The 72,089-nt window shown below is 42.0% G+C and overlaps 3 protein-coding genes across 3 annotated transcripts; 2 read left to right on the forward strand and 1 right to left on the reverse strand.

The window, feature by feature from the left end:
• Positions 1–1,471: 1,471 nt before the first annotated feature.
• Positions 1,472–15,276, reverse strand: CHMP4C (charged multivesicular body protein 4C; the record flags this gene model as incomplete). Its single annotated transcript, XM_084260560.1, has 5 exons — positions 1,472–1,562; positions 3,729–3,837; positions 6,873–6,987; positions 7,933–8,110; positions 15,081–15,276. The coding sequence occupies 5 exons, from the start codon at positions 15,274–15,276 to the stop codon at positions 1,498–1,500; spliced, it is 663 nt and encodes a 220-aa protein (XP_084116686.1). The 3' UTR covers positions 1,472–1,497.
• A 995-nt stretch (positions 15,277–16,271) lies between these two features.
• On the forward strand, positions 16,272–26,695 carry ZFAND1 (zinc finger AN1-type containing 1). The gene is made up of 8 exons (XM_084279988.1): positions 16,272–16,366; positions 17,493–17,535; positions 18,289–18,328; positions 18,881–19,008; positions 19,094–19,185; positions 20,009–20,133; positions 25,899–26,054; positions 26,202–26,695. Exons 1-8 carry the CDS (start codon positions 16,312–16,314, stop codon positions 26,370–26,372), a joined length of 810 nt encoding a protein of 269 aa, XP_084136114.1. The 5' UTR covers positions 16,272–16,311; the 3' UTR covers positions 26,373–26,695.
• Positions 26,696–34,419: 7,724 nt separating this feature from the next.
• On the forward strand, positions 34,420–42,478 carry IMPA1 (inositol monophosphatase 1; the record flags this gene model as incomplete). The annotated part of the gene is made up of 8 exons (XM_084260320.1): positions 34,420–34,482; positions 35,637–35,770; positions 37,424–37,528; positions 38,748–38,793; positions 38,945–39,053; positions 39,758–39,866; positions 41,317–41,468; positions 42,319–42,478. The coding sequence occupies 8 exons, from the start codon at positions 34,420–34,422 to the stop codon at positions 42,435–42,437; spliced, it is 837 nt and encodes a 278-aa protein (XP_084116446.1). The 3' UTR covers positions 42,438–42,478.
• Between the last annotated feature and the right edge of the window lie 29,611 nt (positions 42,479–72,089).

The following is a 72,089-nucleotide window of genomic DNA, read 5'->3' on the forward strand; positions in this document are numbered from 1 at the left end:
CCTGAGCACGCTAGTATGCCATGTCCAGAAACACACATTAGCTTATGGTTAACCCAAAATCTAGTAAGCTGAAGCCCACTGAAGCTAAATACCCAGCAACCCCTCCTCTCCCCCAGGAGTTAGTTTTCTTTTGCAATAAATCTACAGAAACCAAATCTCCCATGATCCCTCAAGTGGTTCAATCATCAGTAATTTTAAATATTAACTTCAAAGCAAGAAACTTAGATCAACGTGACTCTGCTACACACATCCCTAGGATCTCCACAGTGTTTTACAATTTTCTTGTGATTGACAGCAGGCTATTAGCATACATCTTACGTCATATTAACAGAATTTCTGAGTAGAAAGCAGCCTTTTAAATTTCTGTTTTGCATTTGAACAGTGATTTCTCTATATATGCAGTAGTTTAGCACATAGAAAGGCATTTGCTCCTTAAGCTAAAAAGCTGTCAGTTGGACAGTAACATGTCAACTTTAGAAGTAATTCAGAACCAGCTTTCAACCAAGGTTATCAATGCATTTCAAACACAACACACTGGAATTACTTCCATTCAGAAACTGAGTAAGAGAAAAGAAACAAATGCTCAGAACTTAAATAATTATGAAATCGTATAACTAAAAACATGTGTTACTAATTCCTTTGAGGATGGGTATTACCACACAAGGTAAAGACTCATCCTAGAAAGAAAGAGTGGAAGAGAAGAACAAAGGAAGGTCCAATCTCCTCTGGATTTTTGACAGGGTTAGTGGAAATGAGGTTTGGCAGGGACCCATAAGAACTTGGCTATTTACTTTTCCCTCCTGTAAAACTGTTCTTTAACTGAGTTGGAAATAGTTCAAAATACAATTCCAGTTGACCTGTAGAAGTGCATGGAATATTCTGGACAAAACTGAAAACAAAACTGAAAACAAAAACCCCATCCTGCTTCAAAAAAAAAAAATCTACACTAAAGTCTCCTCTTAGTATCCAGGACACCAAAAGTTGCTCCAGACAGGCTGTTTAAATCTCCATGCCCAAATGAACGGCTATTAGCTCTTGGGCTCAACAGAACTTAAAAATCAGGGCATGCCTAAAGCTGTTCTGCCAACACTCAGATAGTCTGAACCAAATAACCCTCTAGGACAGGGCCTTGAAGGCTTACTGAACGTTCCCACTTCAACAGTGAGTCCAGCTCTGTGCACAAGCAGGGCACACAGGTTTCACCAACCAGCAAGATGCAGTAAGCCACTAGGCAATAAAAAGACAGTAACAAAACAATTCTCTAGCCAAGGCTGAAGAAACACTTTGATCCTTGGAGGTTTTGGCAACTATTGCTTTTTTTGGTTTGTTTTTAAACTAGTTTTGTAATCCAACACTAACACTATTCTTAACAAGATTGGCCATAAATAAAAACAGCCTGTATGAAATGCAACTACACTAAATCAGTAGGTTACAGAACAGTGTTACAGCTCTTCACATCCGTGCTATAGTGTTCAGTCTTAAAAAGAGCCCATGCTCTTATGAAGCCCAGGCAGCTAGCTGCTTCATCTCGTCTTCATCCTCCGCTCTCTTCCTGGTCGATGCTGCAGAGAAAGAGAGAGAGATTAACAATACCCATCAACCAACATAATGGTCAGAACCACTTTATTTGTTAGCATGAGGACTTGCATAGTGCTCTTCAGTTTGAAGACCTTAAGATCAATTTACTGAGCAGCTAGCCAAACAAAGGAAATGCGGCCCTAATGCCGCCGCTGAGACATTTAGCCTCAGCACGGCCTCACTGTAACACTGCGGGCAGCAGTCAAAGGCGGATGCAATTCCTACCACAGAAAAGAGATTTAACTTCTAACAGCTGACACAGAGCAAGTGTGCACAAGAGTGCTGCCAGTTCGTTCACCACCACAACTGACCTACCCCTGGCCGGCTGTGCATCCTGCTACCTTCTCAGATAGTGCTGACGGGTTTGGCACGTGCAGGCCCGGACTCCAGAGAGACTCGCCCCATTCTAATGAGAGGTGTCATTTATTAGAAGGGAGGAAGAAATTCCTGAACTTATTTTGTTCAGGTGACATCAACTAACTGCTGCGTTCACAGCCACAGCAATCCTCAGCTCTGTACCAAGCCCCACACACTTTCTTTTTTTTAACCCAAACAGAATCACAGAATCATAGGGGTTGGAAGGGACCTCCAGAGATCATCAAGTCCAACCCCTTCCTTTGGGCATATTGCACAGGTAGGCGTCCAAACGGGTCTTGAGTATCTCCAGAGAAGGAGACTCCACAACCCCCCTGGGCAGCCTGTCCCAGTGCTCTGTCACCCTCACTGTGTACAAGTTCTTCCGCTTATTAGTGTGGAACTTCCTGTGCTCCAGCTTGAAGCCATTGTCCCTTGTCCTGTCCCCACAGACCACTGAAAAGAGGCTGGTTATTTCCCCCTGTGTCCCACACTTGAGATATTTATAAACATTAATAATAAGATCCCCTCTTAACCTTCTTTTCTCAAGGCTGAACAGCCCCAGTTCATTCACCTTGCTTCGCTCCATCACAGTTTCCCCAGCTCTAACATCAGGAGGGCAAGATGCATGTCTGATCTGAAGCAGAATAGAACCAGTAACCTGTTCGTGTTTGAGCATCACTGCGTAACGGTAAGCATCCAGCTTTGTCAAAGAGAAGCCAGTTTTGCAAGGCCCTAAACTGTATAATTGTATCTGGCTATTTTTGCCTGAAGCAGTCCCACTAGCAGATGAAGTAGAAAATTTAGTGAGAAGCACAGAGATGGACTAAATTTAATAAAAACATCAACTGACACAGCTGGATCTGGAAGAGGAGGTATGAACTAAGCCATAAACGCCCAGGTTGAGTTTTCCTACATCCATTTCTTTACCAGCTGTTCAGCAATCAACTTAAGTAGATGAGGCAACAACCCCAGTTCACACATTTTAAACTCCTTCTCAGGGTTTTAAGTGCTGCCTGGCAAAGCACATATAGGAGCCTCTGACAAGCTGGCCTAGGTAACCTGTTCTGCAGCAGAATGCACCACAGACAACCCACGTCTACTGTGTCCTGCCCTTGCCACCGAATAGTCATACTCTTTTACCAGCATTAGTACCCAGCAAGTCTTTCAGCTGATAAGGGACAACAGGGACAGGGTAAAAGGTATAGTTTAAAGTTGACTGTCTCTGGCTTAATTTAAAACAAAGAAGGCAGAACTACAGAAAAATAAAACTGCACCTTAAAGCCAGGAATAAGTCTGCATTGTAAAAAAAAAGCAAAGGAGTTAGAGTATTTCTTAAAATGTGTACTTCCTACTGCCTCCTTCATTTCTTAATTAAAATACCAGTGGCAAATATCAACCACTAGCCTACAAAGCTGGTTCTTTGTGACACAAACATTCTGAATCTAGGTTGGGCTCTAATTAAAAAAGAGTAAGGCTTTAATTGCCAAAAAGAGAAAAAATGGTCTTCCCATTCCTCAGTGATCTCACTACATTTCAGTAGGAGATGCATTATTATATGTGCAAGGTCAAGTTTCCTGAGCTTGCCTGCCCAAACCTACTTTGCTCCTAAACACAGCAAACCACAATTCCACCCTGCTTTTTCTGATAAACAGATACAAAAATAGGAAAAGGAACCTGTAATACTTTACAAGGTACATTTTAACTGTGTTTTATTTGGAGCACTCTCTTGCCTTCCTCCTACTCACAGTGTGCCCTAATCACAAGAAACACAAAATGGCAAGCAAGCTGTTTACCAGGGCGAGAAGGCAGCGATGTGGACGGAACACTTGGGAGTCTGACATCTCTCATTCCTTTGTTCAATTCTTCTTGCTCCAGTTCTTCTAATTCTGCCATCAACTCATCCTAAATTAAAGGAAAAACATTATTTAGAAATTCATTGTCCTGACAGTGATCTCAGGCAAGGGTACATTTAGCAACCACAAAGCAAAGCACTACTGAAAAAAAAAAAAAAGCTTAAACTTGAAAACAGGTATTAAAAACCAACATATCACAAGTATAATTTTTACTGAGTGTGGGAAATAACAATAAACCTTAATTGGAAGTTGAAAGGAGGACACTGGAAGTTAGAAACAGGACAAGACATTAAATTAGAAAGAACACCGATGGCAGTGTAGTACTCATCAAAAAGGCAAAGGGTGGTGCTAGGGAAAAAGGTCCCTCTGCCTTTCTCATGTTTGTTCCAAAGCTAGAGCTTGTACTCTTCAAAAAATTCTAATTTTGAAGGGAAATTTATCCCTTTTTAAAAAGGAGACAGCTTCTACTGGTTACAAGGCACTGTCATTCAACATTAGGCTTCTGCCCAATGACACGAGTCCAGGATAATATATGGTGTTAAAGCAGCACTGGAATCAGATCTGTCTTCCTGGGTCCTGCTACTCGCTCTCAAAGCACAAAACACTCTTGGGCTTTTAGCTGCAGAAGCTGATTTGGACAGATGATCTAACCCACTTGTGTAGCTTCTTTTATTTTTAGTATTACACACCTTTTCAGAAAGCCAAAGACTTATGCTTTGGCTGGAGTTTCCCAAAGAAAAGCAGCTAACATTTACAGAGCGGTAGAGAAAAAGACCTTTGCCATGTTGATAAAAATTATTTCAAAAGAAACAATGGGCAAAGTGGGCTGTAGCAAAATGAGATCTACTAGGTAGTAGAATGGGCTTTGCCTACCCACTCGCACCTTGCTTATCACAAATGTGGACATTAGAATTGTAATTACATAACCACCACAGGCCTTCCTACATTAATTTCCTCATGTTTTCATATATTTAAATCTCAAAAAAGAAGCTACAGCTTGCCTATCTGAATTAGTTCACACTGCAAATACTAGGGTATTATCTATAAATTTCAGTATCGGGTCTACACTTGGTCATGTTCAATTGACAGCTGATCTCTCAAAGAAACGTGTAAGTTGGGCCCCATGTCTAACTCTCCCATACCAAACTAGTCCTTACTAACCTCTGCTGAATAAGTAAACAATTAAGTGATGTGTCAACCATGATAGACTCTTAAAAAAAAAAAACCCCAACAAACACAAAACCCTAAACCAAAACAAAAACACCCAGAGGTAAAGGAACGAGTGTTCATAACCCATATGCTTTTAACATGGCAGTGTAATGGTTACAACATTTGCTGTTCAAGCAGGGGACGCCAGTTTTAAGTGCTTCTAATCCTCAAGCATGGATTTAACTTGCTTCCCACAATGCAGGCTTTGGTCTACAATTAGGGTGTGGTGTATTGCAACAGCAACAAATCCCCTTTCTCTTCTTGAACCAAGGCCAAAAAGATTTCAGAGAGAAGTTATCACGAGAACTCTCAGGTTCCAGGCCTCGTCCACTGGAACAGGCATATCTGACATTTGATTATGAGAAACAGGCCTCCAGGCAAGGGCTTCCCCTCCCAAGCAGGGCCCTGGCTCAGGTAGGACAGTGTTTTCTGCATTCTTCACTGCATACACTGTGTCAACCCAGGAGTAAAGAGCTTTTATGTTTCTGCATCAATCTGGAGAAGAAATTACATGCTTCCATGATCTCTTTACACAATGGCACACATGTGAAGAGGAAATCCAAATGTGATCAAAATATCCTCCAAAAAATGTTAAAGATCATCCTTCAACACAGATCACCTCATAACCCAGCAATTAAGCCATTGATTCTAGCACTCTAGAGCCCAAGTGGCCTGCAAACCAGATTTCCTAGTTACTGTACAAGTGCTATCAGTATTACACGCCTGTGTAAAATGTGCTGCTGGTACAATGATGCCCCATGTGACAGAGGCTTATTTTCCCAGAACAGAAAACAACACCATCAACTGGGACTGGCATTTCTTAGGAATTTCCTGGTCAATTTACATCATGGTTATTAAATCTAGACCCCTAAAAGTTAGAAATCATTATTACTTTCAACAAATTGTAACTCTTGAATGAATGCTCCCTTCCAATCAAGCAAACATGATACAGTATATGAATTTTTCTTTGGTGTCCATCTGGGTACGTAAATTACTTGGGGAGAGAGTGAATTGATTCTTTAGGACATTCTTCAGACAATCCCTAGTGCTTGGCCATTTTAAAACATGGTTAAAAAACAAACTGGTTATGATACTGAGCCTGGATTCCACAGATTGCAGGAATTTTTGAGTATACTTGGCCCTTGAGTCCTCAGCCATGGATGTATCAGGAGTAACTAGTCCTGCTTAGATATACAAAATCAAGTCCAGGGACACTGGATGAAAGCTACTACAACAAATCTTCAAAAGGCCCAAAGTGCCTTGTCAGGGTTTCAGAAGAAGAGAGCTCAAGGAAGAAACTTTATTGCCTCCAACAGGAATTACTTCTACCTAATGGATCTAGTTCTGTAGAAAATGTGGAAAACAGGGAAAGGAACTGTACCTCTAAGCACCAGAAAAATCCTTTAAATACTGGTCCAAATGTTCAGAACTGTGAACAGCAGCCTGTTCACTGCACAGAACATGTATTTAGTCAAACCAATGTCTATTTGGAGCACAAAAGTGATGTATTTTGGTGTCCACTTGGCACATACAAATTGCTCATTTTAGTGACCTTCTCTTTCCATAGTATGAAAGAGTAACAACCACAGGACTGCAATTAAAAATTGATACTTTAAAATTTGCATATAAATTTCAAATATATATATTTACATATATAGAAAATTTCTTTATTTTATATCTGTGTGTGTGTGTATACATACGCACACACACACACATATATATATAAAAATAAAATCCTAGATAGGGTAAGCTAGAACCAAGGAATTTCACATTCACACCTTCTGAGAATAAACCACTGGAACAAGCCACCACTGAACAAAATTACTATGGACTTATTTACCAGTTAAAACACCCAGGCTTTACTGAAGTACTAACCTCATCAAATTCATCACCAAAGGCAGCACGACTTGAGATAGCATCTGAAATTTCCTGTGCAACATCCTGCTGTTCAGTGATATCTTGCATCAAATCGTCAATTTTGTTCAAGTCCCTAGCAAGAAAAGATGGAGATGTTTTTAAAGTTAAATCATTCAAATCCTACAGAAGAGACTCAAGAAAATTTGAATAGATCCTACATTCTTTTTATACCCATGGCTATATAAACAGCAGAACACACAAGGAATAATTTCCCTCACCTACACCTCCACGTTTCTTGGCAATCTTCTGTGTGTTTTAGCCAGTCCAATTTCTTCCTCTTTGGAATTGTAAGAAAAGTCAAAGTGCAGCAGTCTCTGTTCTCCCCTCTCTGTGCCTCTCGTACCTCTGCCAGCCAACAGTCACACTCCCTGGGCAGGTCCCATCTCCTTCCCAAGGTCAGCATCTTTATACATGTAACCTTTTTGTTGTTAAGCTTTCACCAGAACTGGGCAAACTTAACAGGACTACATCCCATTTAAAAGCTTCCCCTTATTATTAACTTAGTAATTGTTTCAGTTCCTGTTTACTTCTCTCAGAATAAACCTTTCTGATTTAACTGTGTTTCTTCAGGCAGGGAAACGCCTCATGAAACAATACAGGAGATATAAAAATACTGCATGCACCAAAAAAGTCACCTTCTCTTTTAGTCAGGTCTAATTAGTACTTTGAACCACACAGTCCAGCTTACAGACTTTGAGGGAAAGAGTCCATTTAGTGTCTTCAATTAAGTTTTCTTCTGCAAAAACCAAGGGAAGAGGCTGCTCTCCACTGCCAAAGCAGAGTCAAAGCAATAGGTACCACACAGATCCCTCTAGTTAGTTAGCTGGACTTCCTTCTGCACTCGCTGTTAAAAAAGGTATTATTCTGCCAGAGAACATTACAGCACCAGTAGCACTGCCAATGTTAAATGCCTGAACCCAAAGCAAATTCAAAACTGCCTGACTTGATACAGTATAGTGATTAAATGGTTTGAAAGTGGTTAGTGAGCTCAACTTGAAAGCTATTAGAAAGCACTTACATATTTTCATGCACTTTTTTCATAGCTTGTGCAGCATAACCCATGTTCTTGAGCACTTCTGTGTTGGTGTGGGAGTTTTCCAATGCCTCTCTCTGGAACTCAATGGTCGAAAGCGTCCCATCAATTTGACTCAACTGTTTCTCATATCTCTTTTTTCTCTTCAGTGCTTGTAAGGCAGCTGGAAAGCAAAAGGCAAAGTGCTCTGTGTATTGATATAGCAAAATGAAAGGACAAGTAGTTCAGCACCAAGCCGACCTGAAGAATGTGTAATTCTCACCCTCCTACCTTACTAGTAGGGAGACAAACTTTGACCACACCAGATCAGCAGCCTGTTTATCACCAACATGCTGTTGCATGAACATGCTGGGAAGCCTCTTTTACATTAACTCCTTCTAGCACCACAGGGAAGAGCAGCTTCTTCCTCCACTGCAGGAGATCTTGAACTCCATCCTGTACACACAAGCAAAGCAGGGAAGACAGGGAGGAAAAAGAAACATGTGAGAGAGAAGTCAGGAAGGAGGGAACAAAGGAAGCAAGAAGAGAAGAGGTTGCAGTTTGTAAGTAAAAACTAAAGAAGACAGAGTAAGAAGATCTGTCACAATAACCCCACCTCCACCAATGCTGCTTTCTGAACTTTGTCTCAGCAGCAGAAAAGGAAAGTGCCACAGAAAGCCCAGGTGGCCTAACCAAGGAGGCAGGAGAGTTCAGACTTGCACGTCTCTAGCTTTCAGTTGTACCTATTCCTTCCAATCTCTTCAGAGCATGATCTTTAAACCATAAAACTTGAAAACATACAGAACTTTGCAGACCTGGCCACAGTCAAATCCAGCTAATCCCCATTATCTTTGCAAATGGTTGAGATTAGTCTTTTATATTTGCTAAATTATAAGCAGCATACTTTGCCCAGAGTAAATCATTACCAGACGAAATGCACGTGACAACCAGAAGGAGAAAAGGGCTTTCTCCTGGCCTCGGGGTGTGGAACACACACAACCTTGCCACAAGCATTTCCTGACCAGTGTCCTTTCCAAACTGCCAAACACAAGAAAACCCCATCCAAACAATCCAAGAGAGACTGTTCGCCCACTGCTTTCTCAACGCTATTAATACCGTGTCCTTTCCTTCTCTCTTACATTTAAAAGTCAGGTTTGAAGCCAGCAAATAACCTCAGCACTGCAGCCCCCCAGACTCAACCAATTCCCACTGCTGTCCTATTCAAATGAATTGCCCACGTGCAGTAACAGTGAATGAAGTTAGGAGCCCTCCAAGGAGGGGGCACTGATTTATGGTGTGTGAGAGCATGCTAAAAAATCCAGTGCTGTGCTGCCAAAGGCTGGAATCAGCAGGGTCAGAATTGCTCAGCATTAGCTGCGCAAGGACCGGCATTCACACAGACTATGACAAACAGTGCCTTCTAGCACCCACAGTTAAATGTGTTGGGGCAGCAAACCACCATCACCACAGATTAATCACCATATTCAAACTCAAGGCTTTTGCAGGTTTGGGGGGATGCTCCGGAGGACATGCACATTCTGAAAAAGATGCAGGAACACCAGATGACGTCATGCAAATGTGAGAATTGTAAAATTCTCACTGGCAATTCCATAACACATCAATTTGACATAATCCCAAATCATCTTTTCATCTACTTAATATTTCCCTACTTAATTACGTTTATTATTGGCAGTGTTAGGACACCAGCCACCTCCTTCACTTCAGTTGAAGCAAAATTCACTCATGGATTCTTAGGTTAGGCAGCCAGAGATTCCAGGCAAATTCAATGGTCTGAAACCATGCATAACACAGGCTGTGCCAGGGAGGACGCTCCAGGAGCACTACCTTAGCTGATGCAGAAAGGCTTCTGCTAGAGTAAGTAGCTACCATAGGGAAATACTTCCAGTCAGTGTTTTCCAGAAATGGGACTGCTTAATGGTGTTACTGGCTGCTCCCAGAGAAAATTGATTTCCTCAGTTACACACAAACCAGTTGTTTTCAAAATACTGCAGGTTCCTGCATTAACATTTAATTAAACCACACCCAAATTAAGAAACCACAAAAGAAACTAAACTCTGTGTGACTTCACCTATTCATAAAGAGCATGTCCTAATTATTGTACTGCAACATACCATCTTTATTAATTCTCTTCAGTTCTACCAGTGACTTACAGACCAAGTAATTTCATAGGAAATCAATTCATACTCCTTCCTTATCAACCAAGGCATAATTCCCATACCACACTATATGATTTTTCTCATTTATATTAAATGAATGCCCTTCATTGCAGTGTTTTGTAATAGTAGCTCCTATTGCTAAAATACAGGAATTTGTCATTTGAAATCTATATTAAGTTCTTCAATATGAGGGTGGTGAGACACTGGAACAGGTTGCCCAGAGAGGTAGGTGGTGGAGGCCCCATCCCTGGAGATATTCCATGTCAGGCTCGATGGGGTGCTGAGCAACCTGATCTAGTTAAAGGTGTCCTTGCTTACTGCAGGGGGATTGGACTAGATGACCTTTAAAGGTCCCTTCCAACCTAACGCATCCTATGATTCTGTGTTTCAGATTATCACGAACTTTAAAGCACTTTTCTACTGCACATACAAGCATTTTAAGAGTTGTGTGCTACTATTACAAGACTGAAAAGCTTTGCAGAAACACTACTCCATTACAATAGCCAAGCTGAAGAAGAATAGATCTAGCAAAAATAAAAGAAACTGAGCAGACAACATAAGCTTATTCACTGAATGTCTAGGAATGGCACTGAAAAAGTGTGGTACCCATTCCAAAGATTTCAGAAAAAGATGACAGCCCAGGGAGGAAGAGTCTGAGGAAGCAAATATAATTAATATCAATTCAGCCAGGAAGAGGTGGATGTCTTCTCCAGGAAGAAGCACTCTAGTACACTGATGGGCTCTACATAAGCTGATCCACCCCCTGCATTTCGTAACGAAGCGGTTAGCCGCTGGCTTTAGCACGTTTCCTGTGCTCTGAGCCCAGCAAGCAGAGTACAGCTCACAGACTAGGAACCACTGCTTTTAATCTCAGTTCTTATTTTATTTTTGAGATAAGTGGCTGGAACGACAGCAGGCTATTAGGTCAGTTTAAGTATGGATATTAAAGAACCACTGTTACTAACACACAGAAGGATGCTTTTTCAATATCACTACTACGCCGATACTTTGATAAGGAAGTAAAAATGGCTAGGTGGGCAACAGTAATCCTGGCCACACCAGATATCCAGTTTTCTAAAGGAAAGAGCAAAAGTAGTGACACAGAAAGACTTGCAGCACTTTCCTCATGGTTTCATGACAGATCGGAATAAAAAGTGACAGTACAGTGCTAACACCACCTGCCCCTGTCAGGCCCACCACCAACACCCATCGGAACAAGAATTAGTGATAATCTCATCTTCTGAAGTAGAAAGAAAACCACTGCCTAGTAATCCTTAAAATTCCCAGTGGAAACTGATAAAGAGTGTTTCCTCAGATGATATACCACCACCATGAAAATTCTGGATCCCATTTTTGGGTACAGTTCACAAATGTCCACTTCAGTCCTGCAAGGAACCAGCAGATTATAGCTTCTGATCTCCCTTACACCAGGGACAACGAAAAGAAATGCCATAAAAATCAAACCACTCTAAATTAGTTCATTATCATCCATAATCCTTAAAACCTTGTGGGGGAACCACATACAGTTACAACTGAGGGGCTGTTTCACAGACAATAATTCACGTGGTTCACTATAACCATTCCACTTTGTGGCACAACACTTGAAACGTGATTGTGAAGATGAGAGAACAATAGCAGCTGTACCAGACAGAACAAAGACATGCTACAGGTTTCCTTGTATCTCAGTCCCAACCCGTCACACCCCCTGCCACAGGCATGACAGCCCCATCAACATGCCACTACTATGCTGCTGTTTGGTTTCAACAGCCATCTGGCTGCAACTAACTCACTGAAAAGGAATGCTACGTGGCTACAGGAGCCCTGGTCACATGTACCACACAACATCATCTTTAACAGCATCTGCTTGTAAAAGCCCACCTTCTATTATTCCAACTTTCTATACAGGTCTTGTCTTCAGTGGTACCACATGGTGCAATATGGTTAAGATTTAATCTCATTCTAAATGGCCTCTTTCAAGTTAATTCTTTTCATTTAGCCATTTCTTAGTATCTGCAAAAGACTCCAACTTGAAGCAACACTCGTCCAAGTGTATGTTACTTTCATAAGCACACTTCAGAAAACAGAGCTCCTGTTAAACAGAATTCTCAAACGTTCTGTATCACTTTCTGACCTTTAAATTCTTTCAAAATACTGAGGATGAAAGGCCAATTTGCAGATGCAAGTCATCAGCTGTGCACTGTCTGAAACTAGGGTACCCAGAAAAGCACAGCAAGTCATACAAAAAAAAAGAGAAAAATAATAATGAGTCTGTATCTGGAACAGGGAGAGATGAAAAGGCAGCATTAGCTGTGAAAAGAAATACTGCTTACCATGACAAAACCTCTGCAAGTGGTCTAGCTACAGTAAAGTATTAATGGGGGATGCTGGAAACATATCACCCCAAAAACATAGCTAATTTCAGATTTGGTACAGGAACCACAGAGATAGTCACTTCATAAAGGAGAATCCAAAAGCATTTAAGTGATGCTTCACATCTATTTGCATAGCTAACATGCTACGTCTTTTAAATCATTTCAAGCCTACTGATGTCACATGAACCCATTCAAGAATCATCCCAACTCATGAAAAATTGCTGGTGCTTGAATCTGCCCTCTCATGTCAGTGTAACTGACTCAGACTCACACGCCTAAAAGTCAAATGAGATCACACTAATTTGGTGCACTGTCTGTACCTAGACACATCTTGCTCCAGTCTCAGACACTGACATTTTAGGTTCCACAAGATTCTCCACCGATGTAGTTAAGAAAAAAACATTAAAAATTACCTACAAAGTCCCTCTGAAGCATTCACTTAAACAAGGCAATGTAGATTAAAACTTCCATTCTCTCATTTGTGTGTCTGTTTACATAACATCTAAGCAAATAAACTGTAAAGCAACTGGAAAATCAAATAAAGGGGTATCCTTGGGATGTAACTTCACCCCCTAACCTGCTGAAGTCAAGCACTTCAGCACAGCAAGGTTAGTCTCTCTTGCTTCTCCACTGACTGTAGTTGCACTACCCCACTTTGGCTTTAGAACCATTTTTGGCATGAAAAAATTCTAACTCCACACTTCTTTCCCTGTCTTTAACTATGTGTCCCTGAACAAATGACAAGATAAAAGGGAGCTATTTTTAACTATGATCAGCTCAACAATCCAGTTTGCAGTATGACTCCACACATAACTGCACAGATGAAAAAAACAACTGGAATTGCACACTGAGCCCAGAAGTGGAAAAAAACATCTGGGAGGAAAGCTTCATATGTCAAATGCTGCATGCCTGAAGCACAAAGCCAACAAACACCAGAAACCAGCATTAACCAGACAAGTTAAAGAAGAAACAGATCCACCTTCTCCCAGCAAGTACTCATTCCTGCCTGTGCACCATCCTTTCCCTCACAGGTTCCCAAGTACTTGTGTAACTGTGGAGTCAAATGGATAAATGGAACTTAACCTACCCTGGGTAAAAAAAAAATAACTTGGCCAAAAAAAACCACCTTGTGACATTTTACAGCCGGATCTAGCTTTCTGAAATACACCCTTCAGGGAGCTCTGCCAAAGAAAAGCAGGGAGCAGCACAGCTGGCAGAAGCAAGGCAGGAAGCATTTCTTCTTCCTGCAACAATGACAGTTTAAAGTCCAGGCTTGGGATGAAATTCCACAGCAGCACGCCTGGATGTAAAGAGGAACTGATACAGCCAGAACAGCCAGGCTGTTTTCTCTCATCAGCCCTGCCGCTTGGCTCATATACATCAAGAGCCTGTTCCCAGAGCTATCTGGTCACTTCGTCCCAGAGCAAACTAGTTTTCAGCTGCAATTAGCTTTCCTGAACGAGCTCACCTGCACAAGGGGACAGGAACTACACCAGCTGAAGCCCTGGGAGTAGAAAGCATGAGATGGTGCCAACCCTGACTGGCTCAGTTGTGCTACTGAACTGTCTTTACTCCCTCTGCCTTCAAATCTTGACCCATGTTTTTAAATAAAAGTCATTTTACTTAATCTGCCTTTCACTAGTAATTATTAAATGCAAAAGTATTACAAATATGTTAAAGGACTAACCAAAACACCTCTAACACAGAGCTCCTCACAAGTTCTAAGTTACATAGTGTTATTTAATTATTGAGCAACAGATGGAGCAGATGAGTTAATTTCAAACTAAAGATTTGTGACATAATAAGAAAGTTTTCCCTTCTGTCTTGAAGTATTTAAAGAAAAACAAAGCTCAGAGTAGACAAGCAGGTCTCTGGGTGACTTTAGCAAGTAATTACCATGTTTCTCAAAGGCCTGTATATCCCCAAGACACTGGCTACTGTAATTTGCTTCCTAGAGATGACTACATCAGTAGAACCAGGATCCAAACCCCATTATCCCTCAGTATCACCTCCTTTGCAGCACACAGCATCCCAGAACAGTAGTCAGTAGCGCTCTGAACTATGATGAATTTTTTAGGGATAACACATACTTCTTACACGACCTGAGCCAAATCATTAAATCACTTCGTTCCTCAGTTGTCAGGGGCATCATCTCCAACCCTCAGAATGGGGATAATGTGAATTCATCCGTGAACATCCAGGACATCCTTACATGCTTCAGCTCCTTCACTACCTGTACAGCCAACACTCAAGGCCCCAGCTGCGATCCCCCTCCCACACCACCAGCAGTACTCGGCGCAACACCTACCCAGCCCGTACCTGCATCGATACCGGTGCAAGGCACGAACAAAAGCATCGCACAGTGAAACACTGATTGGTGAGGAAGAAAGTATCCTGCTATCATGCACCACGCCGATTCCACAGTCATTAAATACATGCCAAGGACCCAAAGCCACCCAAAGGCGTTGGAGCCCTGGGAATTAAACCCTCACCAACTCCCGAGCTGCCGGCGCCGCCCGGGCTGGGCGCGCCCAGGCTTCCCCGGCACCGGGCGAGGGCAGCGGGGCCCAGCCCGGCTCCGGCCGCCGGGAAACCAAGGACTCACCTCGCTTGTTCTTGGTGCCGTGCTGTCGGGCTACCGCCAGCTCCCGCTCGATTCTCGTCTCCAGATACTCCTGCTTCTTGCTGAGCATCTCCTCTGTCTCCCGCAGCCGGGCCAGCGCCTCCTGCGGCGAGGGGCCCCCGCGGCTCTTGGAGGCGGACGAGCCGCCCCCCTTGAAGAACTTGGAAATCTTGCTCATGGCGGCAGCAGCCCCGGCTCAGAAGGGTCCGAGCTGCCCAACCCGGCTCGCAGAATCCTCCCTGCCCGGCACACGCGGTGAAGGTACTTCCTGGGGCCGCGGGCGCCGGCACCGCACCTGGCGACGGGGCGGGCCCGGGGGCGGCTCCGAGGAGGCCGAGCCCCAGCCTCCCGCCAGCGCCGGGCAGAGTGGCGGGAGGTGCGAGCGAGTCCCGGGGGCAGCTCGCAGAGGTGCCGGGGCGCAGAGGGCAGACCCCCGGGCGGCCCGCAGGCGTGCCCGCCTTGCCGGCGCTGTGGAGGTGGATGCTTAGCTTGTGCTTTCCCTCCCCCCCCCCCGTTTAGTTTCGGTCTCTTGCCGCGCGGAGGTGTATTTCGAGGGCTGCGGGCGGTAACAGCGCTGGCCGGGCCTGGGCGCCCCGCGCCCGGTGCGACACCGGCGGGTGACACGGGCGGAACGGCGGCCCGAGAGTGCGAGGTGGCCGTGACACACACCGGGATGTGCCACACACACACAGCGGGGTGGCCGTGACACACACCGGGACGTGCCACACACACACACACCGGGGTGGCCGCGACACACACCGGGACGTGCCACACACACACACCGGGCCGCGACCACGCGTGCCAGGACTGAGCAAACAAACACTAGAAGCTGTAAGTTCTAGCGCAGAAACACTGCGCTTAGAAGCAGAGGTGCTGCTCTAGGGACTCCACAGCGGCGCTCACGAATTACACGGGCGCAGGAAAGCCGTGATCCCCTTCCCCCCGCCCTTGGGAAGAGGCCCCGCCCGGCGGAACGACGCGACTGACGGCAAAACCAAAACACGATACTTTCCCCCCCGGACTGCCGCGCCCCCACCGAGCCCGCCCGCTTTCCGGCGGGGGGCGGTGACAGCCCTGCTAGCCGCGCCCCGGGGCGGGGATCTGTGCCGCAGTCCCGCCTCTCCCCGCGGCCTGTCGTGGTCCCGGCAGCCCTCCCGTGTCCTGTTTCGGCGCCGTCTCCGCTTGGCCCCTGGTCCTTAGCGGCGCGCTGCGAATGGCGGAGCTGGAGTTGGGGCAGCACTGCGGGGTGCTGGACTGCCGCCAGCTCGGTAAGGGACGGCGTGGCGGGTCGCCGGCAGGGCCGTGGAGGTGGGCTCCGGGTTCCCGCGGGCCTCCGCTGGTGGAGGCGGGGACGCTGGGCCGGGGGAGGTGCCCGGGCCGGGGCGGGGTGAGGCGGCCGGGCCGGTAGCGCCTGGGAGGGGACTGCGAGGCAGTGCGTCCCCTTCGGGCTGTCGCTGCGCGGTGCCGCGGCTCTGCGCGGCCCTTTGGCGGGGCCTGTCGCTACAGCCGTGTCACTGGGTGGTCAATCCCCTGCTTCGTCCGCTGTTAACCGCCCAGTCTTTCCATTCTTCGCCCTCGCCTGCCTTCGCTGGTCTCGTGATGGCGGCAGCGAACGTGCTGCCTTTCGGAAAGCGGCAGCAGAGCTGCTCGAACCGAAGTCTTAGAGATGAAGCGAGTGAAATCTTTGTGACCTGAGCTGTGTGGTCCGGCTGCGTGTCGGTCTGTTGAGACCACCGCGTGAGGATGGAGAAGCGGGGCAGGGGCCGGGCGCTTGTCGCGGGTGCCGCGGACAGTGAAGTCACTTCTCCCGCAAGAACCGATGTAGGAGGCGGGCGGGGGCCTGGGAAATGTGTGCGATGTAGGTTACATGAGGACGGTATGTATGGTAGGAAGGATGGAGGGGAAGGAGCGGGACCACCGGGGCTGTCAGGTGGAGAAGCAGCTGGCTTTTTGGAAGGGATACGGCCGTCTGTATCGTAAAATCCAAGCCATCCAGCGCTCCAGCAGGCAATACATAGTAACCTTTTTCTAAACTCCACATATTTTCCCAGTAAGTTCCGGTTTTAGCATAACTGGTAAGTTTGATGGCTAGCTAAATGTTCTGGTTTCTAAGTGTGATACTGAATAAAAGAGGGATTTAAAGCATAATTCTAACTTCTAAAATGTTTATAACTCACCTACTTAGATGGGTTTTAGTAATACTAACTAGAGCAGTTAACAGTGTCATAAAAGCCACTTCTGGGTACTGTGTAGATGCAATTGCTCAGTGTCCTTTTAAAGATACCTACGCTGTGATACAGGTGAGCAAAAGTTAATCATGTAAAAATTAGGCTGCAGACTATTAGCAAACCAGTGACCATGTTGTCTAACTAAAGACAAACCTCTTTGTTTCAGATTTTCTCCCCTTTGTTTGTGATGGCTGTTCAGGTGTCTTTTGGTGAGTTTTCCTGTAAGATCTCAGTGTGGCAGATGTATAGACCTGAATGTTGTATAAAATGTTCTGGAACTCGATTCATATACACTTAACTAAAAAAATAATTGTTTTGCTGAACTTGCCACTTTTTCCCAAGTAGCTCTTGTGAAGTTTTGAAATCAGTGGGAATGTCTCTAGAATGCAGGTGGATTATTTTGAAAGGTGTCTAGTTCAGACTCTGTTTTGTACTGAGGTTTGTGGGGGGGTACTTTTTCTCACAGGAAAAAAGACTAAAGATCTAAAATCAGGGCCTGTGCTTTAGTTTGCACTTCAGATTAGCAGAAAACAGCTGAGAGAAACTCCGATAAACTGAGGGCAGACTGCACTTTAAAATGTTAGAAGCTCTCAAGGGATTTTTGCTGTTGTGGAAAGTGATTAAAAATCCATTAAAACAGACAAACTCCAGTTCCTTTGAGCTGCATGCATGTCCTTAGTTTCCATTAAGCGTGCACATGTCCTTAGTCTCCTTAAAGGTCTTGTGGTCTTGGGGTATAAGTTCCAAGAGCTAATGTTTTATGTACTCAGAACATGATCAGTCCATCTGAGATGTGAGATACATTGGTTAGTACAAATATTTGGAGAAGATCCATTATTTAATTGAAGTGTTTCCGTTATAAAACTTGCCACATCACTTTTACAACACTTAAATGTTTTCACGTGCAGTTTTCTTTTCCTGAGATGTTGATAACCATGATGTTTTCTTCTTCTGCCACAAAGCCTTCAGCACAGGAGCCGGGATGCTCATGGGTGTTCTGAGGTAATCTAGTAATATATGACTGCCTTAAAATTAAAATTCCATGCTACTTTAACTATTTTCAGATTAGATATACATACATATGTGGTGGTTTCACCCTGGCTGGAGGCCAGATGCCCACCCAAAGTTGCTCTATCACTCCCCTTTTCAGATGGACAGGGGAGAAAACATATATTGAGAGGATTAGGAGTTGATAAAGACAGGGAGAGATCATTCAGGAATTAGCATCACAAGCAAAACAGACTCAACATGGAATAAACAACCCCAAACATCTACTTTATTACACATATAAGTATGATTTAACTGAGAATGTGACAAGCTTAAAAAAAGTCTTCTTTGTTTTCTGCCTGTTAAAAATAAATTGACTTTGCATAGAATGATGCCTTTTTTCCTAACTCTGAGTTAAACTTAACCAGAACAAAACTAGGAGAGAATCCCTGGGCTGGTTTTGCCCACAGAATAGAGAGCTAGCACAGTTCTTTTGGAAAGTTGGGGTAGTGGCTTGTATCTGTAATATCTCTTTATTTACACAAAATATTTTGCTCTAATGCCTAGGTGAATATAAGAAACAATTCTGTGAAACCAGATCAGCACAAATCTTACCCATGCTCATACAAAGACTGCAATGGAAAGGAGCTTTTGCCAGTTTTATGTCCCTACTGTGAAAAACATTTTTGTCTAAGGTGAGTGGAACAGAGTGTTGAAACATAAATATGTGTTCATTGGTGTATGGAAAAGGTAATAAAAGTCTTACACTGTTGTTTACAGACACCGGCACCAATCAGACCATGAATGTGAGAAACTGGACACACCAAAACCTCGAATGGCTGCTACCCAGCAGCTAGTTAAACATATTATAGGCAAGTACAGCAGGGTATATATATATTCTGCAATTTTCTTCTGAAGGCTATTTGAGCCTATGACCTCCTGTGAGGGTTCGGGTTTGACAAGTAAGAAGAAAGGATGGGAGTTTCTTGTTTAAATAGCCCTAAACTCACATCAGCTTGTAATACTGGGCTTGAACAAGACAGAAGTGACATGCCTCTATACAGAGAATCTCTAAAGATTAAATAGGGCTAAGGTTGTTTTTGAAATCACTGTCTTGTTCTCATTCTACAACTACTATAATTATACCTAGCCATTATTAGTTGCATATTAATTCACACACAAATAATGCAATTGTATTGCATGAGGTGTTTGTGCTAATCTGCTGAGATTATACCTACCCACAACCCAGATGGTAAAACAATGTGAATCTACAGTGTAAAGTTTTGCAGCTTTTAGACAAGCTCTAGGACAGGGAAGAGAAGAATCAGCACTGGCCAACTGGACAGTGGGGTGTTATGTAGAAAGGAGGACCTGAAACTGTTGCTATATGAATGCAGTGATGGCCACAGGCATAGAAACTTAGAAATTTGTGTGCATTTGTCTTTTTTTAGCCAAATGTGTTTACCTTGTGATAATGTTCACCTGCTTCTTAGTGTAAAGTTGTTCTGTGAGAACTGCAGCAATTCCAGATTTTCTTGAATAGATGTACCTGAGATCTTGGCCTTGGGAGAACGTGAAAGCGACACAAAAGGGATGCAAACCATGGAGATATAATGAGGCCCAATAGGCTAAGTCCAAGATAAGTTCAGGAGACAGTCTGAATCATCACATTAATGGGAATAATCCTGTTCTCAGATTCTAAAAAAACTGAGGAAGCGAAGATCAAGAAACGTAAAGGGGCGAAAAACAGCGAGACAGCAGCGAAAGTGGCATTAATGAAGCTGAAGATGCACGCATGTGGGGACAAGTCCTTGCCTCAGGTCAGTCATGCTTGTTTTCAGTAATTCAGCTTTCAGAGGAAATAGAAAGTTTTCTATATTTCTTGTTCTTCATCTGGTTCCCAGTTGGGTTTTAGATTTAATTCTTCACACCCATAACCGTTTATACATCTATTTCAGCCTGGTGCCCAAAACCAGTCTCACTAGTCTTACGTCTGTTGTAAGGTGTCTCTGTAGAGTTTGGAGCAGTCAGGTCAAGTTCCCTTATATTTTAGCAGAAATGTATTTGCCCACTACTTGGCTGCTACCAGACACTAGAGGACAGACAGGTTCTTGTGACTTTAGAAGATTACCTAAGCCCCAGTGCTTTTGAATTTCTAATTGTGAAAGTGAACTAATTTCTGATTGCAAACATTTTTTAAAAGCATCTGCACTAGCATTTTGATAATTTCAAGCATAGCAGAAATATTTATAATAGCTCTTTCCAGCTCATCAGTACTTAAACTGGGAAACAAAGCACACACAGACTGATGGAATTCCCTTGTTCTTTGTACCAAGTCATGGGTCACGCACATTATTATTATAGGGTAATGGTTGTGTAAAAAGGTAGAGGCTTTGGGCTTTTTTTTTTATTTCAAATGCATAGGGAACAAGACAGGTAGAAGTACTTATCCACTATAGTTGCAGACTTACAGGCATTTGTGCCACAAAGCCAGACCCTTCCAGATGTTGGAATAGTGGGCCACTGATTTGGCACTGTAACATTTCTAGGGAAGCATTCCTTACACTATTGATGAGCTTCTCTTTCATTGTCAGGGTAATCAGATGAAAGCAAGCAAGTGTGGCTCATTCAAATGGTGTGAAAAGGGTTGGTGTATAAACAGCCAGATGTGTTAATTCACTTGCAGATGGCCCAATTGTTGTTAATTCTTAACCAACCATTACTCTGTAGAAGGTCGTATTAGGACCAGTGACATCACAGTAAATTTGTCAAGATGTGCCATTAACAGTCTGTGAGATTCCAGTGTGGTGAAACAGTTAAACCAGTATTATTTGTAATCAGGGATTTGGTTTTACAGATCCATTGTGGTTCTTAAATTGGATTCATTACAAACCTTTGTTCGATTATAGTGTATCAGCTGAAACTGAGCTTGTGTCAGAGCAGGGTATAATCACAATTGCTTGGTTTTCCCACCCAGGCTAAATTTATAAGTTGAGGCATTGCAGTGCACCATGGGGTCTTCCCAAAAGAATGTGCCTCAAAAGATTGAGTTTGATAATTTTGGAGGATTAGGGAGTGAATGTGCCACCTTAGGTTGGTACCAGGATGTTCCAGGAACAGTCAGCTGCTCACTCAGAATTACCATGTGAAGATTGAGTGTGGTGTAAACAATACCAACAGTTTGATTCATTACTCACTTGAGATACGGTGTCATGAACTGAACAACACAATTATTCTTGAAACAGAGGGTACAAATAAGGGTAAGTACAGTACAGTGGGTGTTCTGATAAATCTTTTTACAGCTGAGTTTTCCACAAAGATAACGTGAGGATTCTTTGATCACACTCCAGGCCAGAGAATCCATCCAAGTATAGTTAATTACCTGAAGCAATAAGAAATTACTCAACCTTGGGAGTTATCTGAGCCTCTGTGAAAGTTAAAGGGAGTCCCCATTTAAAAAGTTTTCCATATGCCCTTTACTCTGGGAGTTAGGAAGCTCACAGATAGGGTTTAACCCAGCAGGCAGCTAACACAATCACAGAGCCATTTGCTCACATTCCCCCTACCCTGCCTTTAGTGGGATGGGGAATAGAATTGAAAATGGAAAAGAAAAAATCCTCAAAACTTCTGGGTTGAGATAAAGACCAAAAAGGAAATTAATAATGATAGAATATGCAAAACAAATGATGAACAGTACAATTTCTCACCAACCAAAGTTTATGCTTCTCAAGACCCCACCCCCCAGTTATATACAGAACATGACTTTGTTTGGTATAGAATATCCCTTTGGTCGGTCTGGGTCACCTGTCCTGGCTGTGTCCCCTCCCAGCTTCTTGGCACCACTTGCCTTCTCCTTGGCAGGGCAGTATGAGAAGCTGAAAAATCCTTGACTGTTTGGCCACAACTAAAACATCAGTGTGTTATCACCAGGATTCTCATCCTAAATCCCAAACACAGCACTATACCAGAAGCTGAGAAGAGAACTAGCCCCATCCCTGCTGACACTGTCAAAGGGTAGAGAATATAAGAGTGTCACCCTGAGAAAAATGACAGGCTGACAATGAGGGGTTTAGATGTTTTATGAGTAAGGGCAGGAAAATGAGCTTTTTCTACTGGGCTTCTGATGGGCGTTTGTCAGTTGTGTAAGCATCAAACAGGTAGGGCTTTACCCCATTCTCCTGTGTATAAACTTCACCCTAGAGCTTGTTTTAGTAGACCATTCCACGTCTCAGTTGTGTTGTTTGGGGTCTGTAGGACAGGTGGAACACTGACACAACTCCATGAGGTTCACATCATTCCTGGAAAACTGGGTTTTAAATGACTGCCATTGTCAGAGTCCACAGCAGAGGGCATGGGAGTGTCAGCAAACTGCTGATTAAATCCTGCCACAGTGGTAAGACCCATCAGCGTTATGGCAAGCAAAAGCTTTCCATAAGCCTGATATCATTTCAGCTCCAGTAAGGGTATGAAGCCACCCCTTGGGTGTTTGAGGGAGAGATCCAATATGATCAATTTGCCAAGTGGACCAGAGGAATTTATTCTGTCACCTGACACTATGGGGACAGACAGGTTCTCGTGGGGATCCTTGGCAGAATGATGGCACTACATTGTAGCTGCATTTAAGTCGTTATTATGTAGAACAGATTTTGATGTTCAGCTTAGCACAGAATTTGATGATCAGAGTAGCACAAGATTTTTATAATCAGAATCACTGTGGCACAATTTTATAAGTAGCATAGCACAGGTTAGCTTATGGTTCCAAGTCACCTGAACCCTCTGCAGATCAAGTAAAATCTTAATACTTGGCTTGTACTACCCATATCCCAGTCATCATCTATACTTGGAACACGTAGAAGAGTACAAGTCACTCAGTCCTGGGAGGAAGCAGACCACAGCGGAGGCCCTCCCCAGCCACTGGAGCTCACAGGTTTTTTAGTCCAGCAGCAGTTCTGGTCCAAATCCCACTCAGGACTTGTACCTACTTGATTTTATGGACAGTGCTGTGTGTGCGTGTAGACTTATGTTTTCTGTGATGGGATCATTACCCATGGGTTGACCGGGTGCCTGGGACCTTCAGGACCAGTAAGGAGGGGGCACTTGAACAGGCTCCCAGGGAAGTGGTCACAGCACTGAGCTAGTCTGAGCTCAAGGAGCGCCTGGACGATGCACTCAGTCCCAAGCTCTGACTTGGCTGGGCCTGTGTGCAGCCAGGAGTTGGACTCGATGATCTTATGGGTCCCTTCCAGCTCAGGAGATTCTATGATTCTGTGAAGTGCCTGAGGTCAGTTGTTGCTGCTTTTGGGTTGGAAAAGTTGCTTTATGTTGCTTGTTGACAGTTACTTTATGTTTCAGCCTTTAATTTGTTTTATTTTTCAAGTATTTTACATATTCCTTATTCTTTTTCATTACTGCAGCCAGTCAAACCTGGTGTTTTTTCAACATATCAGGATTATGTTGGATTTGGAAACACCTTGATTGTTTCTTCTAGGGTTTCACATCTGTACTTGTGCATCCTCTTAAAAGAACTGTATTACTTTTCACCACATTGTTATGTTTGAGTACACCAAGTTTAGGCCTGTTACATTGATTTTATAACTGAAAACACTCTATGTCATAGTATTGTTGTTAGGTTTTATCTCAGTAGAATACATTTAATTATTGTTTTCAGAATAGCTACAGCTATTCCATTACTGAGTCCTCGTAAGAATTTATTTTTTTATGCTTTGTCACATTTAGAAACTAGATAATGCTGCTGAGGCAGTAGACATAATACAAAGACCTGCTTCTAGCAGATAGTACCAGTTTAATAAATATTTGCTGGAGGGAGAGTGATTAATTTCAGATATTGTGGAACATAATTAACAATTCCACCTTCAATATATATAAGAAAATTTTAAAAGTTGTTTCCTAATTCCAAAACCAGTAAGCTTCAAAAAGCGTAGCACAAATTACTGTATGCTAATTTCTCTTACTATTTGTTTTCTCATTTGTATATTGTTTAATCATCTAGAACAGCAATAATTCTAACACTGATAAATTAGGCCTGTTAGCCTTTGGCACCTCTCCCTTTAAGTTGCTTCCTAGTCTCCCAGCCACCATCTGCCCAGCTTGTTCTAGTTTGATGACAGATTTTTTGAATAAGGAGTTTCTGGAATGCCTCTTAGGCACATCAGTTCTCTCATCACTACATAGAGAAGATTGACACATTTTTCTTGGAGGTACACAGGGAAAGGACAGGGGGAAATGGGCACAAGTTGCAAGATGTGGAATTTCAATTGGATAATAGGAAGAAAAAAATGATTGCTTCTTTTGGTGTCAGACCTGCAGAGTTACCCCTCTAGAGACTGACCAGCTCAAAACAGGAGGGTGGGCCATGCTGCAAAGTAGTGTTAGTTACTGTGTCCCTGAGTTACTGGTATTTTCTTGGACAGAAATTCCAGGAGGCATTGCCCATAGTTAGGGATGCAACAACAGAATAAGCTAGTTTGGGAATTAAGTGCCAGGGAACTGTGGGAGACTCTTATCCTTAGAACTGGAGGAGCAACTGTAGGAAGGTGCCAGGGCTCTGACAGCAGTTCAATGATGTTAGTGTGTGTCCATAGTAGGATGGCTGTTGTGTTTGTAAAGTTGTGGTTGTGTACATTTTAGCAAGATTCAGGTCCCACTTCCCTTGTCCCTTTGTAAGATTCCTGGATGTTAAACATTTTGTGTGCATGGAGAACATTCAGGTTTTGAGGAAAATGTACTGGTTGAAATTCAGACTCAGTTTTATGAGCATCGCTTGGGGAAGGGTAGTTCTATGCTTTTACAGGGAAGGCATAAATATATCCTTTAAAAAGAAGACTTCTGTCTTGCTTGATAGTGTCTGACTTGGATTCAGCACGAGTAGTCTGAACTGATGAATACACTAGTCATGTTTACTCTGTGTCTCCTGTTGAAGGTCAAGAAGAAATAAACCTGAAGAAGGGATTGTCCCAATCCCATTCAAAATCTCTTCCCCCATTGGTTACTCTTGACATTTCTTAAACAAAAATTTCAGTCTAGTAGATATTGAGAGAGCACTTAGTACATAAAAGAAGGAAAAATGGGATAAGGGATTGGCCAGCCATGACCGACATGTTTGTGAAGCAGGAATTTCTATTACAGTGAATTGTTCTGGTTTAACCACTATTGCATTCCCATTTCAGGCATGATACTGCCCCCAAAAGCCAGCACTGCTTATTTAAACCCACCTTTTTCTCCCCAAAAGCAGTTGTTACTGTTTAGTAAACCCAGGCCAGATACCTTTTCGTGTCTATGTTTAGCAGTCTAGCTGCAGGGCTCTTGCCAAAGATGTTCTTTCTCTCCACCTTCCTGACCCTGCTGTCCATCATGTATGTGCTTGCAGCTGGAGGGGACTGGACTTGATGGTCTCTGACATTTATATTCTGATGTAAAATGGGGCCTGGTGGAATAGAGGAGGTTTCAGTTGGTAATGTTTGGGTTGAAGTTCAAGTTTTTTATTGCAAAGCTATCAGATGTGTATGACTGCAGTTGAGTGTCTCTTCTGTGAATGTTTTTTTGTTTATTTTTCTTGTTTTTCTAGACAGAAAGAATTTACTTTCAAGTATTTTTGCCAAAGGGGAACAAGGAGAAAAGCAAGCCCATGTTCTTTTGCAGTAAGTGGAGTATTGGCAAAGTAGTAGATTTTGCAGCTTCCTTAGCAAGCCTTAAAAATGACAACAACAAATCAACATCCCAGGTAAATCAGTAATAATAAGAAACATTTTCTGGTGGTTGGGTTTGGATTTGGGTTTGGGGTTTTTTTAACCCCTTTGTCCCTCCCCTACCCCACTTCTTGCATCCCAGGCAAATGTTGATGTTAATTTCTGTGCTGTTTGTCTTACAGAAATTGAGGTTATGCCATACTGCCTCTGGAGAAGCCTTGCCATTTGAGCATACCTTGGAAAGATGGCTTTCTGATGAAGACTGCCCATTGTACAATGGTGGAAATGTAATTCTGGAGTATCTCGATAATGATGTTCTCTCTATAGAAGATACAGAGTCATACTTCAGTTAATCTGTAAACTATCACCAAAAACAAAATCAAGTATTTATTTGGAAGTATGATATTCAAAGGGGACTTCCCTTTTAAAATCACTGTCGTGCCAGAATCCGTCCTCACCTGTAGGAGACACAGCTCCCATCAATTTCTCAGTCATTTCACTGAAAGGAGAGCCATGTCCTGAAAGGAAAATTACTTATTAAAGTAACTAATATTGCAGATACCTTCTAGAATAAGTTTTTACTTTATTGAGCTGTATAATGTCAATAATGTTTTCTTAAATTTTATATTTATTTTTGAGTAAATGATGGGAAATGTATGTATTAAAGCCAATAAATACTGAAGATGTAAACTTGCAGTTCTCTGAAGTAAGAAAACACATTACATTATTACAGCATCTTTTTTACATCTCCAGTAAGAAATTTCCCTGAGTTTAGAATCCAGCACTGTCCACAGTCCCAGGTCCCCCTTTTTATAGTGTAACACCATTTAGAAGGAAAGCTTTCTGAAGTAAAGGTAGATTCACACATATGTCTGTCTGGTGTTTCTAAGTCTCAGCATCGCTATGTGATTAGGTGGGGGATAAAAAGAACTTGAAATTATCCATTTCTAAAATCTGGTATGAATGAGGAAGAAATATGGTAAGAGAGGAAAAGGTAGAGTTAACCAGAAGCATGGCATTCAACACCTCGCAGTTTCATCCTGGCATTTCTAGCCTTAGGTAAATCTCATTTCTTCAGCAGTCAGCAAGATGGACTTACCTAAGCCTAAGGGCTGAAGCACCTCTCCCATGAAGACAGGCTGAGAGAGTTGGGCTTCTACTGCCTGGAGAATAGAAGGCTTCAGGGAGACCTAATTACAGCCTACCAATACTTAAAGGGGTCCTACAGCAAAGTAGGAGAGGGGCTGTTCACCAGGGAGTATGGTGATAGGACAATGGGCGATGGCTTCAAGCTGAAAGAGGGTAAGTTTAGGTTAGATTTTAGGAAGTAATTGTTTACTACGAGGGTGATGATGCCCTGGCACAGGTTGCCCAGAGAAGCTGTGGCTGCCCCTTCCCTGGAGGCAGGTTAGATGGGGTTTGGAACTTAATGATCTTTGAAGTCCCTTCCAACCCAAAGCATTCTATGAAAGCAGTAGTTTATGATGACGGTACGTAAAGAAGTTACAGCTCTGGGTGTATGACCTGTGGAAGTAATGGCTTTCTCAACTGTCCGTGTACTTAACTTTTCCAGTCCATGTTAAGAGGATTGTTCAGAGAATCAGTAGTTGATGTACTTCAGTTTTTTGATCTCTTGGTGGGTTTCAAAGCTGGATTGTCAATTCAAAGCAGGTAAAGAAGAACCACCAAGTTATTTTTATCACAGAGCTGTTCTGATTTACTGAAACATAAAAACATGTAACATAAAAACAAAAAAACCCCAAATATTAAGGCCGGCACCTTCCTAACCCTAAATTGTGATGCACAACCGAGGAGCCTTGCTTCATCTTTGTTAAACAAGCATGTTAACTTCAACTCAGTCTGCAGTAGCCTTGAGCCTGTCTCTAGTTTAGCTAGAGGAGCAGACCTGCTTCCATCTGTTTCCAATTACTCAGCCAATAATCTCCAGCTGGGAGGAGGTGGGAAGGCAATCCTGCAGTGACAGAAAGGACAATGTGTGAGTGGGTGTAAACTGCAGCTGGAAGAACAAGCCTAAGCTCCATTTGCAAAGCAGTAACGTGTTTCTGTGGCTCTGTGCTGCTGTGGAGTGAAAATCAACGACTGAGGCAAACTTACTCATCAGATACTTACATAAGTTAGTTAGCAGGATTTTTGGCATGTAAGGTGTGACCCATGGCTACTGAAACAACCTAATGGCTTGTGATCAGGGCACAGTAGTCAGAGGGGAGAAATCTGTTTCCCTCAGCCTGACTGGCTCCTCTAATGTGACTTGCCTTTCAACAAGTCTGAAAAGAGCTCTGTTTCAGACACAGGCACTTTCTTGTAGGCATCTTCATGTGCGGTTCTCATGTTCACAAGGATGTTCCAGACCATGTGTGCACCATGACTGAACATACTCAGTAATGCCTGGAGGTGGAACACAGGGAGGCTTGAGTCTACATCATTCAAAAATGCCTGTATTTCATTTCAGGGACACAAATCTGGATTCGGTGTTTAGGCTCATGCAGTTACGGTGCTCACTGAGAAAAACTGTCCAGGTTTTTCTCTAGTACATGCTTGCTTAAAGGGAACCATTGTCCGGTGGCTATAAAGCTACATTCTGGTTCTGCTGTCCTGGTTCAAAACCTAAGAGCCATGTATGACATGCCCCTTCCAGGCCCAGCTGCAACAGAACAAAACAAATCCCAATGTGAGAGGAGCCTGTCTGCCTGGCATCCTTTTCAAGAGGTACTCTTTGTTGCCAGAACAATAACGCAGGCTTGTTCCAGTGGAAAAGACCGGTTTCAGTACTACCAAGAAGTACACCTCTATAACAATTTGGGTATATCTGTAGGATTATTCTATATTTATTGGACTTGCATAAATCCCAATAATATCTCAGAAACTGGGTCACAGTTCTTATTTTGCTTTGCAGTACTCTCTACTGTAGCTTTAACATGACTTGGGTTTGATAAACTATTTTGCTGATGTGATGTGGATGTTACAAAAAGGAGGGTGCTTCTGGTTTCCATGAAGGAAAGGATCTTCAGCAGCTGAACATTTTAGAAACCTTTGTTTCCTGGAAGCAGGAAGTATATGCACACTCCTCCACTTTTCTCCCCACGTATCTCTCCAGCTGTTTGTCACCTCCCTTTCCAGTGGAAGAGGAACAATCCCCTCTCCCCTTGCTATTTCTTTTCCTTCCTTTCCTCTGTAATTACCTATTCACTTTTCTTTGCACCTTAGGCCGCTGTGGTACAGAATATGCAGTAAGCGGCCAACCATCGCTGTGCAACAAGTGAGTCAGGGAGGAGCCCCAAGCTGAACTCACTCCCCTTGCTGTTGTTACTGAAGCAAGTGGAAAGTGCTGCTACAGAACACAGTCTTCTTTGTTTCTGCAGAAAAATCTCTCTACCTACCCCCTTCCACTGCCCCCAATTTTCCTGCCCTAGCAGGCAAAATAAAATAATGTTTGTTGTGGATAGGGAGAAGACAGGCTTGGGATGCAGGAAGTATATCTTTGGGGAGATCTCAAAGGTTTTTCCAGGAAGGTTGCTTTCATCAATCGCCAGTTATTGCTGAGGGCTAGAAGCCTGTAAATGTCAGTACAAATACAGCAAGTCACATTGAAAAGACTCCAAAATGTTGTCACATTCACTTTCATCTTATTCCAGGAATGTGTCTGGGATTGTATGTAGCTTGTTCCAGATAATTTTCAGAAAGTTAGAAGCAAAAACAAATTAAGCTTGTCTGACAGATAAATAATTGAAGAGGTGAAAACTCTTAACCACGGAGTCCAGGAACTAAAGCAGAAACTTTCCCAGAGCTTCAGTATCTTGCCTAGGCTAGAATTGTTCACATTTTAGCTGTGTAGACTCTATCTGATCTTTACTTAGCAAATACAATATTTTGTTTTTCTAAAGCTTATTATCTTAGCAGATTTTCATGGGGATTTGAAAAAAAAAACAACCACCCCACACTTCAGAGGAGACATTTGACATTTGCAACCATTGTTATTTTTACAGGCTTTTGTTCAGAGGTTGCTGAACTGTTTCACTTTAAAGTCAACAAATAAAATGTTAAACTCACTTCTAGTAGATGCAGAGATAGTGTATGCAAAGTTACTTAACTGAGAAGAGGAATTAATAATAATAAATAATGATTTTATAATAAACAGTACTTTCAAGTGAACTATTAAAATAGATAACTATCAAGCTTTTTGGTTTCTATGACTGTACAGTAATTTCAGGGAATGCACAAGGTCAAGGCCCTGCAAACAGCTCTTGGTCTTGTTCCAGTTCTAATACTGCTATGAAATTGCCTGGCACAGATTTCTGATATATGTAAGATATACGCCTGGAAAGGGCTATATTAACATCAAGAGCTCAATTTTGCCTGGATATGTGACCTGTTAGATCAGCTGGGCAATGCTGTAGCAAACAAGAAATTGATATGTCACACTAAGGAAGCAGGCAGTAGCCTCTCCTACTTTTATTTTCATCAGTTTCCTTTTGTGTGTTGGTTTTAGAAAAATATTTGCCCTGGTGTGGGATCATTCTGGCTGGAAGACTTGTATCAATAGATCACCTCTGTTCATCTCACTTATCAGGTCGCAGCTCAGTTCTCCACACAGTAGTGTCTTACATGAAATACAAAGTTTCCCTTCAGCTAACTGGAAGTTGTGGTTTGGATTGTAGAAATTCTTGTATTTATTAAGAAAGAATTTAAGAAGTTTCTGTTTATTTCACTTCTGATAATTTTAGGATCAATGCTGATCCTAATGCTTGTAAAACCGTTGCTATGATGTTATGTCTACTAGTGATGATGTTAACGAAGCCATTTTCTGTAATACTGGTGGAGTCTGATGCGGCATGTTTGGCAGCTTGCCTCACTGAATCAGAACCAAAGTGTCTTTCAATTGGCTGTATGCTTTTAGCACAACCTTGTTAAGGATGACTTGCAAAATAATTAATAAAAACCACACCATTTCTACAGTTCTTTCATGACTGTCAATATTTTAAGAACAGGCATATATGACTATTCCTGTTTACAGAATGGGAAGGAGGAACCATGAAAAGGCACTAGCAGAAGTGGAATCCATGTCTTCATGGAGGTGGAAAGGATGCAGCTACCCTTGCTTAGCCTTGAACAAGCGCCTACTTGTGGGTTGGACCGGCACTGAGGAAACAGAGTAAGGCTGCTTCTTTTGGTGATGTAGACATTCCCTGATCATGTTCAACCACAGAGCAACCCTACAACCCTTGTCCTGCTCACAGCAGTTCACCATATGTATGACAGTAAATGACATCAGTTGTAATCTGTGACACCACCTCAGTGTTTTACCTTTACTTGATGAAAGACAATAGGGTCAACAGACCACAGGAGAATAACAACACTGGTTTCAGTCAGTCTTGAGAGGAAAGGTTTTTCCTCCATAACTTTAATTGCAGTAATCCTGAAAACGCATCATTTGATCAACAAATCGCTTTCAAAAAAATCTTGGTCTGAAAGCTACAGAGTTTCCTGGAAAATACTTTTTGATTACGTATTTTAAAAATATCTGTTGTCTCTGGTTACTGATGCGGTGTTACTGTAACTAGCAGTGCTGTCAGCAGGAGGAGATAATGAAGGGCCAAAGGAAGCTGTTCCACCAGTGTCGAGTTCTTCAGAAGAAAATCAAGATGTCTTCGAGAAGAACCAGATCTGTTAGGAAACCTGCTCGGTTTAATGCTGCTAAGCAGCGTAACCTGAGCGGCTAAATGCCACCTTATTCCACGGGGCCGTCACACCTGCACGCGAGCTGTTCCTCACAGGTCTGCATGCCTTTTGCCATAGGCTGAGTAACACGGCCTCCTTTCCAGCACTGGCACCTTTAGCAGCTGAAAGCCGGGGTAAACACCATCTGCTCGCTCCATGGGACAGCATTCACTGTATTTTCATGCTGCCAAGCTGTTGTAGTTTTTTGTGGCTGGGTTCTGCTGGAGAAGGGGTTCTGCAGGGGCGGCTTCTGCAAGAAGCAGATAGAAGCTCTCTGCAGGCCCCAGAGAGCAAACACCAGCTGGCGGAATCATGACTGAAGTGCAGTCTGCTAAGACGGGAGGGGTGGTTTTACTTCTCATTATCCAACTCTGGTGTCACTGGCTGTGCAGTGCAGTGTAGTAAATTAGGGAGTTTTCTTTCCTTTATTCTGTGTTGAGTCTGTTTTGCTAACACGGAACGCTGTGGAATGATCTCTCCCTGTCCGTATCTTGACTCCTAAGCCTCTCAACATGAATGTTCTCCCCTGTCCAGCTGAAAAGGGGAGTGAAGAGCGGCTTTGGTGGGCGTCTGGCCTCCAGCCAGGGTCTCACTATCACACACGTCAGTTATTACCCGGGGTTTGACACTGAAGGCGACCTCCACCCTCGGAGCCGGCTCTCTGACAGAGCGTCCACCGCCACCCGGCCCGCCGCGGCGAACGGCCACACCCCTCCTCTCCCCGCCCCGCCACCGCGCAGGCGCAGCCACGGAGCGCGGTGAGGAGGAGGCGGGGTTAGGCGGCTTCGCTCCTGGCGTCGGCGCAGTGGTGCGGCTGCGCGCCGCGGAGAGAGCGGGAGTGGCGGTCGAGGTGACAGCGGCGGAGCGCGGCAGGGTGAGTCTCCTCTTCCTCCTCCTTCAGCCGCCATTTCGGGTTGCCGTGAGGGGGATGCGCTGCTGCCTTGGGGACTCTGTGGTCTTAACACCGCTCGGGTACCGAGCGGCGGCAGGGTCACCGAGCGGCCCGGTGGGGCGAGAGGTGCTCTCACCCCGGCCGGGCAGTGCGGGCCGCCCTTCGGCCCGGGCTCCAAGCCTTGGCTCTGGATGCACGCCCCGAGTTCCTGGGACAGACTCCGCACCGGGCATGCCGAGGGGACGGAACTAAGCCGGGGAGAAGAAAATACCCTTCTTCCAGTCAGTGAAGGCGCTGGTGTTTAAGTAGAATGCGTGTCCTGGAGTTACTGTTTCGGTGAGGTTTGAAGTCTAAATCAGTTTGGGTTTTTTCCCCCTCTGCTGCCTGAATCTCTACCCTGTACTGGCTGTCAGTGTTCTTCAGGTTCCACTAGTACTGCCAGTCCTTCATGGATAACGGGGTAACTTTAGTGCTGTTGTACCCAGCTCTGTGTCCTGATAAATTATTTTTGTGTTTCTACAAGAGAGCCTGTGCTGTAAAGACTATGACAAGTAAACATTGTCAACAGAAGTGAAACATCACCCCCTTTGCGCTTCACCTGGCTTTTCCAGCCATCTCTCCTTGTTTAGGACCAAGGCTGAAAGAGGCAGGGACCTTTCAGGATGATCGGGATGATTGGACTGGAGATTCTTGGATTGTGTTAATTGCACAGGTGGTTTTTTATGCTGATCAGTGCTGGTTTTGTGAGGTTTTTCTGTTGTTTGGTTTAGTTTGGGTTTGTTTCCCTGTGATCATTTATCTAATCTTTGTGAGTCTGCAAGCCTTACGGAACTGCTACCCAGATCATCACTTAAGTAGGCAATACCTAGAAGGCTTCTGAAAGGGCTAGGGATCAAAACCGAATCAGGCTTCTAAAATTCAGAATGCCATTGTGTTATTGAATATGCGATCTGTTGTGGGCGTATCAGAAATAAGGTATCATCTGCTGATTTGTATTTCACATTGCTCATGAAATTAGAGATGCACAGAAGATAACATCTCCTTTATTCCTTCGTAACACTTAAGAATATAGAGGATGCTTTTAAATTGCTTTGGAATCTTGTAACTTTCTCATGTAGAATCAAAAAAGTTTCATATTTTGTTTGGAATAAACCCCTAGAAAAAAGCGTGGAGGCCTAAAATACAGAAAGGATAGATTTGGGGTTTTAAATTCTAATGTAATTGAAGATACTCAAAGCCATTTAAACCAGACATAAAAATAGACTAAGCTGTATGTCAGCACTGTTCTGCAATAAGTGACAGTGAAGATTCTAGTGTTTTTAAGTGAAAAGGCCCCAAGCTGTACACTGATTGAAGAGTGTGCTTGTGTGTAACCACACTGTTTCTTTTCAGAGCCTTTATGTACATTGAGGTCAGTGTCTAAATGTGGAATCTTGTATATAAGAGTAACTTTCAGGACTGTGACTCTGTACTTGTTAAATGTCTTTATAATATGCCTTTTTGGTAATCACCCAATATGGGGTAAAAGATTGTTAACTTAGACCACGATTTTAATACCTTTTAAGGTTGGTTGGTTTCATTTTTGTTTGTTTGTTTGTTTTTTGCTTTTTTCCCTGAGTAAAGGATACAAGCTATTTCAGCAAGGAGAAAATGGTGCAGTCCAGAACAGGAGTAGTATAAAATTAGAATTTGTAAAAGAAGAGAAATAAAATAGTCATAATAATTTTGGTGTTAATCTGTCCTTTTGGTAGATTCTGTATATCTAAGAAAAGATGGCAGATCCTTGGCAAGAATGTATGGACTATGCAGTTACTTTAGCAAGAAGAGCTGGGGAGGTAAGTATAAACTACAAATAATAACATGATTGAGCCTATACGTATATAGCTTTTGAAGGAGTTTGATGTTGGATTTTCTTCTGAGGAGTATTTTGTCAAAACCATAAGTTGGCAGAATCATTCAGCAGTCTCCAAGATTGGAGTGTATTTTGTGTGCACATCTTGGTTAATTTAACAAAAATCACCTTTTCACACTTCTTTGACCAGAGTCCAATGAAAGATTGAGTATCTTTTGTACATTAAATTTGAATTAAAAACATTTAAGACATTCTGAATTGTGGTAAACAAAGAGCCTCTCTTGTTTTCTCCTTAAACTGCATCTGTCTACTGTAGTATTTTACCACCTAAAAGCTGTTGACAGTCTTTCTTGAGAACACCTCAGTCAGTGTTAAACTGTGGCTTGTTGAAACAAGAGACCATGTTGGGTTCTCTTCATGAAGACTCTTTTGCTTCTATAAATAGGAGGCATCCCTTGCAGTGGCAGTACTTTACCCATTTGTGATCTAAGATGCCTTAGAACAAGGAAGAGTTTGCACATCTTGGCAAAGCCATGGCATGAGAGAGGTTACTAAACGTTCCGTTCTTGGTAGCTTTGCTCGGTACGTCGGGATGCTATCGCAGCCAGGCAAGATGGCACACGTACTTGTCTGTCCCCTGGAGCTGCAGAGTCTGCACAACGCTGTTCCTGCATTGACCTCATTAGAAAATCATTCTGAGTTACAGTATTCTGTGGGCTGTGAGGCATGGATTCCTGCTGAAGCTGATCCTGATAATTTTAAGATCATAAATGCATGCTCTGGCTAAAAATAGCCGACTTGAGCTAAGTCTTAAGTTTTTAATTCAACTCCAGTATTTTAAATATACAAATCTAAAACTTGTCCTAAAAATAGAGCTCAGTTCCATGTACCAGTGGATCTTCTTGTAGTACTTAGTTTTAAGGTCATGTAAAAATTTGTGCTGAGTAGGACTGGAAATAGTTGTGAAGGTAAGCCCCAGCTTCTGCAGTTAAATTCAGGTTTTGTCACTGCTCATGTTTGTGTTTTTTATGTGCAGTATAGTAAATTACAGTAAAAACAGTGCTCAGATTTTTTTGAAAACTAGTATTTTCCATACTGATAATGGAGATTTAATTTTTTTAAAACTTTTCTCAACAGATAATCCGTGGAGCACTCAAAGAAGAAATATCCATTATGACTAAAAGTTCACCAGTTGATCTAGTGACAGAAACTGATCAAAAAGTAGAAAGCTTCATTATTTCCTTGATAAAAGAAAAGTATCCTTCTCACAGGTATTCTTTCTTACCAGTACACTTTTGGTAGAAGAAGGGGAGAGGTGACTGGAAGAAGAAAATGGGATGTTTATGACTTTGCTTAGTAAAATTTCATTAGGATTGGTATGCTGGAAACTTACAGAATTTTCCCTTACCCTCAATGTAGTAAGTATTTTAGAGCAGTAGTGGGTTTAAAATTTGCCTGGGGCTGTAGTAACAAAACAAAGTGTCCTCAGGGTCTACTGGCATGGCTGTATTATTGTTCTTCCCTTTTTTTACTCCCCTCTCCCTGCTCCTCCTTCCCCTCACCCCCAGTAAATTTAGTTTTCAAGGATGAGTTTGCATGTATTTTACTTACACAGGACTTTCCCATTGTGACATAATGGTTCAAATTTAATACAGTTTCCTTAAAGTGGGCTTGAGATTTTTTTTTCATCTCCTAGAAGATTTTCTTATTGTAGCCATATATGTGAAATGTGAGAAATATGCATAGAATTGGAACAATTGAGGTGATGTGAAAATGTTAGTAACCAAACCAAATTCATGTAAGCATGCTGATTTGTGGAATGACCTTGAAATAAGAGTTTCTGTGACACTGATAAACTTTTTATAAAAAGAAGCTAAAATATTCTATTAGATAATTGATATCACATTAGGCATACTGGTGTTGAGCTTATCTTTGTGACCAATTACTCATCCGCCTAAATAACCTTTCAGTCTCTCTTTGTGAAGATCTGCTGCTTTTTGGATACGTGCTGTTTCTGAGCAATCATCTTCTCTTCCATAGTTAATTGTAAAATTCCTAAAGTATTATTAAAGGGACCTTATTATTTTACTGTCAGCAGTTCTTGTTTTACATGTTTGTGGAGGGTAGCACGTTTGCATGCTTTCTGTAGGTTGAGTATTATGTGGTGCATTTAACAACATGCAAAAGGCGTCTAAGAGAATTCAATTAGACTCATTCCAGTCATTTTCCAGTTCAAAACAAATACTTTCATGAGCAGCAAAAATTGTGAAATGTGGGTTCCTGTGGCACTGTGTGTTCTGTATCACTTGGGTTTAGTGCTGTGCAAACATGCACTCTCCTGGCTGCTTCAGGAGGAGCTCTGGTTTGGATTTCATCCCTTTACTGTGGTAACATTTCATGATTCTTCTGAACTAAATAGTCTTGAGGCTAACAACTTTCTCTCCTATTTGGCTTGAAATCAGACTATGAATTTAACAGTTACTGCAGTGGTCTAACCAGATGCATATGACCACAGAGGCTTTCTTCAGTTAAAGCACATGCTAAAAAAAAGAAGTGGTTTATAGCACAAATAAACTGAAAGGGGTGAATAGCTACACGTATTCTGGCCAAAACCTGATTGTGCTATTTCTGGATAAAATGTTGAAAACTTTCATGTTCTGAATGCTAAATTCCAGTAATGAATATTAAACCAAAGTTCTTTTCCCCATGTATTGTTATCTCTGACATCGTTAGTATTGATATATGCTTGGTAAGATGTGTTTGGTGTTTTCCAGATAAGTTAATGAGTTTCTCAGCTTTTACATGTGATCACTGGTGGTACAGAAACCTGCATCTCTCTCTAAGAATGTTAATTTTAAGGAGAGTGTTGTAATTCAGACATTTTAAACAATTTATTTGTGTCTTTTACATGTTTGCTGCTCTAGCTTCATCGGAGAAGAATCTGTTGCAGCTGGAGAGGGCAGCATTTTGACAGATAACCCCACATGGATTATAGACCCTATTGATGGAACTACCAACTTCGTGCACAGGTCCACCTTTAATTTTTTATGTTAGCAACTTCAACTGGTGACCCCTTTTCTTTCTCCAGTTCTGTAAGAGTAAGGTTTTTTCACTTTTAAACTGCTTTAAAGGAGATACTATGAACTTGGTAATAGTTACAAATTGTCGTTTGCATTTATTAACAGCCATTGGGCAGTTTTTGTAATAATTGTAGTATTTCTGTAAGTATTGAAATAGTCTCACTCTGTCACCCTCAGCAGTTGTTCATGAGAGGCCTGTACTGTATAGCAGGGGTCAGCAGCCTCTGGCACGGTTGCCAAAGATAAAGATAGGTGAGCAACAGGACTCAGAATTAGGAGTTGCAGCATCTTTGGAGAGAAGCGGTAACAGCTCCAGGTGCTGATTTCTAAGATATTTCAAATTCATTGAGATCTAGGAGCCACTACCATGAAAGAAAGAAGAATATCACAGTAATTGTTAGTGGTATTTTGCACCAGGAAGAGGAGGGGGCTTTCAGTGTACTGCTGACTGCCTATTCCTTCTGTCTTTGAAACATGATCATTTTCAGCCCTGATGAGCTTTTTTGACTGTACTTGTTTCCAGTTTTGAAGTGACTGCCAGTATGTATGCCACAGCTTCAAACAGCTTGTGGATCCTGCTAAATAACATGTTCAAAAAGCTGTAAGAAAAGAACCCATTCTGCTGGATCTACGGACTTAACAGGCTGTACTTTTTGCACATATTAATTAAAGTTTTGGAACTACAAATTTTGAAGAGTAAAAAATAGTAATAGTAAAAAAAAAATAACTCATTGGTTGATTACTAAAAACTTACCCCCACAGCTTTCACTCTTCCCCTGCATTCTTGCCTCACATTTTACTATCTGTCTGTCTTGTTGCTTTGGTGGAGAAAGTGGAGGTGGGGGGAGCAGTGACTTGCTTCTTTTGATGACACCATTTTGGCCAGCTTGTTCCTTCTGAGGAAGGTTAGTGGCATAGAGGCATGTTTGTATTCTTTGGCTAGAGAATGGCAGTCCCTAAGCTATAACAGGCTTACTTTCTGTTGGTGGAAAAATTTGTATTTTAAATGGAAATTGATCTTGTCAGGTCTATTTTTGTAGTAAACTGTTTTCTGTATAGTCCAAGTTTATATTATATTTAACTGAAAATTGTTTTTATTAAGAGTAAGTGTGCTAATGAAAGAAGCATAGTATCTCACTATAAATTAGTGAAATGTTTTGTTTTGTAGGTTTCCATTTGTGGCAGTTTCAATTGGCTTTGTTGTAAACAAAAAGGTATACTTTTTATTACTTAATATCTAATCAGTCAAAACCAAATCAGTTCCTTGTTGCTAATTAAAATTAAGATATGTACTTTCACAGTAAATAGGAAGAAAGGGGGGGGGGGAACTGAAAACCCTCAACATATATTTACTTTTTCTTGCAGATAGAGTTTGGAATTGTGTATAGTTGTGTCGAAGACAAGATGTATACTGCCAGAAAAGGGAAAGGTGCATTTTGCAATGGTCAGAAACTTCAAGTATCAGGCCAAGAAGGTAAGCTGAACCAAGAAGCTTATTTCTGGTAATAACATTTATCTTGCAAATGAGATATCAAAAGTTTTAGACCCAGGTATATTCCTCCTGTTTCTTAGCTCAACTTTGTTTTGCAAAGACAAGCTTTTGCTGGCTATCAGTTGTTTAGTTTTGAGAATCAGCATATAACATGCTTGTGATTTTTGCAAAATCAGGACTTGGCAGTTGAAGACTGTGTTCCCTGAGTGTTTGTCTGTTGTGGGGTTTTTTGTTTGTTTTTAATTCCTTGTATGGCTTGTCATCTGTCTGTGATTGCTCTTCACAGTCTGTTACAAATCTACCAAACTGTTCAACTTCATCCAGGTGTGAGCTAGTGGTTTAAACCAGTATCACTCTTACTGACTTACTACCCCATGTGAAGTAAAATTCACACTTAAAGTGGGGCCTTTAAAGATCTGAGGACTCATCTAGCAATAAAATTTTATCAATTAATTACATCAGTTGCTATATATGCACAATTTAACCAGGTCACACTTTGTTTCCTGTATTTATTTTTCCTGCCGTTTTCCATGTAAGAACAGATTTTTATATGTTTAATATACATAATATGTATGTTAAAATAGGTTTTATTCAGTCTTGTAAGAAAGCAGCAAAGTAAATGCCACTAATTACTGTTAGTGGATAAGTTGGACTGTTGGAAAAATTAGGTTTTGTTTCTTTTCCAGACATTACAAAATCCCTTTTAGTAACCGAACTGGGATCAAATCGTGATCCAGAGACTATAAAAATAGTTCTTTCTAACATGGAAAGACTTCTCAGTATTCCTATTCATGGGTAAGATACTTCCTATTTTTTTTATATTTAATTGATAGAGCTAATATTGTAAGTATGTAAATATAATCATCTTTAGGAAGGATTGGTTGCATTACTTTTGACACCTTAAATGTATGATTTAAATATGCTTCAAATGTTTTTGTCTGGTAACTTCTGCAGAGAAACTCTAAGTGTGTTTAGCTTTTTCAAGCAGGGACACATAAAAGGGAAGCCTAACAATCAGTATTGAGAAGCAAAGCATATTTGGTTGTGTGGGACTAGAAGGTACTGTATTTAGTAGTTAAATTGAATACAACTTTGTGCTTCCACCCCCCTGGAAACATGAGTAAAACTGGATAAACAGAAGCTGTATTACGTTTCTTAGTTTCCTTTCCCTGTAATAGTGACAATCATTGTTTATGTATATCAGAAGACAAAAATAGATCTCCCTTTCCTCTTTCAGCATCATGCAATTTTAAAAAATTTGTCCAAATGGTAAAATTGTCCATAAACTGATCTTATTTCAGTTACATTCCCAGCTTCCTTTCTTGCAGATAAACCAAAGCCAACATTTCCACAAGCAATTTTACATCTAAAAGTCGTTTCAGTAGATAGGGGTGTTTTAGGTTATTCAACCTTGTTTGTGTTTATGATTGATACTTATACTGAGATTCTTAGGATTCTTGTTTTGACACTTAATATAAGTTTTTTTCCTCTACTTTCAAAGTCTTCTGATGTCATTAGAGAATACATGCTAAATTGTAGGTGGGGAGAACATTTTAAATGTGTTGTCAATTCAACTTTGATATATTCTTTGTAAATGATACATTGAGATTGGACTTGATTGAAGTTGCTTCTTGCAGTAACATAGCTGCTATCAGTTACAATTTAATATAAGTTTTACTGATGATTGAAATAACTGCAGTTATTTGTATAAATCACACTTACAAAATGCATCGATATTTCCAAAGGAAACTGGAATTTGTAAAACAAGGGCGTTGAAGTTATCCAGACCAGATTTATAGTGGGTAATTTATATTTTGTGATTACTGCTGTTAAGGCAAGCCAGAGATGCTCACTGAGCATCACCAGGGAAACTGAAGTAACATTTTTCAGCACTGAGAACAGCGTACCCTCTACTTGAATTCTTGTATTCAAAAAGCAAAGTGGAATATCTGTTCCTGTTTCATGTTTTAGGTTAAGAAGTTAATATGTGTTTTCAGTCTAAAGATTGAAAGAATTAATAAATGCAGTTTCTGGAAATTTTCTCTATTTGGAGAGCTCTTCAAAAAACTTCAGCAAAGCTCCATTCCTGATCACTTTTGTTTGTTTCATCACAGCATTCCATCATGTTTTTCTAGCTCGGTTGGCTTTGCGTATGCTGCTTCTGTGATCTCTCTGTAGTGTACACAGACATTGTGACTTCCTTACAAACTGTTCCCAATTAAAAAAACAACTCTGTCTCCTTTAGGATCAGGGCTGTTGGTACTGCAGCTGTGAACATGTGCCTTGTGGCAACGGGCGGAGCTGATGCCTATTATGAGATGGGAATTCACTGCTGGGACATGGCAGGGGCTGGAATCATTATTACCGAAGCAGGCGGAGTACTGCTAGATGTATCCGGTAAATATGTGGCCTGCACAATGCTCTTGCCCTTTTAAATAGCTAATTGGGGGTAAAACATAGCTGAAATGAGAAGGCAAAGAGGTTTTTTGTTCCTCTTTTCAAATTACCACTATTGAACAGAGTTCCCATCAAGTTAATGGACAAATTCAATTGTGTGTTCTTAAGCTATGAGATAACCTTAGCTCCCTTGTCTGAGTGCCTGGGAGAGTAGAAAAAAGGCAGTAAACATACACTGAAGAGAATTTTAAATGTAGCTTATATGGGGTACCTGTTGTGTTAATTGCATTTTTATTCAAAAGCAAAACTTTGTCTTAAATAGTAATGTATCATAGGATCACCGTGGTTGGAAGAGACCCTTAAGATCATTGAGACCAACCGCAGCCTAACCCTGCCTAGTCCACCTCTAGGTCATGTCCTTAAGAACTTCATGTACATGCCTTTTAAATACTTCTGGGGATGGTGACTCCACCACCTCCCTGGGCAGCCTATTGCAATGCTTGACAACCTTTTCAGTAAAGAAATTCATCCTGATACCTAACCTAACACTCCCCTGGTGCAATTTTAAGCCATTTCCTCTTGTCTTATCACATGTCACCCAAGAACATCCTTATGCCTGCAGCACAGGTGCTTTCAAAAACTGAGCTTCACATCCTTGAAGAACTGCACCTTTGAAGTCTGGCCATTAATACATCATTACAGTGATAACAGTGAAGAGACCCTTTGTAGTCAGATTTCCTCTTTACTTGCTTATTTGTCATGTACACTTGATTTTTTCAGTGCTGTTTTCTTGCCAGCTTTTCATTTTCTCCAGATGCAAGCTAGTTACTTTGTTTGCTTTGATTTCTAGGTGGACCATTTGACTTGATGTCTCGAAGAATAATTGCAGCAAGTAGTCGAGCTATAGGAGAGCGAATAGCCAAAGCACTTCAAATAATTCCCCTGAAAAGGGATGATGCAACTAACTGAATACCAAAACTACACCTTTACTGTAGTGTATAACAGTGTCTCAGTCCCACATGGTGGTTGTTCAACACCTTGAACCTGATTAAAAAAAAAATAGATAAATAGATGTTAGTCTTTCAATACTGGTGTGACTGCTAAGTAGTGTTTTGAGATTGGGCCAACATTTTAAGTAAGCTTTTACTGTTAAATATTTTATTTAACATTGCTTGCATAAAGATCTATAAAAAGAAGTTGATATATACAGCTAATACTTTTCAAGTTTTATCCTACCCTGGAAAGCATAGCAAGAGACACCTGGATGTAGAGATAAATAAAACCCAGTAGTTTCATAAGTCACAAGCAATATTTGCTGTGTTAACACTGCACCTTCACATCTGATCATGAACCTGAAAAGAACAGGCATTACTGTTTATCCAGTTTTTTCTCTCAGTTGTTTGTTTTTCTGCATTGTCATCAACATACCCATTTCCTTACCTTGTTACAGTTTTTATAGAGGTAGTTCACACACTTCCAAACTTTTTTTTAGTTGCTTATAGCTTGGGCTCAGATTTCAAGTCTTCATTACTTAACTGTCATTGGGTTTGTAGTCATGGTTCTCTCTTACAGTAGATAAACACAGTTTCTTCTTTAGCCTCTTTCATGGCCAGTACACTGTTCATTACAGTTGCAAAAATAGTAAGTTATTGTGGCAGAAAATAACGTGCATCTCCCAGGAGTAAGTTCTGAGCCTACCTGCCACCAAATGGACTTACTCAAAATTAAGGTGAAGCTTAATTTGTGTTTGACCGTTGGAATCAGCTGATGCTGGGTTCTCTATGTTATTCTTAGAAGTTATAGTTCCTGTTAATCGTGATTGGGTTTCTTCATGGATGAGTGTGTTTCAAAGTCTGAGGAATCATTAAAATCCAAGATAATTTTCAGTTACTCAACTGGCAGAAAATATGCCCACAGTCCAGATTTTTTTTTTACATTGTTTTCTATAAATTATGAAAGCAAGTGACCAACCAGGATCAGGCTTCCATTGTATTATTGAGGCACAAGAGAAGACATGTATCTAAACCTAAAGGGTTTACGAATCTAAGAAATATTAGTGTTTTCATTCTTGGTATCACTTGTTCTAAACTTCAAAAAATACACTGGTTCTTTGACATTTTGTATTTAATTGTTAAAAGTATCACTGTACTGTTCAAATAATTAATGCACTTTATAAAGAAAAAAAACACAGTTTTAAATTTATTTTTCCATGTCTGACGCTTCCTAAAGAAAGTTATCTCATTGGTGGCCCAGTCAGGAGACAGCAGTGCTTTGGAAAACCTGACCCTTTGTCAGGGTTTTTTGTTTTTTATTATTTTAGAAAACGGTATTCTCTGTCTCTAAGCTTCAACAGATCTCTTATAAATTTCAGTCTTTTATCTCAGTTGGGTTTTGGAAGATTTTGTAGAACTATTTAATTTGAAGTTGTATCTAATGCCAAATGAACAAGGTTAGTTCTATTTTTTAGATTCCCATTGATGAGTATAGAATGTTTCTGAGCATTTCACTGTAACTTTGTTGCTGTAAATAATGTGGGATCATCATTTCTTGACAAGAGTCTACCACTTCTGTGGATTTTGTACAACAAATTTCTGCATAGCTTTTTTTAAAACTGATTTGTTTGTGAAATGGAGACATGTCTAAGAAAATACTTGAGATGGGAGAACACATTCAAAATAAATGTGCTTTGGCAGCAGCGGTTTTAAATGTGCTTCCTTTCTTAACGTTGTTCTGACTCCAGTGCTGGAGTAGCAGTGCCAGACCCAACAAGCTGGATCTGTGGCCTTCAAACATTCTTCAAGTTGGACGCTTTCTCTTCTTGGCCTCTGATGTGCATAGATCCTGAACTGTTGTGCCTTCAGATACCTGGGATTGTGTATACACCTACAGTAGGTTTTTTAGAGTGAGCATTCTAAAACCTTGAACTGAGAACATGGTGCATTATCATCTCCAACCTCAGAGCTTAAACTTTATGGCTTTTCTTGCCTGGGGTTTGTTTTGGAGGGACATCACCTGGTTGCAGCACGCAGCTTTCTGTTTGCCTTTCTAATAAAGTTCTTGAGGACAAAATTATATGGATTTCCACTCTTGGCCATCTCACTGCTTTTGTTGGACACCAGCTTGATTTTATTTATTTACTCTATAAATGACATTTTTTATTAGTTGTTTGCTTTCTTTTTAACTTCAGTCTCCCTTTCAAGGGGATGAGAAATCCCTGTTGTTCATTACTTTGCTGAGCATTATCTTCTTGGATAATTCTTTGTGTAATATATGGACATAATTTTTGTCATGTGAAAGGACATGAAAACCAAAATGTTATTACCAAGTTCAAAGGCATTTTCCTTTTGGTTGGGTGTTAGTCTGGAATTTCGGCAAAAAGAGTTTAAGTAGCTTTTGTAGTAAAACAGAGAAGCTGTGGTTGCTATGTAATCACTTTTGAGAGATTATATATGAGAGGTAGCTCCTGAATGTTCAATAAAACACCTGGATTTGTTGTTTTGAAAGATATTTTTGTTTAAATATATATGTAATTTAAGATTATTATCTCTGTCACTCCATCGAAGATGGGTATTTCCTGGATAGCCTTTTGCAGGGCAGTGAGACAATAAAAAGGAGAACCAGTTACCACATACTGAACAGCTACTGTCAAGTTAAGATCACAAACATTCCTCGTGAGTTAATGATAGTCTGGTACCCAGGACACGTTCTTAGATAGCTTTTCAGTGCACAACTCCTGACTGCAGCTGGTAAGTTCTGCTGTGGTTTGAATCTCAATTCTGAGTGAAGAACACTCCACAAGTGCAAGATGGAGAAGATCAGTTGGACAGATTCAGGAACTGGAGCAAGTGAAAAATTCCAAGCAATAGTAACGGAAGCTGAAGGAGCATATCGGCAAATTTAACCAGCCCCTTCACCTCTGCTTTGAGAATCTGACTAAACAGTCAGCATCATCACTGTAGCTGCTGCAGAGGCAGCTGCTGTTCTTAACAATGGTGTTTGCAGTAGGGTTACTGATTTTTAGCCTGAGACTAAACCAATCAGTACTACAAAATGGGTGACCATGTTTTTTAGCACTGTTAAGTATGAAGAAGGGGTGGTAGCTCAGGGCAGTGGGCTAAGGCTATCAGCCTATTGCCTAGCCCTCTCTGTTTACTGATGTCCTGGTCATTTGTGGTTGTTTTGTGTGACAACCTGCAAAGCTTTTATCCTTCTTCAAAGCTGGATGTTCCAGTAGAGCTTTCCCCAGCATGATATCTTGCCAAAGTCATAAAAGTCTTCAGGCAGTTGTCCAGCCCTGTTAAACATCTCTGCAGAAGATGCCTCTCACATGCCACCCCTGCCCAATGGAACACAGACTGTTCCTCATAGTATCTGTGACCCAAAGCTACAGTTTTATTTCTGCACAGTCTTAATGCCTAGGTGTGAACTAGACATCCTGGCTAGATGCAAAACTTCAACCTGTGAACTCAGGATGAAGCAATTTAAACAAGGGGGATCTCTTCCTGAGCTTCTTCCCATCCTCTCACTGCCAGCTGCTAATTCATCTCTGTTCATTACCTGTGCATGGGGTAACTGCTTCACAAGTTGGATCCTGTTGCTAACATGCTGACAGGCAACTTTCCAACAGCACATTGTTTTTGGATCTACAGCAGTTGGCATAGCTTCCTTTGTTTGCACAACCTCCGGGCATCAGGAGGGTATTGGCAGTGGTGTGACATCTCAGGAGCCTCTGCCAGAGCTGGTCAGCCAGATCTCCTGGGCAACATAATCCGTTCCATCTCTGGATTACTGCTGGTCCTGCACCAAAAAGTGACAGGGAATGTAGCCTGTCCCATCACTCTTCAATTTCTGCAATTTTCACACGCAGATCTGCAGCTTCCCAAAGATCAGCAGGAGCTTCTGAAGTGTCCTCTGTGCCCACTGTCTGTCTGCTGCAACAACAGGGCAAACAAAAGCTGCTGCAACACTTCAAAGCCATGTGCAACATCCGGAAGGAGCAAGCCACAGGACTGCCAGCACATCAAAGAGCTGTAATCTCTTCAAAGGTGCCCAAAATACAACAGCAACTGCTGTACCACAGCAGGGGGAAAGAACAGAAGCCTACCCCCTTTTTACACATCGGAAGATCAAGGTTTGTGTTTTATGCCTGTCTGTAGCTCAGTAGAGATTGTGTGTGCAGCTACATAAAGCAATTAATTCCGAGGAAGCGATGCTAGATCAAATAATTGAGAGCTAATTTCATAGCAGCTCTTCAACTCGCCGTGTTAACCCTCCCTCCTTTGCTGCCCCTTGGAGCGGTGGATCTGTACCGTCCGTCCTGCCTGCATACAGAGGCAAGGTTCAGCCTGGGAGAAGGTTCTCAGACCAGATGAGGTGTGTACCTCACCGGGCCTGACACAACACTAGGTGGCAGCCGGAGACAGCAAAACACCAGAAGGCCCAGGATTAATTATTTTTTTTATAGCCTGATCTCGCTTTTCCACTCCCCTTCCAGCCTTTCTCTGCTCTCTGTAACTATTGTTGGACACAGCTAAGAGCGCAAATAAGAATTATTCAAAAGAATTATACTGCAAATTTGTGAGGACTTGGCCTCTGTGTTTCTGTTACTTGACAAGAAATTTGAAACAGGACTCATGTCAGCAGCATTAACGTTTCTTCCTTTAAAATGTAGGTATATTGAAGGTTCTAAAATAAGAATAAAGCCACACAAACGATCAGATTATACTGCATTTAAAGCTGCAGTCATTTCCCCTAGATTTTTCCTGTCATAAATTATGATGTTCCTTTTAGAAGCCTTTTTTAAAAACCTACCAGATAACATTCTGGTTGAGTGTGCATTGTTCTGTAAGCAGATCTAACAGCCCTGGGAACACAAGCCCAGACAAAAATGAGCAGGTCTTTATAGTCTCTGAAATGCAACTCTTATTTTCCTCCAAATGTGTTGTGATGATGTTTGACCAGCTGTGTCTGCACTGTCCCCATGCCCTATAGCATAGTCTGCTTTCAAAAAAGCAAGTAGCAGAAGGACATCTATGTTCTCAAGTTCCTGCAATGGGCTTTCAGTACAGTTAATATGAGCAAGTCACTCTAGTGTGGATCAGCATGACACAACTCTTCTACTACAGTGTCTCTGTGGCATTGCAAGGCAGCTATACTCTCCTTCCTCCATTTCTCCTCAGTTGCAAATTCCCCTTTTGACAAGAGAGAAGCTCCAAAGGCTGTTTGTGGCAGTGGGGACCTTTGCCGAGGACAGATAGCTGCAGAGAGTCCCAGATGAGGAGATGTGCTGACCTGGGGAATATGGTAGGGATGTGATCTGTGGGAAGGTAGGAGAGGAGCTGGCTAGAGAAGGCCAAGAGCAGCAGGCAGCTGCAAAAGGGACAAGAGGTCCTACTTTGAGACCAGCTTATATTACCACCTACAGGGAATTTTCCTAGGTTTAGAAAGGTCATTCTTTTCCAGCTCTCACGATGAACAGACAAGGTGCCATCTATATAGGTTTTCTATATAGCTGTATAGAAAGCCCCTGTAGAGATTTTTAATTTTCTGTAGCTTTTCCAGGTCTATGAGTTCATCAGTCTGACATTATTTATTATTAATGTCAGAAACCTCCACATTACTGGATGTTTACATTGGTCTCTTGTAGTCAAACAGCTGAAAAAATACTTATTATTTTCACTTCACTACTGAAAGCTGAAAATGATTAAAACTCCCTTTATTTCTGCTTCATTATACTTGAAATTGTGGTTACAGTTCTGAACAGTCCTCCAGCAAAACACATTTAAAAGAGAGTAATGGTTAATGTTATTAGAAATTCCTGTTTCAATATTTATTCAGGTGTAATTAGCAAGGTATTAGCCGTGTAAAAGTAAAGTGTGTCCCACTTCATCTGTGCACCTTGTTTGGCTCGTTATGTTGAAATGGAATTCATAATGACAAACTGCCATAGCAGGGGGAGGTTAAAAGCTTTACTTCTGTAGGCACTTAGACCTTAATAGCAGCTTCCACTGAAAGGAAGTGCAAACCCAGCCATAATGATTCCCATCAACAGTCATTTGTGTGATCCGACACTGAAAAACGCTGCTATCCAGTCAGCTGAATCAATCAAGAGAGAAAATATGTTTTCCACTACTGAGCACTCCTGCTCGGTTAATTTCTCCTAGCTTTTCTTTAAATATCACGGAAAATGAATCACTAGTAGACTCTGCCAGAACTATTCCTTTCTGCCCTTTGTGTACCTGCCAGCTACTAAGCCTGGTATGACGTTTTAGGAAGTGCCAGCCCACCTCTATATCCAGGTTAGTTCCTTCAGTTCAGCAGGCTCTGGTACTAGGATTTATTTCTTCTTCCCCAGGTTTTCATTCCACTCTTCAATGCACCTCAACTGAAGTCACATTGCTCTTGTCTCCTCGGGAATCCCAAATACAGAGTTGATTGGCCCTGTTGTTTGTGAACAGAGAAGGCCTTGTGGGAGATGTGATGGCTGGAGGACGCCTGGGTATAGCGATCACGAGATTTAGCTTGTGATCTGCGGTAACAGGCCTGACTGAATGCCTGGAAACCAAACACCGAAACCAGTTACTTCCAACTGAAGTGGCTCTGCTCCAGAAGGGTCTGTGCCTACACAGAGCCCTGCAATTCTGCTGTAATTCAGAGCGAAGCTTTTAGAGGGCGCTCACTGGTAGAGAGACATTTGCACCTATTGAAAGAATAATTTTGTTTAGCAGAAAATTTAGGAGAAAAGGTCAGCAGTCAGTTTTTCCACAAATATTTAAAACTGTTACGTTGACTTTACCTTCACAAGTAAAGGCACCATCTGCATAGAAGATGGAACAGAAGATTAGAAAGCAGGGAAGACTCAATTATGGTTTTAACTTATAAAGAGACTAATGATTTGCTAAAGGTGTCACCAGTTACAATAAAAAACCTCACAAATCAAATTAGAGCTGTTGAGATAATGTAAGTACCAAATAAAAGAAGTGAGATTTGCAAATACATTAGTAATATTATTTGGATTATGGATGCAAGAATCAAAGGCCGGATAATACTGCAGGCAGATTAATAATAGTCTTTCTCGCAGTCTAAATTGTCTTGCAGAGGAAATTTTATTGTATCAATTACATATCAAATTTTCTGTGTATTCATCTTTACCTGAGCATAGTCATTAAAGATTTGTCTTGCTTTATATCTTCTAAGGTATAAAGATAAACAAGATGACACGTGGAGGGAGTCAGTGTCTTGGATGTGTGACTCTTCCATTACAGTCTGTGAAAATTTGGCGTTTCCAAACACAGTGCAGCAATTGTAAATTCACCCCCACCCCACCTGTTGTAATGTCTTCTGTCAACAGCTTTGCAGGCAACATGAACTTAATGAACTCAGACTGAAATACTATTAAGGATGGGATACATTTACTTTTGAAGAGGGCACGTAAGGGAGGGCTGTCCTATGGTGACAGAGACCTTGCAAGCTAATGGTAGAGAAGACATTTTGCAATAGCTTTCCACTAGAGAGAAGATGCTTGAGTAAACTGAAGCTTCATGCAACAAGATGTTTGGCTTGGTTTCATTTCAGCTCGTAGTTCACTGGCTTTTTAAAGCAGGCACGATCACAGCCAGTAACATAGGTGAGCCTGAAGGGACAGACAGCGGGTACTTTGTCATATTAAACCAGATTGTAGTTGATGCAATGGGAGCTAATTAGATGACTGAAAGTAGGGGTGGAAAACTAGAAGGGCAAGGTAGTTCTATGTGTAACTCCCTTGATTTCATCTATAAGTCATGTATTCATGAGCCACCAAAATGACTCCTGGTAGCATCATGAGAAAACCCATATACATCTATATATTTATTACCTAACCAATGTCCACATGCATCAATCCCCCCCCGATTTGTAGAAGCTAAAAGTAACATATAAAATCATGTATAATGAAATTTCAATTTTTAAACTTTAACTTGATAAGTACTGTATTAACTTGTAACTTTTTTTTCCTCATGGCTAGGCCAGGAGACATGGTGCCAAATATCTTCTGCTCAACATCACCTTAATGCTTTACATCACTGACCCTTCCCTTTCAGCAGTGACAAACGGGCACTGTGTTGGAGAGGAGCTGGCAGCACTGGAGGACAGTCTGTTTTCCCCACCTTATGGGGGAACAGCTCAGTTCAGATCACCAGCTGCTTCTTCAGCTGCACCTGGCCTTGTGAGTAGCTGTGTGCTCAGGAGCCTGACCCTGCAACACCATTGATCTGAGTGAAGAGAGTAGTCTATTCTTATAAACTCCGTTACTGGATGACAAACCATTTGATTAATGCAGGCGTATTTCCCCTTCCTTGAACCTCCTACATGACACGCTGAGACATCTGGGGTTGTTCAGCTTGGAGAAGGCTCCAGGTAGACCGTATAGTGGCCTTCTAGTACCTGAAGGGGCCTACAGGAAAGCTGGAGAGGGACTGACTACAAGGGCATGTGGTGATAGGAGTAGGAGTAATGGATTTAAAATTAAGGAGGTTAGATTTAGATTGGATATTAGGAATAAATTATTTACTGTGAGGTTGGTGTTCCCTGGCAGTGTTCAAGGCCAGGTTGGATGGTGCTTTGGGTGACCTGGTCTAGTGGATTGTGGCCCTGCCCATGGCAGGGGGTTGGAACTAGGTGGTCTCTGAGGTCACTTCAAACCCATTCTATGAGTCTGTGATTCTGTTGGTGGGATGCTATTGATTCTTACATCTTCATGTACATCCAGCAAAACATTTTGTCACCTGCTTGCCTTTAGGTTCACATGCATCCCCAATGGCATCATGGAGCACACTTAAGAAAACTAAGCACATGGCTGGGAATATGTCACAACCTAAAGGGCTACCTAGCTTGGGGGTGGGTAGAGATCATGATTAATAAAGTTAATAATACATATATCAAGCTATCACAAATGGCAACAACATAATATTAATCATTAACATGGCAGCAATTAATAGTCACAACAAACTGTATAGCAGCAACCAAGGTATATGCTATTACAGGTTACTAGAAGTATCAGTGAAGCAATTTATCATATACTTATGATAGATTACTAATATGGGTAGCTAATACTGGCCAGTATCAAATGGATTAGACAAATTTCAGAAGGGACCAAACCATCCCAAAGGAGAGGACAAGCTGATCCCAGAGGGGCACCCAACCATCCCAGAAGTGGGAGGATAAACTCCCAAACTAGACCCAAAGGAAGTCCAGTAAAATAAATAGGAAGTCTCACTTTGGAGATGATCTGTGTCACCAAGGCTGGAGCCAGCCAGGTGTCCCTCATGAGCATCCAAGTGCTCGTAGAAAGCACTTCTGTCTGATTGAACCTGTTTTGGAAAGGAAAAGCATGTACAGCATGGGAAGTTCTCGGAGAGAGAGAGGCTTAATTTTGGATAAAAATTAAGTTCCTCTTAGATCATAAAGGCATGAGGGTGTAGGACATCACCAGCTCAAGCAGCCTTTAGATGCTGTTGATTTTAGTTTTTCACCTGTAACAGCTAATAGATGATGCTGTGCCCTGTTCTTTTAGAACCACTTCACTTTCCTAGATACTGCAACTTTTTCAGATGGTAAGTTGCTGTTACATTTTCTTGTTTTGGATCTTATCAATAATATCTCATGATGTCTTTGCTTTCTAGGTACCAAGCTGTACTTCAAAGATGCCAGGTGCTCAAGGGTCTTTCTGGTTCCCAGACCTAGTCCTCCAGTGTGCAGTTCCAGCCTGGCAGGCCTTTCTCTGCCAGTATTTTTCAGCAGAATATTCTCCTTTTCTAAGTAATTTTTATCTTTCCAAGCAGGTCACCTTATGACTGTTCACATCAGGGCACGTAAAGACTTCAGGGTTTTGCTGGAGCAACACCCTCCACCCCAGCAGGCACCAGTCTCCACACGCAGAGCCTTTGGAGACAGTGCTGACATTGCTTTTCAGTATCTGCTTTTGCTGAAGCTCTCTTTTGTCGTGTTCTCTCACTGTAATGATTTTCTCCGTGCTGCTACTGCTCCTCTCAATAAATGCCTGCATTTCCGTTCAGCACTTAGGCTCCCACAACAAACACTTTTTTTATAGTTCTCTGCCATGAATGTTCATCCTTTAATTAACAGCCCCAGAGACTGATCAGTGTCTCAGCTATGCCATTGCAAAGCAAGAAGCTTCAGCATGAACCACAACAGCAATGTTGCTGGAATTTAGTTATGATTACATCTGTTAGAAACAAAGATAAAAGATACAGATAAATAGTGATCTTCACAAGCATCACCAACATTTGATGTGATAGAGGCTTTGATTCTCAAAGCTATGTAAGTGCCTTACTCCACAAACCAATGGGAAGGTTTTCTTTTTAAAGTCAGGAAAAATGTTTGGGATTTAGGTTTTTGGGGGTTTTGGTTGGTTTTTTTAAAAATTGCATTTGCAGCTAAACTTTTTTTACATAGAATGCCTTTAGTAACAGCAAAAAGGGAGGGACAAAAGAGTCAAGGTCAAGTAGAGTTGTCCATCCCAGACAGATGTTTGTTTAATCTGGTATTACAGACATCCAGTGATGGATGCTCAGCAGTTCTTTCCTTCTCTTTGTGCCACTTACGGTTATAAATGTTTTTACTAATGTCTGAAATGAATCTTGCTAACACTCATTATTTGTTCTATCCTATGCAAGCATGTAAAATAAAGCTATTCTGAAGTATTTTTCCTGACATCTTGTTCCCCTCCTGTATGTCCTCCACTGAGGTTGCTTCAGTCTGTCTTTAGATATCATGCCAGGAAATTTATCAGCCATGCTGAAACAGCACCTAAGAATTTTACCTTGCAAGATCTCCCTACCCTGTCCTTCCCCTATTCCAAGCCAAAATCTTAGTGGTTTGGTTTTTTTTCTCCACAGGTATTGGTTATTATAGATTTGTTCATCACTGAACTTTTTGTGGAAAACTGAGAAAAAGGAAGAACTGAGTGTTTTGGCTGTCTGAACATCAAGCTGTTTAGCAAGTGAAACAGAATTGAAGCAGAGCTCTTTCTCTTGCCTGGCTTTTCCCTTACTAAGGCCACCTGTAGCTGAATTTCTTGCCATTTGACATCTTTTTACAAGTTGCTTCTTCTTTTATTCCTTAGCCTTTTGGATCCTATCCCTGATTGCTCATGCTCTGTGTCCCGTCTGAATTTATGTGTCCTTCATATTGTTCCTTTCTGAGAGGCAGCCATTCTCTCCAGCTTACTCTTCCCTCACATTGAATTCCCATGAAATGAATGTGATGCACTTCCTGAATTTGGTCAACTCTACCTTCTTGAGGTCTGTTGTTTCGGTTTGCCAGTCTCCGTTTCTCTTCACCTTTTAATTCTGAATTCCCTATCTTTTGGGGCTGTTCACACAAGCTGCTTTCAATCTCAGGTTCTCCCTACTGGTTGTTAATTAACTTTCCAGTATTAACTTAACCACATCTGAAATTAAAACAAAAGAGATAAGAGAGTCTGTGGGAATTCGGCACTAAAATGCTCCTGAAAGGCTGAAATAGAAATGCACATCCTTAACTTAGGCAGCACACCCAGCAATACCACAGTCTGAAACTCCCTGGGGAAAAGTTTGTAGTAAACTACTATAATTAGATAAAAATTCTTTGATGAGTGTTATGTTAATTAATTGGTGTCCTGTTCCCCAAGATGCAGGATAACAATTTTAAAAGCAGTCAATATCCCTTTACAGATTACTGGTGTAATAGGCCTAACTTTAGGTGGGGAGCCAGCTCATGGTGCTGGGACATGGGAAGTTCTCAGGTCTGTAGATTTTTTGCATGTTCTTGGGAATGCCACTTAAATTTAAATCCATCTGTTCCTCTTCGGGACCCTCAAGGTCTTTGTTCATTAGAACTTCAGCACAAAGGGATAGGGGTTTCTGGCATGACCTCCTCTTTCTTACAGCAGCTCCATTTCTGGGTCCATTGGGACACCAGTGTACAGCTCACCACTTGTCAAAATCTCCCAAGGCAATCCTCTGTCTTCCTTGGGAGGGGGGGAATAAGGTCACTTTGAAGTCCCCAGTTTGGATCCACATGAAATCCAGTGGAAGCTGCTGCTTTCCTTTGAAATGCTCCTAGATGGAAAATGTTGCATGCTCTGCAGCAAGCACCAGGAAGTGGGCTACAGGGTTCATTTCTTCTCTTTGTGGGAGGAGAGTCAAACCGCCGTTGCTCACCTCCCAAAGGGTGTGTAACCAACGGCAGGGCAGGCTCTGCTTCACCTGCTGAACTTGTTCCACTGTGTGGAAAAGTGAAATATTCAGTGACTCACAGAAAATGAGCACAATTCCTGAGAAAAGCTGTTGGGAGTGGAGAGTGATGCCTGCTCTTCCAGCCAAAGTTTGTGTACGCATTTTGCACGAAACAAATATTGCATAAAATATTGATGCAATCCTTGTGGCCAGGCCCAAACCCACTGCTCCAAGCTCCAACGCGAGCATCTAATTGCAAGGCCAAAAATCACAGCCTTGCTTTCCAGTGCAATGAGGCTTTTTTCACAACGAGCAGGACATTGCAATGGGAAAAATGTGAGCAATCTGTGGGCAAGGCACCTCAGCGCAAGTTGTGAACCTGGACTCCTTAGGCAAAAGAGGACATCGAACCAAATTTTCCTCATCTTGAATGCTCTGCAACTGAGTGATTTATAAAGGGTTTGCTCCTCCTTCTGATCTATATTGAAGAAAGGGAGTGAGCTGTGCTTCTGCCACCAAAGGAGAGACTCCAGGACAAGGCTAGGAGCTGTGAAACCTGTATGGAGGGATCCATCACTTAATAGCACTGACTAAGTCACCTAGGGCCTAGAGAGGGAGAAACTTAAGAAAAATGTCAGACTTCAGCACTTCCAGCCACTGGATTTACATAGCTCCCTGACAAGTTTGCTGCTGCCATGCTCAGATCCACGTACGTATCTACACAGGCCTCCCTGGGTTAGCTCTTTCAAGATATATGTTACTCTCCCAATGTAGTTCTACAATTGATAGGTAGAAATTATACCTTTCTCTGATCACACTGCTTTCTTGTCTAAAGGTAAGTTAGACATTAGTCCCGTTGAAGTTCTGCATAAGGAAAATGAGTGACCGTAGTCAAGCACTGGAATAAATTGTCTGAGGAAATCTGTGAAAAGCTTCATGACAAGGGACTTTTAGTAAGAAATAAGACCAGGGAAGTAAGAAATTGGCCAGGGAAGTTGTAGGTAGAGTTTATCCAGTGTTTGGGTGAGTGGTAGCGTGGCTGATCTGTGGAAGCCCTTTCCAGCCATAATTTTCTATGATTCAGGCACCTCTAACTGTAAAGATTGCTTCATACCCTGTGTGCGTAATAGCCTCTTGATCTTGATAACAGCACTAGATCTAAACCTATTATGTCACACTTCATATTTAGTGGAATATTCCACATTTATTTAGTGGAAACAGCACCTTTTAGAACCTCCACAGCAAACAGGATGTTAGCCCTATGTCCAGGCAGCAGATAAAGCGCACTGGAAAAAATAAACATATCTGCTGAGTTCTCAGCAGTAAAAGCTGTTGGCATAGGCAGAGGAATGCAGGGGACGAAAAGATGCTTACAGGGAAAGGACACAGTGATACAGATCCTGGGGATGCACTTTGTCCTGGTCATTGATTTATTTAAGTGCTCAGCCTGCCTTGACCATCATGAAGTGCATCACGTGTGTCAGGTGCACAGGCATGGAGCCAGCAGAAGCTTCTGCTTTTGCTTTCTGGTAACAAAAGGAAATATTCTGGTCATGGAGAAGATGTTCCAGGTAGTGTTTGAGCATTTCTAACCCACTGAGGTTAGACTGAGCATCCAACACTTTTCATACAGCTCCAAAGCAGCTTCTTTGTGTGCCTGTGTGCAGCAACCCCCAAATCTCTGTGGTTATAACCAAATCTCTCTGGTTAGGATCACTAATGCTTCATTTGGAAACCCATCTCTCCAAATCCTGCTCAGTTCCCTCAGAAAGAACCCACTTCTCCTTCTACATATAACCAAGCCATTATTTGCCTTTCTTCCTGCTTGCAGGTCTGTACATGGAAGACTTTTGGTGCTGCTTATGCACAAATGTTGTATTTCTGCCAGAAAGATGACTAATAAAACAAAGACAAAAACTGTGAGTTCCTCATGAGCTGGTTTTATACTTCTCAGAATAAGATTATATTTTAAACTGGCTTCTGCAAAAGGACCAGCCACAGAGACATATTGGAGTTGACCTTTTTTGTATTTTTTATTTTCTGGCAGTTACCGAATAGCGTGCGAAGCATGGACAGCAAGAAAGAACAGCAAGTTAGAGATGCCCATCTTATGCTGCTTGTAAGTGGGAGCGCAGAAAAAGGCAACAGGAAGGATCAGGCACCTGAAAGACTTGGGCTGTGAAGAAGTGAGGTTGTTAAAAAGAAAGATGAGAAAACTGAGGACATACTTAGTATTACCTTTGTAGTGTTACAAATATGATTAAGGGCCTGGAGCATCTCTGCTATGAGGAAAGGCTGAATAAACCAGGATTGTTCAGCCTTCAGAAAAGAAGACTGAGGGGGGATCTGATTAATGTTTATAAATATCTAAAGCATGGGACACAAGGGGAAATGGCCAGCCTCTTTTCAGTGGTCTGTGGAGACAGAACAAGGGGCAATGGCTGCAAGTTGGAGCATAGGAAGTTCCGCACCAACATGCGAAAGAACTTTTACACAGTGAGGGTGACAGAGCCCTGGGACAGGCTGCCCAGGGGGTTGTGGATTCTCCATCTCTGGATATATTCAAGACCTGTCTGGATACCTACCTGTGTGACCTGTCCTAGGGAGCCTGCTTTGGCAGGGGGATTGGACTGGATGATCTCTGGAGGTCCCTTCCAACTGCTACAATTCTGTGATTCTGTGAATCTGTAAAATACTCAGGTGGTTGCTGCAAAAGGTAAAGGAATAAACATTCCATGGAGACAAAACAGAAAATAATAGACTTGAACTGCAGCAGAAAAGATTAATTCTCATTAAAATAAAATCTCGGAGCGATTGGGAAATATCTACTTGCAAGTTGTCAAGAGCAGAATATGCAGATACCCATCAGAAATGAGGTATTAGCGCTTGTCCCTTCAGGGACAATGACCTCTCAAGGTCCTTTCCAGCCATTTTCCCTGTGCTGTCGTAAGATACAGAACAGATGCAGGCATAATAGGAGATGTTAGCAACCAAACTAAAATCCAACTAATTAAAAATTTAGGAAGGTTGTTCTCTTTTGCTGCTCTGCCTCAGGAGACTGGAAGGTTCCTAGGGCAGTTTCTGAATATAAAAAGCAGACAAACGTGGAAGCAGAAACCAAAATTTTGATTAAGTGATAAGCATAAAACTGCTTAGAAGATGGAAACTGAATTTGCTTTCATTACTTTTGGGCTTGCTGCAGATCTGGTAGATGTATAAATATTTACAGTAACAGGCAATAGTAAGCTTCTCATTATCTATAATGGCACCAGGAGGGAATGGAGAGGTCCTCTAATCATCAGTGTGCATCACTACCACAGCAGTCAAGTGAGTCCAACAGCTCTAATGGCAGCACCATCAGGATCATAGATATTAATTATAAAGTTAGTTAAACCTCCAACAAAATGGTAGAACTGAGGCCACATACACACAGTCCTGGCCTTTAAGAGCTACACTGCACCAGATGCAGCTATTTGGGTTTTGTCCAGCAGAAGGTGGGAAAAATTATTGTAAGACATTTATCAATAGAGCCAAAGATGTTCCATTTGTTTCTGCAGATGTCAGTCCATCAGGTTGAATCATCCTGAGCCGTCAGCCAAGAGCCACCAGGGAAGATCTAAGAGCAGTTACACCACTTGAGCCCTCAAGTTTTTCTTCTTTGCTGCTGCTTGCACACTCAGCAAAAAGCCTGTGATGAATTCGACTGGCTTGTTAAAACAAGACCTGCTGATTTCTGATCTCAGGATTTTGGACATTCTCCCTCAACGCTCAGTCACGTTTGCAGTAAAATGCAAGCAACCCAGCCCAGGTGTTTCATAATGCAACCACTTTCCCTGTTACACAATTACTGGAAAAGAATAAAAAGATGTTTCTGGGTTTTTTTAAAAAAAAAAATTTGACCGGGGTCATGCTGGCTTGAAAAATTTTTGAAACTGGGATTTTACAAGTATTCTGGGACAGCTGGATTCCAGAGCTGGTAGGCTGAGAGCGCTCAAGGGTGCTCAGTGAACAAACTGAGAAGTAGGACCCAAGTTGCAAAGTATGAACCAATATACACACACAAATGTGAGTGCACACCTTGACAGGGCCCAGCAGTCTCCAGGGACCCTGACACCAGATGCCCAGAGCAAGTTGTGTCTTCTCGCCAGCTGCCTGCCCAGGTCTCCTTCCTTTATGAGAGACCTGAGAGAGGTAGGAGTGAAGGATGGGGGGGAAGGTAGTCCCTTAGGAGTGGCATCCAGCAGATGGAGAGAAGAGCAACTAAACGTGGTTGGAAGAAACTCAAAGTAGACAAGGCATGGAAGAAGCCCCACACAGCTCAGATTTACTTAATTTTTACCCATGTCGGGGAAAGGATCATCCATACAGTCAAGGACCAGTTATTTTCCTAGTGTCAGATTATTTATTGTCCATGCCAGAAAACAACTAGTGAGGAATTTAGGATCTCCATAACTGGAATAATTTGAAGTGAGGAACCCAGGTTAAATTGCTTTCTACCCCTAATTTGGCACACCAAGGCCACCTTCTCTTAATACTAATGACCTAGTTGAAAAGCTGCAGGGCACTATGGATACCTACTGTCTCAGCCTTTCTGTCTCATGGTGCTCTACTGTGTATGAAGTGTATTTTGGAGCCAAAAAAGTAAGATTACTGCTCAGCTATTTTATACTTCACCCACAGTGAGCCAAGCCCCTTCCCTAGTGCCTTTGCTTTGCTTGTGCTACTTGTTACTGTATGTCAGTCTGACTGTAACATACATCTTGTTTATCAAGGAAAAGCAAACCCTTATTTTGCTGTGAAAGCCACTGGTCTGCAGCACCGTTGGGCTTCTTTAAAGAGCTGCCGCTGCCTTTTTAAATCATGGCAGTAGAACTGAGTGTGCTTATCTCAAGCTGCAGAGTTTTTCCCAAATATGTGTGCTTTCTTTCCTGGTTTTTATGGCAGCTTTTTTTTTTTTTTTTTCAAAACCCAGAAGCCAATAAATTGCACCAGCCTCACAGCTTCTGGCTGAAGAGTGTTTCTCACTGCCCTAGATGCAGAGAAATGCAGAATACTCGAAGGCCCAGAGGTAAATGAAAGTATATCATTCAAATCAAGTTTATTTTAAGGGAATCTTATTTTAGGAGTTGGTGATAGAAGAGAGGCAGCAAGGGAAAGGTGAACCTAAATTTTATTTTTTCTGTTTTCTGAGAGCTCTGCCATGGCTTCTCTCTGAAATGCAAAAATTCCTCTCCACTTACTGAACAAAATTAGAGAGCAGTCGCTTGGGCCCTACAGTTTTACTTTTCATTCAGCAACAGAAGGCCAAGCTTGAAGAGCCTGGCAAATGTTTCTCAAATAACCCATGAAGCTGTTTGTGTATGCATATATATGTACAATGTATGAGAGTGAGAAACCCATTTGAATATGTCATGATGTTGATATCAGAAAAGTATTCCTGTATCACTACTAATTTTAAAGTTTCTTGCATAATGGATCCATAAGATCATAGGTGGGTAGGACATCTTTTCTGCTCAGCTCATTTCCATTACCAGCCCACCAGAGCAGCCTCTGGACCTGGGACCTGTCCTCAGGAGGCCTCACTCCGCAGGAGAGGCTGCAATGCCACACAGTGATGGGTGAGAGGAGCAAGGTGCCATGCATGCTACACACTGTGAGTGCAACCTGGGAAATCCAGGAGAGGACTAATGGCCAGGATCATGAGTACCATGGCAATAACACAAGAGGCCAACACTTCTGGCACTGTTAGGCACCATAACTGTTCAGGATGACAGCACCACCATGTTGCCCGTTACTGGGAACTCATCCGTGTCTGAGAGTTGACACCTAATTTCCCTGAGCAAGCCATTGCCATGACCAGCCCTAACGACTGATAAAAAACCCTCCAGGCAGAAGTGAGCAATCCAGCTCACCAGGAACTTGCTGCAGCCTGAAGAACTCAGGGACTGACATTAGATTTTAGGTGATTTTAGGCAGAGAGTGGCCACGTGTAGCTTCTGCATCATGGGTGATAGCCTCCAGGGCTGTTGGACCTGTAGTCCTGTGTCCATAAAACACAGAAAAGCAGAGACAACTTTGGAAGAGCTGATGTGCTCAGAGGCTTGTCCACTTTTTTCCAACAGATCAGCTGGTCTATAAATATTGTGACTGTCCTTACAAACCTTGCCACTCTCATAGACATCTTTATGGTTTTGGATCAGCAGAAATTAACAGTCTCCTGATGGTACAAGAAAAAGGACACTAGTTCTTCTCTTTGGCTGGTGTCATCACACAGCCGATAATAGCAGAGACATAGTCAGCCCATCAACACCTAGCTTTGACTAGGCACACTATAAATAAATACATATGTAAGGAAGTTCAGTGCAGTCAGTTCCCAAAATGGTAAAAAACCCAAACCACAAACCAAACAAAACCCAACAACCATCCATGAGCTCACATAGCTAATTCAGTATACATGTAAGATCATGTACATTGAATCAATAAATTAGATGTTCTTTTGTTTTGAGTGCACATTTTCCTTTGGTTTATTTTTTCATAGTCATCAAAGCTAGAAACTCAGGTTTTAAGTTAAAGCCTCTGTCTCCAATGGGATTTGAAGGAAGCCATGAAATGCCAAGAGATGCAGGTAAAACCATCAACTGGCAACAGTGAGAGCAGAGATGTTCTGTGTGGATACTGTGGGGGATATCACCCAAACTGATGAGATGGGAAAACAGTCACATTTCACATTTGTACTGATATGGCAAGGGGTAATGGCTTTAAGGTGAAAGAGGATAGATTTACATTAGCTATAAGGAAGAAATTTCTCACTGTGAGGGTGGTGAGGCCCTGGCACAGGCTGCCCAGAGAAGCTGTGACTGGCCCCTCTTTGGGCCAGGTTAGATGGGGCTTTGGGCACCCTGGTCTAGTGGAGGGTGTGTCTGCCCATGGGAGGGGGGGTGGGAACTTGATGGTCCTTGAGGTCCCTTCAAGCCCAAACCAATGTATGAGTCTGTGATTCTTAGAAAATAATATTTTTAAGAAAGCTCTAAGAACAGTCAGATTTATTATAGTGCTTTAACTGGTTTTGGGTGCTTTGCAAAGCCAGTTTATGATACCACAGAGTAACTGATATTGAGAAAAATAAAGTGAGCAGCAGAAAGCATCAGCATCTGTTTTACAACAGAATTGCACATATCCTCCTGTGATGGCAAGAAGTGCTTGCTCTATTGTTGCTCACAGCGTGATAAATCCTGTTTTGCTCTGGAAGATAAATGGTAAGGTACTTTTTTTATCTTTCTTCCCCCCATCCCTCCTTTTTTTTCAATTCACAGCTGGTCAGTCATATCAGTGACAACACTTCCAGAGCACAGCTGCATGCACCAAAGGTGAAGCCACTCAGCTAGAGGCTATTTTCATCATCAGTTCCTCTCAGGGCATCAGCACATACCTTGAATTGCTTTTCTTAGCAAGGCACCTGCTGCATTTTAATAAAAAAAAAAAAAGCAAAACTTCATTTGCCTGTAAAGAAAATGCTGTAACAGCAACCTGCCAGCCTTGGTGGTGCATGGGAGATGTTTATCAGCCAGCCCTGCTTGCACACGTCAGACTTCCATCAGGTACTGGAAGGTGCGCATGTTTTTCCAGGTATGTTCTCAAGGGCAAGCTGCACATGTCTTGTGAAGGTGTGGGAAGCAATGTTTGGACAGTTATGCCCTAGGGATGATAAAATCACTGTTTAAAGTGTATCTTCTTGAATAACAAGTCCTCACCACATAACAAAGTTTTTTATATATATCTATATTTAATGTTTTTTGTAGGTGAAGTCCATGACTTTCACTCTCCCCAGTCAAGGATTCATTTTACTACTTCAGACTCAATGTAGTCTTGTATTTCTTCAATGGGTTTCTGAAGATCATTAAATTATGTGATTAAGCAGGGTAGTGTGTTGGGGAGGAAAGTCTTAGGCAAAACATTAGCAGGTTGTCAGCAGGTTGTCAAGTTCTTTTTAATCCTATTCAGCAGCTTCTAAGCCTTAGTGACTTTCATATTTGTGAGACACCTTCCTTTTCCTGAGTCTTGGGTCATTGAGAAGATCAGTATTTTAATCCTGCTCTACCCAGTACCACTTTCTCTCTTAAGTAATTGTTTAGAACAGGATTTAGTGAAAAGAAGATTAGGGACATTGTAAGGGCATGGAGTACAGCCCACCAGAAATAACACACTGATAGCTTGAATAATTGGTCAGTATTAGCTGAAGTGGGATGCATATCATTGGAATTAAGCTTCAATGTTCCTGAGTTTCCCAGGTCCTTCCACAGACAGTCACCAAGTGTTAATCTCTTCTAGTATTTGTGCCTGTTTACATCACTGCCTATTGCTTACATCACAGCCTGTAGCTTGAGCATCAGCTCTCTGTGCGTGTCCTTTGTTGAACAACACATTGAGAAGTGGGCCACTCAACCTCCCTCTCCCCAGGCACAAGTCTAACACAGCTTCCTAAACCTCCAAGGGAGTGGGCTATGTTCACCCACAGCATCATGTCAGGTTTTACACAGCAGCAGGTTTGGCCTACCAAAACATCCCTTCAGGGTCACTCTCAAGAAAACAGTTTTCTACTGTACAGTTTGACTATAAACAACTCTGGGGTCTGGACATGACATGCAGGGGAAAATTGTAGTAACTCTGATTTCTTCCCCTGGTTTTTTTCAGCGTCACTGTAAGGTAGGCTTAAGCCTTTATCTGCTACATCTTAAACTCAGATTTACTGAGTATTTCTGTGTCTCCTTAGATGACCTTCACTCTCTCCCTCTGATGTTTCCTTCCTATTGTTGATTTTTTGCCAAGGACCAGAGGACCGAACATCCATTGACTCTGGGAAGCTATATCAGAGTCTTCAGCCTCCCTCCAAAACTCAAAATCACCTCTCTGGCCTTGAATCACAGAATCACTAGGTTGAAAAAGACCTTTGAGATCATCGAGTCCAACTGTAGCTGTCCTATGCTAAACCATATCCCTGAGCACCTCATCTACCCATCTTTTAAATACATCCAGGGCTGGTGACTCAACTGCCTTCCTGGATGAGCCTTGATGCCTGTGAGAACAGAGCGGAGGAGTGGGGACCAGATCCAATCCTGCTTGTGTTTGGTTCTAGCTTTTGCTCAGGCTCCACTTGGCTTTTTTACCTGCCTGAACTGTTAATAGGAAAAGTGAAATGTTGTGGGGTGAAGACTGAGATATGTGCATTATACACTAGAAAGTGCTATTTTCTATCTGCCACACATATAGGGACACTTAGGGGCAGGTTGCAAATGAGTCTTTTTGGATCATGCTAGTTAAACCATTGTTTCTTTCAGAAGCAGCACTTCACCACATCCAGAAAGGTGGCTGATCATCTTTTGGGAATTTGAGATCAACCTCCTGTAAAAAATTTGAATAATGAAAGAATTAGATGAGTCATGGGCTTTATACATGTTTTTACAGACACGCACATATATATGCATGCATATGTATAGTATATATATGCGAGTGTATATATGTGAGACTATCTTCAAAAATTCTCTTACCAACACCATTTTAAAACAGAAATAAGAGAGAAGGAATGAAGTAATTCATTATCTTATTTGCAAGAGTAAGAAGGTAATAACTATGAAGACATAGAATATCCTGAAGGGAAAGAAGGAATAATAGACTGAGCAAAGGCTGGAAATGAAACTGCAGGGAGTAACCTATTTTGTGAGGAAACCGCCTGTGTAATCTGCTTCTCTTGGAAAAGAGTGTCAAGTCTCTGCTAGTACATCCAATCACTAATAGCCCATCTGTCAGTCTTCTGTTCAGAATGTGGTAGCGATGCTCAGGAAAAGACCTCATCCCACAGCAGACGTCATGGCACTTGCCATAGCAGCAATTACACGTTATACATTATTGCCCGCCTCCCGTTTTTGAAAAGCCAATACTGGGGAAAATAAGAATGGGGGAAAAAAGTAGCTGTGGTAGGTTCCTATCAGCTTTCTACACACAGAGCCATGAATGTTGCAAATATGTTTCATGAGACTGATCAGGCAGAGTTGTTTCAGCTTGCTCTGTTTACTAGAAGCTCTGGGAATTCCTGGGTTCTTCCTTCAGGCTCAAGGTTCATCCTCAATCAGCTTGGGAGAAGTTCTGATCACACAGGGGCACAGTCAGGTAGGTACAAGTGTGCACTGCAGCTGTTTGCACAACATCCTGCTGAGCTGGAGGGATTTTTTTGTGGGTGCGAACACCCTCCGGTCTGCTGGCAGAGCAGCCACATACAGCATCCTCATCAGGCAGTGCTCACACGTCCATGCCTACAGCATGTAGTGACTTTGGCTGGTTTTAGTTGTAGACCACCCAGGCAGCTGTGACACAGTTTTGTGTTTCTTTAACATCAGGCAACCTGGCAATAACTCAGTTGGTATCAACCCAGAAATTAGCAGGACACTTTGTTTTGCTGTTTCCCAGCACCTTTGGCTTCTACAGCCACTATCATTTTTCTTCTGAGCACTAAATCCAGGTGAAACTCTGTCTGATCTGACACAGGATTTACTATTTATGCTACTACACTTTCATGATCCTTTCTTACTTCGCTATGGGATGGGTTAATTGTAAGGTGCAGGGGAATAACACACAGCAGTTATGTGTGTTATGTTCTGCAGATTTACCTTCTCTTGTAAACAGCATCACAGGAAAAAACAGCAAGATTTTCAACCATCTGGGGTGTTACATGTTTTTTCTTTTTTAGTTATCAATTTAAAGAGCAGAACAAAGTTTCTCCAGCACCTGGAAGAGTACTGCTGCTGCAAGAGTGAGTCAGTCGGCCTCTCTCCTTGGTCTTTTCTCAGGCTCGATGCTGGTGGGATGTCTGAAACTTGTATTTCAGCTTGTCAGGTCACAAGGAGCTTTGGCAGTAAGTGGAGCTGATGGGCAGAAATCCTACATCTCTAAGTGTTGTTTTGCACCTGTTTTTCTTCACAGAGCTGGTACATGTGGCAAGATCAGGTAGCCTTAACTTTTGTTCAGTTCCCGGCGTAGTGCTCAGTTACTAGTAATGTCTTATCCAACCAGGAGAGCTGGAGAGGGGAATGCACCGTTGCCCTTAGCAATAATCCATGTTATGAAGATGGTTTAATACATGCCTTTGCTCTCACCTGAGGGAGTGTGCTCTGTGCCAGGCCAGCACGTGTATAGAATATCCTACCCAGCATTTCTACAGCAGCTGTACAAGAGCAGTGGACTGCAGCGACCTGATGATGATGGAAAATGAGTTTTCCTACTTGGCAAATAATAGCCACAGACTTTAATATATTATACAGCACATCCTACCTCAGTAGGAAATTATATATTGCAGGTGCCAAGAGCTCTTCAAGACCACGTGCTGTGGAATGTTTGCATTTCCCATCGGTGCCACTTTTCCCTTTACAAGACATTAAATTTCCCAAGAGTTTGCTCAGGTTTCTGGCAGAGATTACCCAGTTTGATTTTTTTCTTTCTTTTTATTTTCTGAGTGCTTTAATCCTCAAGGAAACTGGGCAGGCTAGCCAAATGCAGCATGACAATCAGTGTTGAAAGGCATGTGATCACCATCAAAACAAAAAGTGCCATCACAAAATCCTTCACACTGAAGAATTCAGTGTGAAGAATTCTATGACACTGCACCACACGACTGTAAGGCAAGAATTAAAGGTGTCCACTAGATTGCCAGAAGATATCTCCAGAAGAACAAGAAAAGACTTGTAGATTATCAGCAAGAGTAAAATTGAAACCCAACTGATTTTAGAAAAATATTAGATATTTCATACCCAGGAGAAAATAGGACAAGGGCTTTTAAGAAAACCATGAGGGTTAGTTTTCAGCATTAGATTCATAGAAGCTAAGATATTAATATGTCCAGAATTCTGTGTTTCCTAAATCATTCAGTTTCCCACAACAGTGCCTTAAAGTGGAATAGATAATTTTGATTTGAATAAAAAATATCTTCCAGAGACATGATGATGATGAAAAATAAATGATACTGAATTGGAAACAAGATACAGAAAATTTCTATCTGGCTTTATTAATCTCACTCACTCAGGGAGTGTACCTCAATTCTATTTTTAATTTGTCCCATTCAAGTTTTCAGATGGAGGTTGTTGTTGTGCCTTAGAACAAAAAGCCATATCAAACATACTAATATCCTTTCACTGTTTATGTGGGAGAAGAGCTCCTTGAGAGTAGCCCTGCTGAGAAGGACCTGGGGGTTCTGGTGGATGAGAAACTTAACATGAGCCAGCAGTGTGCTCTTGCAGCTCGCAAGGCCAATGGTATCCTGGGCTCCATCAGAAGAGGGGTGGCCAGCAGGGACAGGGAGGTGATTGTCCCTCTCTACTCTGCCTCGTGAGGCCCCATCTGGAGTACTGTGTCCAGATCTGGGGGCACCAATACAAGAAAGATGTAGAACTGTTGGAGAGGGTTCAGAGAGAGACACAAAGATGATTAGAGGGCTGGACCACCTGCCCTATGAAGAGAGGCTGAGGGAGCTGGGCTTGTTCAGCCTAGAGAAGAGAAGGCTGTTGGGCACCTCATTGTAGCCATCCAGTACCTGAAGGGAACATACAAACAGGAGGGGAATCAACTTTTTTAAAGGGTAGACAATGTAAGGACAAGGGGGAATGGACTGAAGCTAAAGGAGGGAAGGTTTAGATTAAACATTAAGGATAAGTTTTTCACAGAGTGGTGAGGTGCTGGAATGGGCTTCCCAGAGAGGTGGTAGATGCCCCATCCCTGGAGGTGTTCAAGGCCAGGTTGGATGGGGCCCTGGGCAACCTTGTGTAGATCCAGGCCTGGAGGTTGGTGGCCTTGTCTGTGGCAGAGGGATGGAATTCCATGATTTTTGGGGTCCCTTCCAACCCAGACCATTCTATGATTGTATGAAGGCAAAATTATTATACTGTGTTCAGCTTTCTTCTCGTCTGTTTCTATGTGCAGCTCTAGCTATGTATGACCCTCACCGAGATATTTTTTTCATCCCTCAGAAAATGTGTGCAGCTCTTCAACAAATATTCTCTCAATCCTGTACAAGACATGCAGTAGTTCTATACTCTGCATCCAGCACCCTTACTATTCTAAAAATACCGTCCTCCTCTGAACACACTCAAGAATCACATTATCCATGTTTGTCACACTGTTAGACTGTGTGGCACTTTGTGGTTTGCTCAAAACTCTTTATAAATTTACTGTTTTCCAGTTTCCCATTTTATATGCATACTGTAGCACTTCTTTGTGCTGCTTTACCAGCCCTTAATCTGTCCTAATTTATCATTCTGCCAGTCTTTGTGCCATCCACAGGTATTTATTGGCAGAGAGTTTATATCCCCATCTTTAATAAAGGTATCATATTGAGCCAGTTCTGGCTACTGCCCACTGGTTTTACACAAAACCTATTAAGCCAATGATCTGCAGCATGAAACCCCAGGAGAACGTATGGGCATTTCTGACCAGGGCACTCCCTGATCCTGCAAAACCAAAATCTGTTTGGGTAGGAGGTTTAACTTTCAGATAGTAATTAGCATTCTCTCTGTAGCCAATGGAAAGAGAAATTCACTTTCAAGTGCACCCTGCCATCCAATCTGCAGTTAATATGTGGTCTGGTTCTGCCTCTCTCGCTGTACCTTGTCTATAGCTGGAGCTTTGTGAACCAACTTAGCAAAGTTGACTAATAAAATACCAAATGTCTGAAATTAAGTCACATGAACCAAAACCTGCATGCTTCTGTAGTTACTGTAGAACAGAAACACCATCCTAAGGAGCAAATGGAAACTCAAGTGCAATTGTAGCACGAATAGGAGGCTTGTGATTACCTTTGCATTTCCTCAGAGAACTGTGGCTGTGGACAGCAGGTCACTGAACTGGGTCCAGAAATGAGACAGCACAGAGTACATAACTAAGAGACAAGTGACAGAGGGGAAAATGGTGTCAGGAAGCCTATTCTCAGTATCCAGTTCAGTGAGAGAGTGGCTCAGCGTGTGTCTTGACGTGTTCCATCTTCTTTGCATCATCGGGTCAGGAACATGGCGAACACCCACCACCACCACCACCTCTCCCCACTGATTAGCTCCCTAACGATTACAGGGATACAAAGCAGCAGTTACTTAGGGCCAGGATGTCATCTGGATATCAAAACCACAAAGGCAAAATTGACTTTGAAGATCAAGGAAATGATGCATGGCGCTGTGTCTTAGACAAGGAAGATTGAATGCTGACAAGTGTTTCAAGGTATGGCTGGAAAATTACACTTGATGGTCATCAAATCATCTAGATTCTAATTCAAGAGAAAAGCACTAATTACTAGAGACACAGACAACCATAATGGTATAATCCCTGAACTGCTCAAGTTCAGTTAAAGCAAATGAATAAAAGCCTTGAGTGCATGCCACTCTCATCATCATTGTCATCATGTAGAACAAATCTCATCTAAGTTTTGACATGAAGATACAAAGCTTCATGTAGGAGCATTCTTGCTCATTTTTACAAGATATTAATACATTTTACAAAATTATTCTTCTTGCATAGGCAATGACCTTAAAAAGAGCATTTGTACTCTGTAATCCGGCATTGGACCTCTCTTGAGCATAAGGGGGAATCCAAGGTGACTTGCTTTGATATACATACCCATTTTCTAGACATCCACATTCATTCAGAACAGTCCAATTCAGGATATTAGCCAAGCCGTGGTAACCAGAAACCACAAAAGTATTCAGGTTGCCTTAACCAACAGTTAGAGAGCTAAACCCTGTATTTGACACGGGCTATGGCCACAAGGACATAGTCCAAGTATAGTTTGCTCTCTCGGTGGCCACAGAACACCTGGTGACTTACCTTTATTGAAGCTCAGCAAACTACAACCTTATGACTGAATTAAATTTATCTGCCTTTAATTATCACAACTGAAGTTGAAGATCCAAGTCAATAACACCTTCAGGTTTACAGGTGCTTGTTGAGACTGGGACATGCAGAACTAGATCACTTACATTTATTTCAGTGTTTTGAAAAACAGACTACTTAAAAAGTCCAGATGTTCTTAGGGATTGAGTTTGGAGTTTAATTTGTGATAATAAAAATCTTTTTTTTTTAATGTGACTGTTTGTTGCAGTGGTATCACAATACAGTTTCCAATAAGAATGTTAAACCCAGGCAAATAGCTCACCTCTTCCAGACACCAGAAACTAAACACTGCTTTGAAGTAAAACCCTAGATAATCCCTGAAAATTCTTCCTTGTGCTTTAGAAATAGCTCTTTTGTGGAACAGAGAAATGGGTGGGAAGTTTGCTTGGTCCCTGTATCTGTAAAAATTTAACCTCCTACCACATACCTGCTGGATTCTTTATGGAGCTGGACATTTTATGCCAAGTTAGTCAAAGGTTTAACTTGACCACTCTGTTAAGGAAAAAAGGAGAATGTTCATGAGCTTCTTGCCTTTTCCCCCCTTTACATGTTCATCAAAGTAGGTTCCCCTGGTAGGCACGTATAGGCAGAATAAAAAGACACAGTACTTGAGAGGGAGGCTTGAATAGATGGGCCTCGGGAGAGCCAGTGAAGACAAAGGCTGTGAAAACACAAAGACTCGAGTTTGGAGAGTAGGAAGTGAGCACAAGGAACTTTATAGCATGAAGAGTTACTATATACACAGATGGGAATAAATGGAGCAACTAGCCTCTTCTGTTCTGCCTTTGCCTCTTGACAAACTTGAATAACAGAGAATTTAGCTCAGTTTCCAGCAGTCTCATTGAAGAGGCTATTTGGAGTCAGTGCTTGCCTTTTCATTCATTTTGACAGCATTAACAAGCCCTACTTTAAGAGGAAGAGAGGCACTTTCCTCTCCAAGCAACTGTGCTCTGCTTCTTGGCAACTCTGGCCCTCTTGTTCACAGCTTAATGCAGGTCAGAGGAGATCACAGGCAGACATCTCAAGCTCACCAAATACTTTTTTTTTTTTAATTTGAAAGAGAAAGGTTTTGTCTGTCTGCTTGGTGGGAAAAAGGAAAGAAAAGAATAATTTTTGCATTTTCCTCTCTCTAAAGCGGCTTATTACTAGTGCAGCTTGATACACAGTGGAAAACTAAGTAAGTTTCAAAGTGTGAAGGACATACTTCTGCAGAGGGTGTATTAGGTATTAATTCCCAGGTTGCCAAAGCACAGACCACTCTCTTGCTTAAATGCAGATTGGAAATTTGGCCATCCAACCTATAACCTAAACCCATGGAGATTTAAGTTGTTGTGACTCTGGATAGCTGTAATCCACATAAGAAAAATTGTTGCAAACACATTTAGTTCAAGCATCAGAATTCACGATTTCTCTCAATACACAACACAGTTTTTCCTTTTCAGAGATGTTACTTTTAACAATACAACCAAATTTGAGGATAAGGGAAAAAGGTGAAACAGCAGACATTGAGTTGCCTCTGAAATTCACATGAGAGAAATCTGAGATTGAAGTATTGTATTTGCTCTTAACACTTTCCCAGAATTAATAGGAAAGTTGCCATTTCCATGTGAGGATTAAGTCATGTAGCTGGTATCAGCTATTGGTTGATGGCCACAGCACTCAAGTAAGGTGTTTCCACAGATCATTTAGGTCATTCAAGATATCACCTAGCTGACATCACAACAGCCTCAAGAGACTAAAAGTCATTATTTCTCCTTACACGTTAAAGCAGACATTTAACTTCAGCTTCTGGAATTATCCTGGTGTGTGTGTTTAAAGACCTGAACTTCATGTATCTTCAAGGTATGGAGTTAAATGATCTTTTTAGAATTTAATTGTTCTTTTGATATGCAATGTTAATAATGACAGAATCATAGAATAGTTTGTGTTGGAAGGGATTCCAAAGTTCCCAAAACCCCTGCCATGGGCAGGGACACCATCCACTAGACCACATTGCCCAAAGTTTCTTCCAACCTGGCCTTGGACCCTGCCAGGGAGGGGGCAGCCACAGCTTCTCTAGGCAGCCTGTGCCAGGGCCTCACCAACCTCACAGTAAAAAAATTTATTCCTAATATCCAATCTAAATCTAACCTCTTTCAGTTTGAAGCCATTACCCATTGTCATATCACTGCATGTCCTTGCAAACAGTCCCTCTCCAGCTTTCCTGTAGGCCTCTTCAGGTACTGGAAGGTTTCTAAATGTCTCACCAGAGCCTTCTCTTCTGCAGGCTAAATAAGCCCAACTCTTCATAGCAGAGGTGCCTCAGCACCCAGTCATTTTGAGGCCCTTCTCTGGACCCGCTCCAAACAGGTCCATGTCCTTCTTATGCTGGGGATCCCAGATCTTGTAACTGTCTTCATAGTAGAAATATGAGTAAAGCTAGAAATTAATCAGGATGGTGTTAATTATAGGCATTTAAAATGGTGGTCTTCTAACCAAAGTTTTGATA

This window comes from Gallinula chloropus, assembly GCF_964237585.1.
Source record: "Gallinula chloropus genome assembly, chromosome: 2".
NCBI lineage: Eukaryota > Metazoa > Chordata > Aves > Gruiformes > Rallidae > Gallinula > Gallinula chloropus.

Excerpts from the sequence above, each read along its gene's own strand:
- ZFAND1 (XM_084279988.1), top strand. The coding sequence starts at position 16,312 with ATGGCGGAGCTGGAGTTGGGGCAGCACTGCGGGGTGCTGGACTGCCGC. Across the intron at positions 20,134-25,898 it reads GGGACAAGTCCTTGCCTCAG|ACAGAAAGAATTTACTTTCA; the intron begins GTCAGTCATGCT and ends TTGTTTTTCTAG. Across the intron at positions 26,055-26,201 it reads ACAACAAATCAACATCCCAG|AAATTGAGGTTATGCCATAC; the intron begins GTAAATCAGTAA and ends TTTGTCTTACAG.